This window comes from Periplaneta americana, chromosome 6 (genome assembly GCF_040183065.1).
Source record: "Periplaneta americana isolate PAMFEO1 chromosome 6, P.americana_PAMFEO1_priV1, whole genome shotgun sequence".
Classification (NCBI taxonomy): Eukaryota; Metazoa; Arthropoda; class Insecta; order Blattodea; family Blattidae; genus Periplaneta; species Periplaneta americana.
This window is the reverse complement of record NC_091122.1, coordinates 103853808-103925896: the sequence shown is the minus strand read 5'-3', so window position 1 is coordinate 103925896 and position 72089 is coordinate 103853808. Positions and strand designations below refer to the sequence as shown.

Here is a 72089-nt window from a genome sequence, read left to right as displayed (position 1 = left end):
TGGTTGGGTAGTATGTGTAGGATTTCCATGTTTGTATTTATGTTATTGTATGTGTGGTTAGCATTGTGTAAGAATTAATGAGGTGGCAGAATATATATGACGGCAGAATATTTACTCTTGAACAAATGACTTCAATAACTCGCAATACTCAAAAGAAATGCATCTACTGATTGCAGGAACCACAATTGTTATACTTCTATTTCTGGTTCATTCCACGTCAAATCAACAATTTCTGATTTTTTCACTCTGATATTCTAGATTTATTTAATTTTTTTGATATGTGGTTCTGTGGATGTACCCATCGTATTAACAAACACTGCAAATTCTAGGATTTTTTTAACACATAGATTTCTCATTTTGAATCGTCAAAGAATGAACAATTACCCGATTTTTCCTATATCTTATGAAATACTGTAACTCTAGAATATTATAGATGTAGGGCCACCGGTGTGGCTCAGTCGGTTAAGGCGCTTGCCTGCCAGTCTGAAGTTGCGCTCGGGAGCAAATTCGATTCCCTGCTTGGGCTGATTACCTGGTTGGGTTTTTTCCGAGGTTTCCCAACCGTAAGGTGAATGCCAGGTAACCTATGGCGAATCCTCGGCCTCATCTCGCCAAATACCATCTGGCTATCACCAATCTCATCAACGCTAAATAACCTAGTAGTTGATACAGCGTCGTTAAATAACCAACTAAAAAAAATTACAACTATAGAGCTGAGACTGGTGTCATTTCAAAACTCATGGTGTAGGCTTTCATTTGATATGAAGCACAATATTATGCTGTGATATTTATTCAATTTTTCCAAAATTCAACATTTTTCATTTTTAGAAACTCAAAACTCTCCCTTCAAAGTTCAATTCCCTTCAAGAAAACAGATGTTTTTCTTACACCTGTCTACTCACTGTTACCAAAACTTGAAGGCAAAGAAAAAATGTGTTCTTAAGGAAACAGAGTTTTTAATTGGTACTGCAACACATTGGTTTTACTTTCAGGAGAACTACACTACAAAGAGTGGCAATCTGAAACAAGTCAGGAATTTTCATGTAGCTCTTATCCATATTGTTTGACAACAAACTTTGCATTTGTGTGATTCACACATGCCATGGCAGCATATCAGAGAGTTTGAATTAATTATGCTGAATACAGTTACTGGCAACATTTAGATGAGAGTCACTACAGCTATTTCTGAACTCAACTGTTGTTATTAAGTGTGATCTGACTGCTCAAAAACTGTGAGTGATTTTGAAACACTATCAACTTATACATTTCAGTTCCTAATTAGACAGATCTATAGCACATATTATTGTGTTCTCTTTTCGTAAGAGTAATGGCAAAAAAAAAGGATAGTATTTTCTGATAAATGCTGCAATCCATTCAAAATGGCAGGACATCAGAAACCAGATACGAAGAATCTATGGAGTGTCACTGATTGTATGTAAGTACTCTTTAAGTTGTGGAACAGAGACAGGTAAAACCTCATTCAGGCCTGCCCATAACTGTTTACCTTTGTGAGTAGGCTTACGCATGGTATCGTTCGCCTGTTGTCAACCTTTCCTCACAAGCAGGCAGGCAGTGTGGTTGCACGTGACTCCCAAACAGTCCTAATAGTGACCCGAAAGGACTGTTGTGTTCCGTCGACCTGCGCCAGACTGTGCTGCTTTCACGTGCATAATAAATATCAACCAAGTCTCATCCAAACCCGACAGGAAGCATACAGATGTAGACAAACTACTGAAAACTTAATTTATCGTCTTCTGAAACTTAATAGATACTAAGAAAACTATTTCTCCATTAAATGCTAACAGTTATTATAAATTACTTACACTTTCCTTTTCATCATAGTAATATAAATGTAATGCAAACTCTTCAAACTTTAAACTTCATAAATAAAAATAAATCTATCCCTCAGAAGTTAAATAGCAAATCAATATTTTGAAGAACAAAAAACTTTTTTACATTTTACAGATCTTCATAAGGCTTTTAATTGTTGATAAGGAAAAAGTTAAAATGGAATTTTTTCCTATAATAGTTGTTGATATTCATAATAATTGTTACCAATTTATTTTCAACATCTTTACTTTCCTTTCCTTTCCCCTTTCCCTTCCCTTCCCTTTCCTTCCCATCTGTACTCTTTCCTTCCCTTTCGCTACTCTCTTCTTCTTTCCTATTTTTTAACTAGTCACAAGTTAAGAAATGTTACTATTTTGTTGAGTCAGATACACTTTGCAGGAAAATGAAATGTATAATATGTATCTTATAATTTTATGATAAAACCCAGGTTGGATGGGCCAGTCCTAACTTTTAACCTCCTCTGCAGCTGCGCCAGAACCCAAGTCTGATGGCAGGCAGTTAAGGGCGTGAGTACTGTCTGCTTTGCCGGTGTCTGTTGTGGAATAGAAAGGGGTTATGAAAATATGCGAGAGATGCAGACTAAATCTATCAAAAGAATTTAAGAAGCCTATTCCAGAAAATACAGACGAAACTGATGATATTGCAGGCAAGAACAAGGATGATGGTGATGATGATGACGGATTTATTGATGCTAATATATATATATATATATATATATATATATATATATATATATATATATATATATATATAATATGTTAGTTACTGAAATAAGTTTTTGGAACTTATTGGTGAGTCACCTGTCAAGAAAGTAAGACTTCACATGCAGTCTTATGCGTATAAAAAAGAGAGAAGAAAGACTGAAAAATCACAACAGGCTTGGAAACGAAATTAATATCCCCTAAATGTTTAGTCGGCCTATCATAGTACCGGTAAGGTATCTTAAATTTCAAGAGTTATTATGGATGAGGAAAAGGGTAAATGCGGAATCCTGAATAAGTTTAAAAGTAATCCATTTTGAATCTTGCGTACACTACTTTTAACACTTGAATATAAGTAATTGATTAACTAGCGGACTTACTTGTGTTAATTATGAAGTATGTGCGGCTTACAGCTGTTTCGGTGCTTCATCACCATCCTCAGAGCCTACTAGATCATCTAGAACTTCTCTGCCTGTTAAAATTCTCAACACACAGATCAATTTCAGCAGACACACACTATTTGACTCCACCTTTCAACACCTTTCAACAATCAAACGCACCCACATAACAGAGATCTAGTAGGCTCTGAGGATGGTGATGAAGCACCGAAACAGCTGTAAGCCGCACAAACTTACATAATTAACACGAGTAAGTCCGCTAGTTAATCAGTTATTTAAAAGTAAGTTTTGTCATTCCAGCACCATTGATCATTAACTTAATGTTTTGGTGCATAATACAAATAACTTGCAGACAATAACTTATGTGTGCTCGTTTTTCTTCCTAAAGTACAATTTTTAGGCCTCAGTTCACAAAACTTGGAAAAACCTGTATGATGTGTCAGATATTCACTTTTAGAAAGTTGTTGTTGTTACAATGCCTTGCATCTAGCAATGAAGCCATTAGCATTCGTGCTCTCCAATACTTCTGGACTATAGTGTCTTCTGCAGATAGTGCATTGCAGATCTTTGAGTGACCCTCGTTCATCTTCTCTTTACTGTTGCACAGGGGATACAATGCTGAATTCAGAATTTGTAGTTTATGTAAGTGGCTTGCCAAGCAATTGTGTCCTTTAAGCAGCCTGACGGCTGCAACTGCTGTTTTCTATGGTGCTTGTGGGATTACTTCTGGGCTCAAGATTAGGGTGTTACAATTTTTTTTGTTTTCGGCACGTTTTTTTCTTTCCTCAATATGAAGGTGTGAGTATTTAGAATTGATCAGGCACTTTACTGAAGTCATTGGCAAATTTGTCGTTTTCATTTGCTGTCCTGTTGTGCCTTTTGGAAAGTTCATAAATCTCTTTTATGTTAGCCAAAATGTACCGTTTTTGTACTAGAACTTTTGTTTTGTATCCTTGTCTTTTACTGAAATGCATCAGAATAATATACAACTTGGATCAAAGAGAATTTCGATATCTCTTCATGATACAAAATGTTTACCCATATAGGCCTACTACTTGCACCAGTATGCATATAGTCATATCCTAGTATTTGTCATTGACAAAAAAAAAATTAACAAATAAAAAAGTACTGGTATATATAACCATGACACAAGAAACAAAACTGATTATTTACCACGATCAGACTTCAGAGTTAAAAAAATATATATAGGTACAGAGCCCAGGGGGGATGTGTAAGTAGGTACACAGTAATACAATATAGCCTAGTTTTATTAAGAATGTATAATTACAAGTGAGGATTACATACCAATCATTGGGTTTCCTTAAATTCGATGTTACTTTGTTGTTTTCAAAGTCTGGTAAGTAGCAGTGGTAGTGAGAGATGGAATTCCCTGTGTCTACTTAATAAAGCTATATTGCATTATTGTTAGTTATACCTACTTATGCACCACCTTGTATATTATCCTACTGACAAAAGTGTACATTTGGTGAGAACTTTACTTCATAATAAGTTGTAAACACCACTAAAGCTATGGTAATGGTACCTACTTACTAATAAAAATTTAGAAGAGAAAGTCTACCTCAATAATAGCTTATATTTTTCTACACTCTCTAAGAGTTGACTAATTAGGCCCAATTGTACCTCTATTGTTCATGTTATCATAGTTAGGTGTACTTCGTATACGGGTAATTTCTGTCTGTGGATAATTCATTTAATCATTATAATTGCTGTCTCATTTTGTACCAGTATGTCAATCTATGTGCATTTCATTGTAAATATTATTCTCTGTTATATTGTATAATTTATGTCTATATGTAGTTTATTGTAATGTGTTACTATAAAAGTCAACGATGTATGGTATGCACTGGAGGAGGAAAGGAATTGGCTACTCTACTTATCTTCTGGCTTAATTGACTCACGAATGATGTCTTATTGATGTCACTTATAAAGTTCGAACGTTAACTAAACAACAATAATGTACGGTAGTTAATTGTAATCTTTGTTGTTATCAATTATTATGTATAAGTTCACTTTTTATTATTATTATTATTATTATTATTATTATTATTATTATTATTACGTTTTTAGAATACACTATGTTAATCTATTATGTATTTTGTACTTAATTGTTATGATCCACATCATATTATGTAATCAGTCTATATAAATAAAAAATGAAACAATAAGTAGGTTTATACTTTTCAATCAAAAACAACAGAGATATCATTAATTCATCATATTACAGTAATACATAACTGTAATATGAATTACATGAAGTACTGTTTTTGCAGTACCTCATAAAGTTTTGCAGCTTTCTGACAATCACTACTAAACTCAACCTCCGAGCTTAGGACTCATCTCATTCGGTATTTCCACTTTCAATAGCAACAATATTTTCCAGTAAGAGGACTGAAGCCCATTGTTATGAAACTTTTCAAAAATTTTTAGTGTTCAGTTTTCAAAATTATAGCTACAGTAAGTAGGCCTACTTACCAGTATTGAAAAATTCCGGATTGATATAAAAATAATGAAAACTGGAGGGAACAAAAGTCTCTAACATATAATAATTTCATTTATAAATATTCTTAGTCTAAGAAGTATCTTATTTCAGTAGGGAAGTGAAGTGGGATTATGACATGTAGGCTAAATTATGGAAATTTCAAATGACTAATCCAGTAGAGTTAAGGACTATTATTTTAATTTTTTTTTTATAGCTTTAGATATAATTTTGTAAACTGATTTTTTCCTGTGAGTTAATGATCTTCTTGAATGTAGAGTGAAGCTGGCAACACTGTTTTGCATGGGCTCTTCCAGCAGATGGAGTTATCTGCTGCAGCCTGTAGCTGTTATTATCAGGTGGTTACATAACCTTGCCAGCAGGGCCAGCAGTTAGGTACAAACAAGTTACAGCTATGGTAAGACATTATCTCATTCAATTGACATAATAATTAAACTGTTAGTAGAGTAAGAGGCCAATTGTGGTGCACCTACGGGGGGGGGGGAGAGGAAACGTAATCAATAAATAATTTTCATATTCATTGAAAAGAATAGTTAAAAAATAACATAGTAAGTTATTGTATGGTATAATATTCCGGCAAAAATTATTTTAATTAAATAAACTACCGGTAGGATACTTTCTCGGCTATGGTTTAATATCCGTCTTTCAGATAGCTTTTTCCATTACTATAGACACTTGAAAGTTTAAGGGAGGTAAATAAAAATCAACAGCATATATTGAATTTCACTATTCTTCCATATTAGTTGCTGCTGTATAGATGTTCTGGATAAATATCAGAACACGGTATCTTCTTTCCCCCCTACCCCCACCACACCTACCTTGTGTGCATCTACTTTCCCTCCTCTCGCGTCATCTCGCTTCACACGAGACACGCGCCAAAATTCAACATCGTATAAAAGTTATCAATTTTAATTTCATAATAACAATGTATAATTAATTTTTGTTCGGAGAGAAAACGTATTGATTAAGAAAAAATAACTCTGAGCTAAAAATTGAAATAAATCTATTGTAAAGTAAAGTAACAGATTCAAAATAAAAAATTCCACAAAGGATAGGCTACTTGAAGTACATAGGCCTGCTTACCCTACATACAAAGTGCTATTTTCAAATCCAGAAATACATTAGTTACGGATGACTCCAATGTGAATTACAATTTATATCCAGATTTATTTAATAATATTTAATTAATATATTTAATTTGCTGATGACATGGCTTTGGTAGCAGAAGAGAAGACGATATAAAAAAATAGGCCTATAAGCTTATTACTGGAGTTAAATGACAGCTGTGAGGAGTATGTGATAAAAATAAATGCAAACAAAAGGAAGAGCATGGTTATCGAAAAATATAAAGAAGGTAAACTTGCGAATTCGAAATGAGGCAGTGGAACAAGTGGACAGCTTCAAAAACTTGGGGTGTAGCCTACTTTAAGTAGTAACATGAGCTGCTGCCAGGGGTGCACTATAAGCAGTAACATGAGCTGCTACCAGGAAGTCAAAAGGAAAATAACAATGGTAAAGGAAGCTTTTAATAGAAAAAAAAAGCATCTTCTGCGGACCTCTGAAAGTGAACTAAGAAAGGAGCTAGAGAAGGCTTTGTGTGGAGTGTGGCATTGTATAGAGGTAGAAATATGGACATTACGACGAAGTGAAGAGAAACGACTAGAAGCATTTGAAATGTGGATATGGAAAAGAATGGAGAATGTGAAATGGACAGACAGAATAAAAATGAAGCTGTGCTAGAAAGAGTGGGTGAAGGAGGCATAATGCTGAAACTGATCAGGAGGAGAAAAAGAAATTGACTGGGCCACTGTGTAAGAAGAAACTGCTTACTGAAAGTTGCACTGGAAGAAATGGTGATCGGAAGAAAAGTTCGGAGCAGAAGAAAATATCAGATGATAGACAACATTAAGATTCACTGATCGTAGGAAGATGGAAAATAAGAAAGATTGGAGAATGTTGGGTTTGGAGTGCGCTTGAGCAGAGCACTATGAATAATGAATGAATGAATGAATGTATATATATATATATTTGTTTGTAATTTAATCCAGTTTTGATATTTGAGTGGCGTAGCTACGTATTTAAAAAAGATAAGTCTGATTTACATAGTTAAAATAAAACCTTGTGACTGGTACAGTACATATCGTCGTTGATTTTATGAAACTTCCTATGTGACGGTACAGAAAATAATTTTTCAGGAAGAAGAAAAAATAGACCTACATTGATCATCGATGATGTAATTTATGTTCATCATATTCACCAACGTTTTCTACCGAATTACTTCATATTCTTATGTAGACTTATTGATTTTAATGAATTTTTTCTTCTTCCAGAAAAATTATTTTGTGGGGACTGTCACCTAGTTTCATAAAATCAGCGACGAATTACACTGCAATGAAAATGTAAAAAGTGTTAAAATAATAGGAGTAAAGAACTGACTACCTTCGTTTATTAAAGAAATACATAATTTATTGTGAATTAATTAGTAGGCCGATCTATTGAACCCTCATTTAGGATGGCTTTTGTTGATACAAAATTATTATTAACAATTTTCTACATGAACGCTGTAATGGTTACATTTCCTTACAACAACAATAATACTACTACTACTACTACTACTACTACTAATAATAATAATAATAATAATAATAATAATAATAATAATAATAATAATAAATATTTATACATAGAGGGATAATGGATATTTACATACCCATCTTAAATGAACACTAAAAGGATAGAAAGATTTTTTCCATCCTTGCAGGATACTTGACATACCGGTACAGAATTTCATTACCTCGCTAGGTAGGGGAAGGGAGGATTTTGTTTTTCTGAAAAGCAATCAAATTCTCCCTCATATCACTCCTTTGCATTATAAAACTATTGTGTACTTGTCTTAAAAAAGTAGTTAACACTAGAGCGCCCGCAGTTTCTGTTCACTGGAATGCCCAAACGGGTAAATTTAACCCGAACTCAAACATTTAATAAATACTCTGTTACTTGATATTCTTATGTATTTTTATTTCAGTATTTATATTTAACTTTATATTGATAAATTTATAACATTTTAGTAGGATGGGTACAACAATAAAAAGTTGATTAAATTACAAACTTCTTTACCGTGTTAATATTTAGAATTTGTCTCGCTTGACTAGTTTCGAAGTCTTGTGCTTCATTGTCCAAAGCCTAACTAAGTTAACAATGGTATTTTACTGCAATGAAACAAAAATTTGGTTGTACAAGAAATGACTTTTTAGAGAAATGAAATTGCAGTATTATAAACATCAAACTGCAAGATATGATCTGTTGCAAATCCGGTGATCACACACACTTGACACATATGTATTTTTAATACATTTACCGCAGACCATTTTCTTGCTATGTAGGCATTTACTGATACTCTTGTTTTTTCCTTTATATCACATCTGCGACATTTTGGTTGATTTTCATATTCTGAATCAGGAGCGGTTAGTCCTTAGGTGCCACCAGGGCCGTGCCCCACCAATATTTCGTCCCTCATAATTTTTTTTTATCATTTAAAATACGTAAATTTTGTTCAAGATAGTGTACTGGATTCATAATTGTTTCAGCAAATTTCATCACGTTACGCAATGTGTGTCAATAAAACGTCAAAGATTGTATGACACTAAATATTGTGAGCTTGGGCCCACGTCAAAGGGCCCCACAACTTGAAACACTTTAGCGTTCAACTGCCATGGTGCGTGGCATGCAATGTCGCATTCGCTACAGACGGAAATTCACGAAGTGTTATGAAGTTACCGTTATGAGTACCAATATATGCTTCGTTGAGGCCTGTCCAAGCTCGCCTGCCTGATGGACGTAAGTGACTGTTGCAGATATTTGTTCTATGAACAACCGCACGGCTAACGGTCTGAGCGAGGTTCTAAAACAAAGACCTTCCAATTAAAAAAATTAATTCATAGCTCAAGCATATGATGGTGCTGCAGTAATGAGTGGAAACCAGGGTGGGGTCCAGACTTTGATGCAGAAAACATTTCCTTCTGTGAAATTTGTTCACTGCTACTCCCACCAACTTAATTTAGTTATGAAAAATAGATGTTCAAAACGCATTAAATCAGTGAAGTTGTTTTTTTTTTTTTGCAAATATTACTGGATTCACAGCATTCTTCTCCACTACACCTAACAGAGTGACCTACTGTGATCTGTGTGCAGTAAGTGCATACCAACCATTTCAGCACTGCGATGGAACTTTCAGTCCCGAGTTGTATCCTCTGTTAAGGGAAATAAAGCGGAACTATTGAAATGCTTCGAAAGGATTGAAGAAGGAGATGACTCAAATGAATGGAATGATATAACAGTGAGAGAAGCTTTTGGCCTAAAAAACTTGTTAAATAATAATGAATTTTTGTTTTTCTAAATTTCTTTTATGATTTAATGAAACATGTTGATATATTACAAGATAATACAGATGCAAACTGCAAATAGATTGAGAATATCTGACGCATTACAACATTTTGAGCCAGCTGTAATGGAAATAAGAAAGAACACTAACAGATATGAAATAAATGTCGATGATGAAGAATGTTCGTTTACTCTAAGAAAAAGGCTGAAACTCAGTAGGCAAGTAAACCTATCGGCAGAAGCCAAAGAAATATGCGATATTATTATCAACCAATTCAATTACGTTTCCTGCAGTCATATATTTGGCAGCTTTAATATGCTTGATCCAAAGAAATTTGATTCATATAGAGATAAGTTCCCCACCCGCTAATATTTTCGTAAAAAATTACTGTCCTTTAATTTCGAAAGAAAAATTTATTAATAAACTATCAGTGATCTATAGAAATGATACATTTAAAGACATTTCCTCTGTGTGTGATTTGTTCAGTTTTTTATGAATTACTCCTTTGAAGATTCATTCTCTGAAGTAGGAAAAGCCCTTCAAATCGCACTAACAACACCTGTTTCAACAGCTGTGTTAGGACGGAGTTTCAGCACATTAAACAGGATAAAAACATTTCTCAAAAACACCATGGTTCAAGATAGGCTGAATTCGTTGGCTTTCTGTTATATTCTTAAGGAGCATCTCCATCAAATTCCGAACTTAAAAACTGGGTCATCGAAAAGTTTGCCAGAAAGAAGGACAGACGAGCACGTCTTCTTTATAAATAATTCTCCAAATTGGTAAGTTAAAGGTTGAATTTGCGTTACTATGTAGGTGGTAATTTTAGTTATATTATTTTAAGTATAAACAATTAACTAGAATGAAATAAAAAATCTTGGTGCATTATTTAACACATATCGCAAAATTTGTGAAATATCTGGACCCACCAACAAAAATGATCACGAGCCGCTACTGTATCTGAATCATCTACTATACTCCGTTATGGGCGTCTTTTCAGATATTTTGCTCGTAGTTTCTCCGCAAGTTTCTGAATATATTGTTTTCGAGTGATAGTCTTCCCTGTGATAGATCTTAATATTATTACCAGTACTGCATTTATTACTGCCAAATCAAGAATGCTATAGAATGTATATACAGGTCATCTCCTACATGAAGCTTTTACAGTATATCGTCTAGCCATTTTGTCTACAATGTCTACACCATACTTAGTTGCATTGTAGTAGCTTATAGTTTCTGGAGTTATCTTTTCATTCTTACTTATATTTACACCAGGATGGGGAGAACTCATTACCAACACATTTTTAGCTTTCTTGTATTGATACACTGTTAGCCTGCACGCATGCACGCACACTCAGAGCTATTTTATGTCCACTGCTTTAGAGCAGTGGTCAGAGTGTCTGACTGTGAAGCTAGCTGGCCCAGGATCGATTCCTGGTTGGGTCAAGTTGCCTGTTTGAGGTTTTTTCTGAAGTTTTTCCTCAACTCCATTAAAAGCAAATGTTGGGTAATTTTCAGTGCTGGATGTTGGGCTCATTTCGCCGTCATTATAACCTTCATTTTCATCCATCCTGCCTACTTCCATACTAGATGTCATCCTACCATACGGAAATGACAGAATCCGACCAATGGATATCCCAACCTCAGAATAGGATTCTTCGTCATAATCGCCAAAAAGTAGCTACATGTCTACATACCGGTACATGGTGTTAGTAAAAAAATTAATTTGTGAAAATTAATTACATAGCCTATAGTATCTACTTATCATCATCATCCTCACAGGGGTCGACCTGGTTGGCGAGTTGGTATAGTGCTGGCCTTCTATGCCCAAGGTTGAGGGTTCGATCCCGGGCCAGGTCGATGGCATTTAAGTGTGCTTAAATGCGACAGGCTCATGTCAGTAGATTTACTGGCATGTAAAAGAACTCCTGTGGAACAAAATTCCGGCACATCCGGCGACGCTGATATAACCTCTGCAGTTGCGAGCATCGTTAAATAAAACATTTTAACATTTTCCTCACAGGTTGTAGTCTAGGGTTGCCTCCTTTTACTCATGTAAGTCCGGGACACACGAAAAATAACGTAATAATATAATACCGGTAATAATGATAATGGTAATAATATTAATAATAATAATAATAATAATAATACGGGTAAGGATAATAATGATAATGATAGCGACGTGTATTTATGCTATGAACTGTTGAATTAGTTACGAAGTTTTCACGATTACATAAGAGGAAGATTATTAATGAAAAGATATATTGACAAGCCATGGGCATTATTTGTAGTTTTTTTTAAATAGTCCTATAAGATTCCCTAGATTTGGCACCTACTATTATTCTAATTACTCTTTTTTGTAATAGGAATATACTGTTACTATCTGTGGAATTTCCCCAGAATATTATTCCAAAACTCATTACCGAGTGAAAGTATGCAAAGTATATTGTTTTTAAGGTATTGATATTTACTATCTTTTGCATAGATCTAATAGCAAAACATGCTGAATTTAGTTTGAGGGTAATTTCTTTAATATGATTTTTCCAATTCAACACATTATCGATTTTTAAGCCAAGAAATTTGATTGTTGTTGTTTCTAATAGGGATCTATTGTTAATTATTGCGTTAGAAATTTGCGAGGTTGAATTTGGACAGGATTTAAATTGAATTATGTTATCTTCATCTTACGATGATAGCTCAGTGGTAGAGCGCCTGACTGGAGAACAGGAAGTCGCAGGTTCGATTCCCGCTCAAGGTTGTGAAATTTTTCTTTCATACCGTGGCATGATTGTGACTATAATAGTATTGAAATTCATGAATTATGTTAGTTTTGTTACAATTTAATACTAATTTATTGACTGAGAACCAGTCACATATTTTGAAGAGAATTTCCTCTGTTGAAGATTGGAATGTATTGGAGTTATAGGCTGTAATTATTATACCGGTACTTGTGTCATCTGCAAATAATATGGGGTGACCTACAGCTTTTATTAGTGGAGCAAGATCATTTATGAACACTAGAAAAAATAGGGGACCTAATATTGATCCTTGAGGAATTTTATTATTAATAGTTCCCCATGCCAAGACAGATTTCATAGTTGTATTGATTTCGACTTTCTGTTTCCTATCTATGAGATATGAGTAAAACCATTGGTGTACAACACCTTTAATTCCATAATAATCTAATTTATCTAGCAGCATTTTATGATTTATACAGTCAAAGGCTTTGGACAAATCACAGAAAATCCCTGCAACTTGTAATTTTTTTATTAACTGCCTCCAGAATTTTAAAAGAATCAGACACATTCGGTTTCTCTCTTTGGTTCCAGAGACTACCCATACCAAATACTGAAAATTCTCTTGGAATATACATTACTTACAGGAATTGACTAAACAAAAGAAACCAACTTCGATAGTTGATAAGCACATTCATGTTTGTGGAAAAATTCTGTCCATATTTTATCACCAGGTGAATCTTTATTAAGAGCTCGAAACACCAATATCAGGTCACAGTAGTCATTGCACAGTTTGTCTAAATCTAGTGTGAGTTTAAGTACCGGTACATTAGGAAGTCTTATAATGTCATTACAGTATCACATTTACCGTTTAGTGATAAACAATTCACATAAGATATCTGAAGAAGCTGTCTTAACTAAAATCATAGTTCTTCTTCAATGCACACATCTGTTTCAAATCTCTCTTTGTCATAGTTTTCCAGATTATTCAAAACAGCATTAACTCTTGCACCACAGAACTTATTGCCATGCCAGTTTTCTAGATGGGTCCAGGTCAGAAGTTTTTGCATTATTGCGTTCAAGTTCATGGAACAACACAAAGTGCTCTCAACTAGTGCAATAGCATCAAAATAGGGAAGTACGCTATACAAAAAGAACTAATTACACCCTGGAACACTATGAAGCCTAGGAGGAATTCATATCAGAGCCTTGTGGAATGGCAAACTTCCATATTATCTTTAACAGTCATCATTTTCTCTGATCATGATGAATGACTTAACAGCAGGCCAGCAGTCCACAGAAGAGTTAATGGCAGCATAAAGTGATACCCACATGGTTGGTACATGCCGCAGAAGTTCTTTATATTCTATCTTGGAAAAATCAGCAAATTCTTTTAAGATGTTCGGTCCTGATAGCAGATGAACTAAATTCATTGAACATCTTTATGGTAACTGCTTTGATGTCATATGACAGAGTTTTGCTACCATATTTCACACAACTGTTGATAGCATAACATTTACAATTTGCTTTTAGAACATGCAGAATATCATGCTGTAGCTTTACTTATACAGAATTGTTTTTCCCATAATTCACAGACACATTACTACCATAGTAAGCCTAAGTACCAATTTGTTCAATTTTAAATTCATTCGCCATATTTCGATATTGTGATATTTTTTATAGCATTAAAGATATCATGTGAGCTTGAGGTTACCACCTTGAAGAAGTCAAAAGTCGGGACACTTAAAAATTGCGATATCCCATTTTAAAAATGAACTACATTAAATTATTCAAATCAAAATAAATTTAAAAAAATACATTCAAAATTTCTCAAGTATAAAATCAATTATGTTTGCCTTAGTATGAACATAATATTTTGTACAAATCAATGGGGCTGGGGCTGGAACTTATAAATGTACTTCCAGTCTGATGCAGCGGCCTTTAGAAATTGCATATTGATGGAACTCGGAACAAAAAGTTCACTTTCCACGGATTTCACCTGAAGTCTGTTTCTCTCATGAGTCCACAAGGGACTCATTAAGGGAAACATTCGTTATACATGTGCAATACTGACAGAAACGGACAACACAAATGTAACTATTTTCAGCACCTAAGTTAGGGGCTGCACATCTGTTAAAGAAATGAACCCATTTTTTGTTAGTTGGTAACTTAAATCCAAGTTTTTAAGAGTTTCAATGACATTTCTTAGAACTACAAATTCATTGTACAATTCATCACCATTTACTTCTATACTGTGATAATTGAAAATATCTATAAGGCTATCAAAGTTCACTATATCTTTCAAATTCAAGGTAGCGAATTTCTTAAAAAGGGAGTTCTCGAAACTAAACCAGTTATTTAAGTAGTCAAGATCCTCTGATAGACATTAGCAGCATTCCTTCTAAATATTTCCTGATTCAATTTGCTTAATTTCTTCAAATTTTGATTAACTTCAAACCCATAAAACTCGTCTTTTAATCCCGATTCAAGGTTTTTATTTAGATATTCTAAAATAGCATAAAGATCTGTAGGTTGAACTGTTTTATTTTCGAGCTGTAAAATTGTTGTAACAAAACTCATATAGTTATGCATGAAATACATATAAAAAAAGGGGAAGTGACCATTCATCTTCCTCGTTCATCTCTCTTACAAAAATCCATATTAAAGAATTTGTTCTTCTCCTTGAGCAGGGTGCGAATTAACGGGAGGATGGGGGGATTTCCCCCCTGTTGGAAAGTTATCCCCTCTCATAAATTCATATTAACATCCCTGCCAGGGATAACTTCTATCCCCCCCCCTCACAAAATATAATTGTTTTAATATAAGTATACTTTATAAAGTATAAAATAAGTAAAGAAGATAATATTAATGTATTATTATCATTGGCAAGCTGACCACAATCAATAACTTAGGAATTATATATCTTATTTTAAGCTGCTCATGATTATAATTATTATTATGGTCAAGATGCAAGACAAGCAACTCAGTGTGACAAGTGTTGAGCCGTATCGAATGACAATAATAATAATGTTACATATGGTATTCTCTATCTAGGATTCTATCCCCCCCCCCCCCATCAGAAATCTTAATTCGCACCCTGTCCTTGAGAGAGAAAATAGAATCTCATAGCTTTCCAATTTTTAAGCAAATGCTCTAGAGCTTGCAACAAGGGCAACCACTGAACTGGAATACCGGTAGTAGCCTATGGCTTAAAATTGTTGAATATTCTTGTTCAACAAACTGAAAAAAGTTTTTGAGTTCATTAATTTTCTTACTGAAAGATGAAAACTCATAAACTTCTAGCACTAGGCACCCGACATCAAATTTTATCAATTTGCACGCATTTTTTGCTATGTTTTAAATAACGAGACAGTTACAATTCGCTTGAATTATGTTACTCTTTAAAGATTTGAAATTCTGAAAAACTGAATGGTGTTTTCCGTAGTTGACTCTGCTGCATTATCTGCACCGAAACTTGATCTATTAGAAACTTTTAAATTGTGTTCATCTAAAATAGGTTGAAGTTTCTCAAAAGTATCGCCAGCTGTTTCATTACCACCATCATAAAAATTCAGTAGTTTTTCTTTAACCCCACTAACTTCAGAAAAATACTTAATATAGACTGGAAAACACTTAATATTGCCTTTATTGGAGGCATCTGTCGAAATAGAGAAAAAGTGTCATCTTTTGGTAAGACATTCTCTACTAGTTCTACCGAATGAAGAGCTAGCAAATTTTGAAGACGCATCTCACATTTTGTACGTTCCCAGTGAAGTTTTGGACTTAACTTTGAATCTTTGAAAATTCTACACGCTAACAATGCCACAATCAATAGAAAGATAATTATGGTTATGCATAATTGTATGTTATGCGAACGACACTATAGTACATTAATTGCAAAATTCAATCCAGGGAGGTTTGACTCTATTACGGTTGGTCAAGTTTTCCAAAATGTTCATTATATATGAGTATACAGTATTGATAACATCTTCAATAAAACATTATTTTTTTACTGCTCTATAAATAAAATATGGATATATTTATATGTATGTTACTGGCTCAAAATAGTAGTTGAAACTTAAACGAAAGATGTTCAAAATCCGGTTTATTCTTCTATTTTTCAGTCACTTTAGTCACTTTTGAATGTCAATGTACTGTATGATTGAAATTGTAGCAAATATAGCACTTAAAGAATTAACAATTTTTTATAGATTTCTGAGGGCTGCAGAAGCACCATATCCCCCAATTATACCTGTTACTCTTCAGATATCAATCTCACAGAAGATAAGTTTGACAATATAAAGAATGAAACAGGGAAGACAGAAACAGTAAAACGTTTCACTTTGTCTAACAAAAATGGAATAAGAGTAGAGATCATCAACTATGGAGCAACCATCACTAGAATTATCGTCCCAGACAAGACTGGGAATCTGGATGATGTTGTCCTCGGCTTTGATGACATTACAGGTAAGATGTCTTGCAGATGATCATGAGTGGCAATTATTATGTAAAAGTGGTTTAAATGCAGGTGTGTTACCAGAAAGCACTTTAAATTATTTTCCACTTACAGTACCAGGTAACTTTTAGAAGACTCAAAATGTTATTACACATAGTTATGTAGGACCTATATTCCTTACAACTAGATATCCTTCATGAAGATAAAAATAACAATATTTTATTATTCTTCTACTCTTCTTTCTTTCTCAACTTCCTCTGCATTAACATCATGACCACCACTGACACTATCACCACCACCACCGCTAATAGTACTACATTGTGGGCAGTTCAAAAGTCCTGAAGCATTGCTTGATCATCACTGCCAAAGCCCCAGGTAATCACTGGCATTCCCTTCCGTGAAAGTGCGGTGCTCTTCCCGAGTGCAGTCAGTCGTAAATGAGTTTTCATCGCAGTAGAACAGGTATTGTGTAGTTGTGAGTGAAATTTCATTAGAGAGTACAGTAGTGTTGTGCAATAATGAGACATTCACTGCATCGACATACCGCTGCCGCCACAACCACCACCACCACCACCACCACCACCACCACCACCACCACCACCACCACCACCACCACCACCACCACCACCACCACTACCACTACCACTACTAGATCACCACAAGGCCTGTTATTATTACAGTATTATGAATCTTCTTATCTTCATCTAAGCAATCCAAGTCTTCTCTCTTTTTTATTTTTTTTTATTTTTTTATTTATTTATTTATTTATTTATTTATTTTTGCATAAAATGTAGCATAATTTTAACAGTCTACCTTGTCTATTCCTTAAAAATATTCATACCACAGAAATCTCAGTTCAGCTTATTCAATTCTTGTTTTCCCAACCATATTTATGTTCCAGCTTTCTTTCACAAATGCAGCAGATAAGCATAAGGACTGCCATTCCTTGACAAGACTTTAATCGAATTCTTCTTCGAGTCTTGTTCTCAGAATCCACCTTACTCTTTCACATTAGTTTATATTGAATAACCCGTACTTATTATAATAATATTTGCTGAATATACATAGAAATTCGTGTTTTATGTTAATTATGAACAATTTCGATAAACAGAGAGGTGTCAAATCTATGAAATGAACTGTTGGATGTTGCACTAAAAAAAGTGTTTTAATTTACATGAAAAGATGTATATTTGTGGGAAAGAGAATTGAGAAGGATATATGTATTACACCAGACAACATAATAAAGAATATAATTTCTTAAATACAACCTTCTAAAAATTTACCTCAGTGAGCCTCAACAATCTGTGGTATTTCAGGTTACCAAGGACCAAACAACCCTTATTTTGGATGCATTGTTGGAAGAGTTGCGAATAGAATTCAAAATGGAAAATTCAGTCTTGGGAATCACGTTTATAACGTGACTGTGAACAGAGGAACATATCATCTTCATGGTGGAAAGAAAGGCTTTGACAAGGTTCGTCTTTATGTTTACATAAATTAATAGCAATAAAGTAAATATCGTAAATCAAATTATACCGCAATATTTATAAAGACTCTTAACTATCTGTTTTATTAGTTTATATGTCAGTACTTTTCATTGTTCATTTTATGTATACTGTATGTTTATTAATGTAATATCATAGTCATTGTTATCATTGAACTTTAGGATTTTATTCGTATGGTATTTCTAGTTACGGCGTACAAGGGCATATATGTTACGTCTCATTTCAATCTGTAATCACAAATATTCATAAATTAGTTGGTAGCTATGTAGTGCTTTGTAAAACACATTTCTTTTAACAGACGGAATTTATATATGTGCTCACTTACGTTTGTGTTTGTGTGTATGTGCGTGTATGTGTATTTTTAACATTGCTGACGCCTAAGAAGTGACTTTGGTAGTAATGTAGACAACTATCACTGTAGACCACTATTTATTCAAGAAAAAATTTTAACTGTCATAAATATATATATATATATATATATATATATATATATATATATATATATATATATATATATATATATATATATATTTCAATATCTAATGAAAATTAAGAAAAACCTTAATACTTATCACCCTAAAACAGAAGTTCATCAGTATAATACAAGGTACAATTATTGTCTTTCAGAACCTAGAGTTAGATTAAGTAAGTCCAAAAATGGTTCAATTCTATTGCTATAACAAAGTTTAATATGTTAGCACAAAAGGCACATGATGCAAATTATATACAATTTAAATCTGTTTTGTATAACTGGTTAATCAACCATCCATTCTATAGTATTAGTGAATTTTTTGACTCCACTGTAAATGTATTCTAAATTTATAAGCTGCGTTGCTTTGTATTATTACGATTATTTTTAGTACTGTATTGGTTATAGTTATTATTATTACCAGTATTGTATTTTATTTGTATTGTTGTATTCATCTGTTTTTTTTTATATTTTATGTAAAATATTATTTTATATCTCTTGTAATTTGGTACATTTTATGTCTATTGCAACAAACTGTTGCTCATGACATTAATAAACGATTCATCGATTGCATATTGGTCTCGCTCTCCATTTTTCTATGTAGCCTATAGTAATTTCTTCTAAACTACCAGTATTGGTAAGATTTTGTTCATATTCAGTGGTTTTTAATCCATGACGCAAACATCCCATGAAAGGCCCAGGCTGATCATGCAAATTCATAACAATGCTGGGTGGGAATTGGTCCCATACACTGGCCAAAATTTCATGATTAAATTCCTTCCTCATGAAACGTGAGTCCTAGGCACGAGTTGCAGCACAGGACAATATTCAATATCTATGGGTTAATTTATCTGAAAATGATGTATACATGAGTAACAATTTTTAGCGAGAAAGTCTACACATATGCAGGAATCTTGAATTGTATTCTGTGAATGGGGGGGGGGGGGGGACTGGGAAAACTCTCGTCAATTGAATTATGAAGATTTTGGAATGCAACCAATTGGATAAAACAGGGATATGATGAGGCAGCTATGTTAGTGGGAAGACCATGCTAAGTGTGATGAATTTTGATGATTGAAGGCAACATTGGTGGTGAGAATACAAAGTGACAGTTGCTTTATCGTTCTATTCGTCCTAATAAATGTAGAAATAGTGGCGATTTGAATTTGACAGTGATCGTGGCTGCTTCACTCGAGATTTAGGAGACGAATTGAAAATTAAGGTATGGTAATTCTGAATTTCGAACCTCTTCAATCAACAAGATAGTAATCTGTGCAATTTTTTACCACATAATCTGGGATTTCATCAATACCTGGCGAAAATTTCCCTTTGAAATTTCGTACTACTTTCAGTACTTCACCTTCAGTGACTGGAAAAATGAACATTGTATAATTATTGTTTATTTTAACCTGTGAGCTTTTATTAATAGGTACTGTACTTGAATTTACAGGGAAAGTCTGTCCTATAAGGTTCTCAGCTGTCTCAGAGAAATGGGAATTAAATAATTTTACAATGTTTTTAGGGCATATTACATTACCTTCTCCTTCTGCTGTAGGTATTTAGTTCAATTCGTCCTTCACTTTTTCTGAATTTTCATATTTCCTTATTTAATACTTGCTGAATAGCTTTCATTCTCTTTGTTACCTTTAATATATAATTGTCATTTTCTTTTCTTTTTTGCCTCCTTTATTACTCTCCTATTTATTATCTGACATTTCTTGATATAATCTTTTATTTCATTTGTAATGTTATCTGTTTTTTTAAACTACTAAGTGATGGTATTCTTTTACTAGATGTCCTTATCCCTTTGGTAAGTTATTATTATAATTTCCTCATTACTCGTCGTTAACTAACTTTAATGAAAATACTATATTAAAATAACATAAAAAGAGATTTATTATTAACCCCTCCTTCCATAAAGACCGTTTCCCACGATTCTTTTCCAAGTAAGTATTGAAATTCTTTCATGCTATTTTTATTAAAATTTCTTTTCCAAGGTGTCCTCCTTCAGAGTGTGTTTTACCATCACTTCTACACTCTGATAAATTGATGTGATAAACCTAAGTCTACAACTACTGTTGACGACTTTATATGTATGAGATTTTTAAAGTTATATATCAACAAATTTTGTAGCTTATTTAATTTTGAACTATCTTGTAAATAATTCATGTTCCAATCCCACATAACAACAAAGTTTTATTCTCCCTTGGGCTGATTATCTGTTGAGTTTTTTCCGAGGTTTTCCCCAACTGTAAGACAAATGGCGGATAATCTATGGCGAATCCTCGGTCTCAACTTGCCAATTACTATCTCGCTATCACCAATTCTACTGATGTTAAAGAAACTAGTACAGATCTTATATTTTATTTCTGCCTCTGTGCAACGTCACATTTGCAGTGAGGAGACAAGGAGATGGCAGGAAGGTTGTAATGCTTTTTAATATGCTGACACCCACGTTGTAAGAAATGCTACTTGAAATTTAAGGGTCACTGACTGATAGAGAAAAAATGTAAGATCTGTAGTTGAGAGAGTGTAGTTAAATAAGCGACTAAAAGATACGAGGCAAAATAATATGGATGGCTTCTGCTGTTCAAAGTTAATTTCATGTTTATTCATTAGTCTGGAAAATGGATTTGGCAAATTGTTGTCTAACATTTTATGTGAATTCAGTGAGAAAATTAAGTTTCACATTTTTTATCATTCAGATTATTAGATTAGACATTGAGAGTTTTGTGAAACATTGCAGGTATTATGGGAGTCGCATGTTGATGGAAATAAAGTCACATTCACTTATCTAAGTGCTTGTGGTGAGGAGGGATATCCTGGCGATGTGTTGGTTCAGGCCACCTATCAATTGTCTCCAGACAACGAGCTCATTCTGGACATGATGGCCACATCCACGAAGCTCACTCCTATCAACCTCACAAACCACTCTTACTTCAGTCTGGCAGGCCATGTGAGTAATGCTGACATACTTCTCATATGTGTGGAAAATTGATAATGCAGAAAGTGTAAATAAGCATTTGAAACAGTGTTTGTTTGGAGTGGTACAGGTACGTTTGCTATACAGGCACATTTTTTGGAGTCACCCTTCTTCATCTGCATATAGGACTGTTACAATAAATTTAGAGGATCGAAGTAGCATTCCATTAGATCATTTCTTTTGATTGAAACGGAGTGAATTCTGTGCTAGGTGGAGAAACTTCTTTTTTTCATAACTTCCAGAATGACCATGAGACTAACCTACTTGCTAAGAAATAATGTGAAGGTAATGGGAAAATAGATCAGAATATGATAAGAAGTGTCAGGTTATGAAAAAAATTGAAGTTGTATTTCTCAATCCAGAACATAATACCAAGGTAACTTTATGTTTTCAACTATCACTGTTACAGAATAAAGGCAGCACTGGAGTGTCAGAACAAACATTATGCATCAACGCTGACAAATATACAGTTGTGGACAAGGAAAGCATTCCCACAGGTGAATAGAAATGGATATATATCCTACATAGGTACTTGCAATTGAGTTTTGGATTTATATACCGGACTAAAATGAAGCAGTTCCCTTTCCAGACGCATGCAAGGAATTTTTTTTTTCGATATTATTTCCAGAATGGTTTTTGTGAAATTGTTATTGAGGATTTTTTTTCCTCAGCAATAAAATGGCCGAAATGAGTAGATAATTATGGTAGGCTACTTAACTTTCTCTTGTCCCGAATTAAAGAAAACAAAGCTCTACATTTCTGTCTCCAGGATTCTCCAGATATCCTGTACTGATCGTGAAGGCAGACTTCATAAAATCATAAAAACATTATGTTATAGAAATAAATTAAAGTTTAAACAAAAAATAAATGACTTAGAAATGAAGAAATAATAAATAAAAGAAGTAGTGTATTTTACAAGGTGTAGTAATTGCCACATTATTTCAGACGTCTTTCTTTTCAGGTGAATTGAGAAAACTTGCCGAAACAAATATGGATCTTAGAGTTCCTCGCCTGCTTGCTGAAGTTTTGAAAACTACTGGAGGGATTGATCATAACTACTGCATTAATCAATGCAGTCGTGGAGGTCTTACTTTTGTGGCAAGGTAGAAATTTTGTTTAATGCTTAAAGGAACCTCTCAGCATATTATGTAGGCCTACTACATAGAAGATGGAGGAATATCTTCTTGTAAATCTTCTATCATCTAACAACAAATACTACTGTGTAGATGGTGATAAATATGACGATGATGATTATGACGACGACGATGATGATTGAATATAATCAATTCTAAATCTAATCATTTGAAATGAAAGGACATGTGGTAAGTTAGTATGTTTTTGTATTCAGGGAAGAGAAAATATCAGAATAGCCCTTCCAAATATGCCAAAATCCATCTCCTTTAAGGAGACCTGAGTTTTGAAGTACCAGTACTCAGAGCTATTAATTTGATACATTTTGAATGTTCTGAGCTACGCCTCTCTATTTCCTATAAATAAACCCGACATCAGAATTGTCCACATCACCTTACTTTCTATTAAAAATTACAATAAGAAGAATAAAATCCTAGACCTGCTACAATAAATGAGTCATTCTCTGTGGTCTAGTGGTCACCAGTGGATCCGAGGTTTGCAGGTTCAAACTTGGCTGAAGACGATAAAATCCTTAGCATGGCTAGTATGGCTTCCTCCAGGAAGTAAGTAACGATCTGAATCCCATATTGTAGATTTACGATATGTAAAAGAATTCGGTTAAGAAGCTTTTGTCATCTAGTCTGCTGTCAAAAAATCTGAAAGTTAGAATTTATAAAACAGTTGTTCTGTATGATTGTGAAACTTGACCCTTACTTTGAGAGAGAAACAGAGATTAAGGGTGTCTGAGAATAAGGTTCTTAGGAAAATATTTGGAGCTAAGGGGATGAAGTTACAGGAGAATGGAGAAAGTTACACAACACAGAACTGCACTAATTGTATTCTTCACCTGACATAATTAGAAACATTAAATCCAGATGTTTGAGATGGGCAGAGCATGTAGCATATATGGGCGAATCTAGAAATGCATATAAAGTGTTAGTTGGAAGGCCGGAGGGAAAAAGATCTTTGAGTAGGCCGAGACGTAGGTGGGAGGATAATGTTAAAATGGATTTGAGGGAGGTGGGATATGATGGTAGAGACTGGATTAATCGTGCACATGATAGGGACCGATGACAGCTGTATGTGAGGGCGGCAATGAACCTCCGGGTTCCTTAAAAGCCATAAGTAAGTATGTAAGTAATGATAAGTAAAAGAATCCTGTTCCTGATAGAGGGCTCCAGGCAACATTTTCCGGCAATTTCTCGCCCATGTTGAATTTCGATGATGAATAATTGCTGTAGTTGAATTTGTCATTAAATAAAATATTGCTACTATTGTTACTACTGTACTACTGGTATTACTACTACTACTACTACTACTATTGTTATTACTATCTCCATCACTGCTGCCATGACCACCACCACCACCACCACCACAACCACCACCACTACTAGTATTGCAATATTCGTTTTGACACAACATTAGCAGAAGAAACTGTGCTGTCTTTGTAAGATGACATAGTCGATTTTTCTAAAAAATAAAATAAATAAATATGCAAATGGATAAATAAATAAATAAATAAATAAATAAATACATAAATAAATAAATAAATAAATAAATAAATAAATAAATAAATAAATAAAAATACATTAATTAAAAACTGCGAGAAATATTCATCATGATGATTAAGAGAACATTCAGTCTGAAAAAAAAATTCCTACTTCACTGTCTTGCTGCTGTACGTAATTTCGCAACATCTATCACAACGTGTGAAAAAATAATAATAACAATTTGCCGACTCCCCTAAAACCTGTCACCCTAGCTTGTGGTCCACGTTGGCCTGTCAACTTAGTATGTAGGGTTGCCAGATTTGATTTAGGAGAAAAAGGAAGATTTCAACAACAAATAAGGAATATGTATGGATTTTCCCAGAAATTTACAAGCATATAATCGATTGTTTATTTTTTTTAAGGTATAAGGTCATTACTAAATCAGTGCATAGTCCATCACTTGTGGGACGATAGATATAGGACTCTGATCCAGTAGTTGAGGTTAAAGCTCCTTTCTTAATCAAAGTTTTATCCTCTTTGTTACTTGTGACACCATTGTTTCTTGGTACCGGTACCCCAGGGGCGTATTTTGCGGGCTACCGGGGCTACTGGCGGTAGACCAAGGAAATTACAAAAGAAAAAGTTTATAATATAACATAATGCAATAATTTTGTATTATTAGTTTTACCATAGTAATTAAAATTAAAGTAATTGTTAGATATATTTTGTGTAATAATAGGGTCAGCGGTATACGCCACTGCGGTACCCACATAACATAAATTTCATTATTCCTTGCCATTTGACTTCATATAGCAGGGCTGGGAAACAGCCTCTCCCCTCCCCTTACCTTAGTTGCTGTTATGCAGACTACTCTATTTACAGTACGAGTTTCCCGCCCGTGATATAACCTAATCTTCAGACCTGTGATCCTAAATGTTCTTATTTCTATATAACTTCATTATTATAGTCATCATTACCATAATCATCATCATAAACACCACCACTACTGTCACTGCCACGATCATTATTATCACCACCGCTATTTTTTGTCATCATCTCCATCACCACCACCACAAAAGCATAATTGTTTTTGTTATTCCACATTATTGAAGTGTCATAACTCATAGCTGACGTAGTACGTATTTTATAAGCATAAGCAGTTCAGTGTACACGCCAAGGATAATACATTAGCCTGTTTAATTTTTTAACATAATTTCAGAGCAACGCATCCTCCATCAGGACGAACAATGGAAGTGTATTCTGATCAACCAGGTGTGCAGCTGTACACAGCCAACTACCTGCCAGATCCAAGCTCTGGGGACAAACTGACAGTAGGAAAAAACGGTGCGAATTACATGAAACATGGAGCATTCTGCCTTGAGACACAGAACTTCCCTGATGCAGTCAATCATGTAAGTCATACGGCCAGTAGCATATGTTACTACTGGAAATACTTTAAAACAATCAACAAAAATATATGAAGCTGTTTAGTAATATATGTGGGTCACTTGCAAAATTTGTATAACAAATGGACGATTGAGAACATCAAAATTAAAGTACTATTTAGTGCATATTCTGCATGTATTAATGTAGAGCAATGTCTCTGCCATAGTAATCAGCCACTGTACACTCACCTTGCTTTACAGCACTGTTTTGAATGATGTAACAGACATGACGGAGTAACAGATCTGACAGGTAACAGACATGACAAAGCAAACATAAGCATGTGCTAACCTAAAATTTTTTTGCTTAAAAATCTTCAAAATACTCGTAGCAACTTAACTACTGCACACGTGCACTATTATGTCCTCTTGATCTTGACTTTATATGTTGTTATTTGTGGAAAACACAACATAAACAGATTTGACATAGTAAAAATGCACGCTTAGACTAAAACATAAAGCAAGAGTATGACACACAATCTCGCCAAATCAAAATGGGTGAACATAGCTATCAGCGTATTCCGAATCTCACCGGTCCGGTGGCATCAATGACGTCACGTTGCAACGAAAATAAGGAACAAAACTGCTGGAAGAATCGATGCTGTCATGGCGACTGTGTAAGTGGTTATCTGTGCTACGCTAGCAAAATTTTGCGAAATTTCCGTACTGCCATCTCGTTCAAATAAAAGAGATCATAAACAACTTATTTCTTGAACCAGTAGTAATAACTGGTCAGTTGACATGTTCGCTCATAAGCCATTAACATATTGTTTTTACGTTGTGCTCATTACAAACAATACAGCAGAACTAAAGCAGAACACACCGCCATGACACAACAGTGCACGATGTCATTCGTCTGCTAATTCCCGCCCTATACAAGAACCAATCAGATTCACTGATGGCGGCTGATGGAGACTGCCACCACCTCTGCAAGTTGATGGCACCGGTGCGACACCGGTGGAGCATCAATGACGTCATCGGTGGAATTCGGAACACCGTGATGCCATCGGATTGCTCATCGGTGAGATTCGGAATACGCTCAGTACAATCAAAATGACTCTTTGTGCATCATCTTGGCTTGTGCTGACATCTGTGGGATTTCTTTTTCAACTGTGTATCCATAGGAACAGAATGGTGTAACAGACCTGACTGACTTACTGGACTAGAGTAATTATGCAATAATATTTAAGGAAATATAAACTCAGACATAAATGAATAAGTTTTGATAATATCAAATGTTTCTTTGATTTTTTTCTCAATTACGTTATTAAACAAACCTTTATCTGGACATAATCATGCTCCATTTTAAAAATTTAACTAGTATGGACACAGCATTTTAGCTGTTACTATGAGAATTTTATTTTATTCTCGTGAAATATTTCACATGAAGGAAATAATTCTTGTGACGTTTACTACATTAGTATTGAAACTACTCACTGTTAGGAATTTATAACTCTATCGTTATAAATGCAATAATGGAAAGGGTAAGAATTGATGGACGTCATTTGTTATACAAATTCTGCAAATGACCCATATATAACAGCTTCATAAATTATAATTTTATATTAATAAGTTCGTAGATCATGTAATATACTACTCTCCTATAATGATTTATTCTCGTGAAATTTTTCATTCCGCCACTGGTGTTACCATACATCCGCGATGGATACTACTTAATCTTGAAAACAGGTTGCTGATTGTAGGAGTGGTGACGAAACTCAATAGAAAGAGCCAGGCGTGGTGGAAGGTGGTGTGTTCATTCTCTACTGTTGCCAAGTGTCAGGCTGAACATGCATAATTCAAGCCAAGGAAAATGGACTTCTGTGACGAAGACACGAACAGAGTAAATTGAGAGCTTGGAGGATAACAGGATATTGCATTATGTGTTTCCCTTTGGAAATTTACCCCTCCATCATATGATAAGATAAGATATTTCAGTGAGTGGAAAACATTTCAGAGTGAGTTACTGTTTATTTACTTGTTTAATTAAATATCGTGTTAAAATCAGTATTTTTTTTTTTTTACTAAATATAATTTTTCTTACTTGGTTATTTAATAATGCTGTATCAACTACGAGGTTATTTAGCGTCAATGGAATTGGTAATAGTGAGATGGTATTTGGCGAGATGAGGCCAAGGGGCGCAACTCTGAGTTCGATTCCCACTTAGGTTGATTACCTGGTTGGGTTTTTCCGAGGGTTTCCAAACTGTAAGGCGAATGTCAAGTAATCTATGGCAAGTGCCTCAGGCGACTTCACTAATCGGTAGATCAGATTTTTAAAAGACCTTGTGGAAAAATGTAATAAAGTAACACGACGATTTAAAAAATCATGGTATGGAGAGTAAACATGGTTATGTGGTTGGCTGAAAACTAATGAATTGTATTGTTGGCCTTGCCTTTTAATTTCGCGCGAGAAAAACTCACGGACAAAAGAAGGAGTACACGACTTCACAGCTTTAGAACATCAGGTCGAAGGTGTGAAATTTCTCCCGCACACATAACTTCATTAGCTGTTCTAGTTAGATTTGGTAAAAATAGGACTGAGTTCAGTCTAAACGAAGGTCAATACCAAATTTTTATGATGCTGAAATAAACATTTTTGATGCTAACAATAAGTTGAACAGCCACATCAACCTTCGATACAATTTTACTTGAAGTAAGATAAGATGTGCAGGCATTATTTTTATTATTTTTAAAAACTGTAGCTAATACAGAATGTATCACTTCGTAACACTGAGAACAATATCAATTACCGTAGTAGTTGCGTGTTACCTATTAAAATCCCTTTGTTTTTTAATTAACCAGCTTGTTTAAATATCACAAATTTGGTTTAAATTTAAAATATATTACCAAAGATGTCGCTATAGCACCATAATTACAGCACCGAAAAAGTTTACATCACAACAGAAAGAATGTAAGAAAATTGCTTTTTAGAATATATGGTCGAGCAGGTAAAGGCAGGGAAGCTGCCTTGAGTGAGAGGCTAAATGATAGTAAGAAAAGTGCCATCACCACTAAATAGCATAAACCTACTGGTATATACATTCCTAACTTTCTTATTTTCGAGTCTTGAGGTTGGACAAATACATTTTTGTTGTTGTTTTATTGAGTGGGAAACTTTGGAAAATAGCACACACTGGCATACCTTATACAAATAGTTATTGTTTCGGAGAGTGGTTACTAAGCTTAACATTAAGTCTGTGGTTCGTGGGGTTACAACCAGTCGAAGACATTAGAGAACAATAAAAATTCTCGGTAAGGCTTTCATTGGAAGAAAATAAAAAGTCAGGGGTCTCATTACGCATAAAACACTCTCTCATGATACTTCAATTAAAATTTAATAATCGTATATTACTCATATTAAAATTAAACTCTGCTAGTCATTGTCATCAGCATCACTTACCATCAGTTATTGGGGATAAGGAATTTGAGTTGTAGGTTACTTGGAATTCAACCTACCAAACGAAAAGAATTTCAGAAAGGCCTTAGTTGATCACATCTAGAGAGATTTCAAAACAATAACTGCTTTGAAAATTGACGGTACATCACACATGTATTACAGTCATATTTTATAAAATAAAGCTTGAAAACAAGTGAGTCTTTAATACTAAATCAAGTATTAATAAATACCTGATGTAAAGTCCTCCATATTACTTGAAAATATCGTATGGCACCAACAAACAATATATTTGCATTAGCAACTTTTAAAACTATTCATTGTAAAATCCCAAGATCAGAACAACCATGATATAGGCTTAAAAATAATAGAATTAAATTATGTTATAGTTTTTCTTTTAATTTATCTTCTTTGTTATTTTTCTTGTATAGGAAAAAATCTCATTGTAAAATGCGAAGAACAGAACATCCACTATAATTTAAATTATGTTATAGTTTTTTAAAAATTGATCCTGTTTATTGTTTCTCTTTTACAGGAAAATTTCCCAAATAGCATCCTGAAACCAGGCTACACATACAAACACACTGTTGTGTACCGCTTTGGTGTGCTCAACAACTGAAGATGCCAATTGTAATTTAAAGAATCAAATACCTGGTTTTTGCATTATTCTGGAGATTGATATGTACCGGTAATTATTTTAATGTAGAGTTTTGTCATTATTTCTTTTACAGTTTTGAAGATTGCTTGTTATTGGTATTAATTTTGCAATATAAGGAATAAACATACAGAATATTGGAGTCTCACTGTAATCTTGTTCATACTAGACGTGCCATTATAACCATAGTAATAATAATCATCATTATCATCATCAAACAGTAGTTATGCCATACTGAAAGTAGGTAACGATATCTAATCATTGAGGAGATGACTCTTGTATAGTTGTGATACTGTTATTAAATAAAAACTGAACTCTTTATCTTTTATTTATACCTACATCATTATACAAAGTGTGAAAAAATTTGACTAAGACACTTCTAACGTGTGTTCTGAAGTGAGAAGAAAGAAAGAGAAATAAGTAACAAGCAGTGGCGATTCCTCAGAGAAGTAAAGGGAGGAACATCCTCCTCGCATTTTTCTTCTTTTGAAAGTAAATACCAAATAAAATATGTGCCTTGAAATTCGAGGAAGATTCGATAATTTTTTTAAGTTCACAGCTATAAGAAAACCTCTGTTCATCGAGTTTTAAACGACGCACGCTCATGTGCTGCGAGAAAACTGTGAGAAAGATGCGAGATTGTTTGTGTGGAGGAAAGTCAATCCTTTCTTCCTTGACTGCAGTTAAGACACATAGACAACAACACACTAGAGGTCAGAGAAAGAAGCAGAGTTTTAAAGCAAGTAAATGAACGGAGAGAGAGGAGATCCTCCTCTGAATCAGCGCATGGGCGGGGAATAGTGTAGCAGACAGAAACCGACTGGTCGTGCAGCAAGCTTGCTACTGCTGCCATCTAATGATGTTGCATTCAACCAGACTATAACACATCTAGGAGGAGGCACAATAAAACAGTTTTTACGCAAAGTTATGAAAGACACCGTATAAACTTTTTTAAAATTATAAATCAAAATATATTATTCATTGCACTTTATATAGGCTACTATTCATGGTTTGAAACTTTCGAGGATATCTGAAAGTTGAAGTTGGGTTTATATAAAACAAAGAGGAATTAGTTCTACGTTAGTATTGCAGATCTTTTTTGTCCCTAAAATTCACTTCCATTCATTGTCTACTAGACAGGACAGTTTTGTACAAATATATCTGAAATTGAAACTACTCCAAACTACATTATTTTCAACATAAAAAAATTAATCGGCCACTGGCATCTTTGAACAATAATGGTAGTATGATTTCACAAGAACTGACATTCTTCAAAAGCATGTGATACTGAACTTGTAAAATGTACATGTGGCAACACAGACCACGTGGGTGGGTGCAGTGTTCTCGCTTTCCTAACAAATTATTTCCCATTCCCATTTCTGTAAAATGGTTCCGGTTACGTGTTAGTAGCTAGTCTCTTCCAACATGTGTGATGCTGTAGTGTAAGCGAAAAATGCTGCGATGTTGTGAATTTCTTTGTAATTGTTAATTTGTGCAATTATTCAACAATGAATGGAAGTGAAAACATATTATATTTTGCACAATTTAGGAAACTCAGTTTACAAGAACAGATTATTGCTATACAAAAGAGAAGGCTAACCCCAACACTACCTGGCCTTACAAATACGGTATGCATGTAGGCTAATTTGTAGCATGTTCCATTCAAGAAGGTGTCATTTTATGCTGTTAACTTCTTTCCTCCTCTTAAGAAATATGCAGGACCGCCACTGGTAACAAGTCTGAGATAATATACGAAGTTGTCTTGAAAAAAAATCAATTTGTGTCGTTATTTCTATATTTGTTTTCAGCCTTTCAAACGACATCATCAGTCAAAGCTGTTTCCACACAATGGTGCGAGATCTCACATTTGTTAAATGCCTTAATGTTGTGAGTAGTATATTTTAAATCTGAAGCTTGAGTATTACGGAAGATTTGGATATAGCTTAAGAGAACTAGTGGCAAACATTTGATAATAGATGAACTGATCGCTGGTGCATGTAACTCACGTAATACAGCAAAGGGAATTTTGCTACATTATCTCCTGAATCATGTTGTCAATTTATTTCTAGCAGAAGACATTTCGTACGAGAAGCTTCAGTGGACTCTTCATCTTTCTGTCTATGTGTTAATGCTGCACTCGCTAACTGTCTAGTGGTGTAGCGTCAGGAGACATTCAGAACCCAGGTGTTCCCACCTTAGTCCCAGAAAAAATAGAAGTAAAATAAAAATAAAAATGATAGCTATAATGTAGAATTTCATCGAATTATTTTTTTCTTATGCTATTTGCAAGCATTGAAAATAAATTATTGTAGTAAGTTACTATTCATGACAGCAAGCTAGTCAGAACAGCAGTCCAGTAGCAATGATGCTACAATACTTTAGCATCAGTCTATAGCTGGTAATGGTGTAGGACAGTGTTTCTTAACCGCCAGGCCCTGGCATCAATTATACTGAGCCGCGAGATATTCTCCTGGAATTTATAATTTTACTTCTCTAAGCTTTGGAATGGTGAACGGGAGAAGAGTTCGGAGTAGAAGAAGATATCAGATGATAGACGACATTAAGATATTATGTGGATCATATGTGGATACTAAGAGGAAGGCAGAAAATAGGAAAGATTGGAGAATGCTGGGTTTGCAGTGAAAGAACTGCCCATGAGTAGAACACTTATGTATATATGTATGTAAGCATTTTTCATGAATAAAATATATATTATAGTGGAAATATTCCTAGGCGAATAATTCTCGTGGTTGTGTCGAAAAGCGCAGATCCAGATCGTCTATAAACTTTAAATTCTATAGAACTAAATAACATCTGTGTAGTAAATTTCATTGACCAAACCACTTATTTTTTAATGATGGGAATTTTCAGACTTAGAAATCTTTCAACGCCCGCTGTTTATGATCAATCATAAAAAATTGCCTGCAAGCCGATTACAACAATGGGCGGCGAATCCCCTGTTCTCAAACTGAACGAAATAACATCTGTATTGCAGATGTTAGTGACCAATTAGATGGGAAGTATAAACAAAATTTGTTCACTTAAATTGAAGATTAAGGCAGCTGTATCCGGTTTTCTATATTGAACAGTCATAGTGAATACTGTCTCTTCGCAAATTCGCATTACAGTGTGTAAGTGCTTGTTTCATAATCCGAGTGTCGTGATTTTTTTAAAGTAATAGACATACTTATTTAATTATTGATATAAATAAAATACAAGGGACTTTGCTTAATTTTGGTATTAAAAAATTTCTTACCGATACTGAAGATTTTTGTGGTATAATTAGTGATGCATCCACCTCAAGTCCCCAGAGAGATCTTCAGGATAAGCAAAAGGAGAGGGAAACTACCAACGCACAGAAGAAAAAGTATGCATTCACTCGTAAGTACATGGACAACTATTTAAAATCTGTAGTGCTCGGGAAAAGTGGCACAAGTCAAAAATGTTAATTTTACAAGAGAAACAAAAAAACTGTCTTCATACTGGTTTATGTCCATTTGATTTTTTTCTGTATGAATTATTGTAATGGCAGAAATACTTATGTCTCTTTTCCCAAGCGAGCAGATGTTCCTTAAGTTGTCAATAAATTAATGAAAAATGTTTGTGGAAACTGACTTATCTCACTTTTCCCAAGGATTGCAGAAATGTGATTTCATACAATGCCCTGACACTGACCAATTGCCATGACCTCAATGTGTCATTTGTGCTACTGTTTTGGGAAATGAAGCTATGAAGCCATCGCGGCTGTTTCAACATCTCAACACAAAGCATTCCGATTTAGTCAACAGAGCCATTGATTCTTCATGCGTAAAAGAGATACTCTTAAAATAGACAAGAAAAATATTTGAATGTTATTTTCTTCCAATATTTTCCAAAGTTTTTGTCTTTTACATTGTCGTATAGTTTCTCATAATCTGTAAATATCAAATATACTGTATCGGTAAATTAAATTTTCGCCTCTTTTCTATGATCTGCCTTAAGGTAAAAACTGGGTCTATACATTTTCTTCCTTTCCTGAAAGCATTTTGGCTTTCATGTAATTATTGCCCTGCATACTTATTTAACTTATTTTTTAATATGTTAGTTCTCTTTCGTCCATAGATTTTTTTAAAGGTGGACTTGAATGTTTTTTGTCCCGAAAATACAACAGATTTCTTTGTCACGTTTGAACTTCATTTATTTCTTGTTTGAAAACAAGTCTACGAAACTTACTTCAGCCTCAGATGAGTTCCCGTTGAGAGATTAATCAATGCATATCTTCTTCTTCTTCTTCTTCTTCTTCTTCTTCTTCTTCTTCTTCTTCTTCTTCTTCTTCTGCCAATACACAGTTTTGGGTTGTTTCTTGTCTGTGAACTACAAATGGAATTGGTCCATCCAACGTCGGTGAGGTCTGCCTAAATCTCTTCGTCCTCGTGGATAGTAATACAAAAGGCTCTTAGGTAAACGATTTTCAGGCATCCTAAGAAGGTGGTTTCTCCATTTACGTTGATAATGTTGGACGTCTACGGTCATCTCCTCAACTTCCCACTGATTCGCTCCTAATGCGGTCCCAAGGTAACTCCTGTCAGTGATCGTAGAAATTTCATTTGTGATGCGTTGATTCAATTTATTTCCTTTTGCCGCAGTGTCCAACATTCACTGCCTTATAACAGAGCTAGTTTTGATATTATGTTGTGAAATCGGATTTGGACCTCTTTTCGCATTTGTTTATATAATATAATTATATATATATATATATATATATATATATATATATATATATATATATATACACACATATTACGTATATTACATCTTTTCAAACAATTATTATTGTACTATATTTTGAAGCTTAAAGTGTTTAGTGCTGGTGAACGGGAGAAGAGTTCGGGGTAGAAGAAGATATCAGATCATAGACGACATTAAGATATATGGATCATATGAGGAAACGAAAAGGAATGCAGAAAATAGGAAAGATTGGAGGAAGCTGGGTTTGCAGTGAAATATCTGCCCTTGAGTAGAACACTAAATGAATGAATAAAATGAGTGTTTAATGCAGCCAATAAAAGTAAGCTTATAATGGCTTTTTTTTAACTTGGTTATTTAACGATGCTGTATCAACTACTTGGTTATTTAGCATCAATGAAATTGGTGATAGCGAGGTGGTGTTTGGCGAGATGAAGCCGAGGGTTTGCCACAGAGTATCTGACATTTGCCTACGGTTGGGGAAAACCTCGGAAAAACCCAACCAGGTAATCAGCCCAAGCGAGAATCGAACCCGCGCCCGAGTACAACTCCGGATCACCAGGCAATCACGCTACTAATATCTGACCTCGGGAGACCAAAGCTGTAGTTAAAATTGGTACTGTACTGAAATATAGGACTGTAGGGAAAGAATATTGACTTACCTTCTATCTAGCGGAAAGCTCTGTCTGTTCTTTTACGCAAATCAGTGAAACAAGCAAGTCCCTTTCAACTGTAGAGACGTTACTGAAAGTCAGACTTGACGGATTCTTGCACAAAAGTGTTAACACTCTTTATATATGCAGTCCATACTAAATGTCGATTTTGAAAAAAAAAAAATTGGACCAGACCAGTTTTTGCACCGAGATCTTCAATTGGTCGTGAAAATAGTGCGTCAGAGTGCAATAGTGAAAGTGATAAAGATTGTTATAATAGAGCTTCTGTTAAAGTTTCAGCTAATTCCACTAAAATCTGCACTAAATTAGAAACACGTGGTAGGCGAAAAATAAAAAAAACATTGGATAAATTCATACTCGTAGATACTGTACGACGAAATAGAGGATAAGATTTTTTGTTCGTTGTGTAAGTTAATATGTGATAACAAATTGTCTTCAAATATAATTTCAACAAATAAGGATTTCTGTAATGCATTCGTTAAAGATGGCTTCAAGAACTGGTCCGTCGCTCCATGACGAGTCAGATCTCACGAGAAAGGAAATTTGCTTAGGTGTTCCATTAGTGCAAAGAATTCTATAGAAAAGAGGGTAAATATTTTGTCATCAATTAGTCATTCCAAATCAAAAGAAATGCAGGCCACTAATATTTGTTGGAAAAAATTGTTACCTCAATATTCTTGGTTTGCCAAGGTTTAGCCCTTCGTGATCATGTTGATGAGTCTTCTAATTTTCGCAATCTTCTTAAATTACGTCCCGAAGATGTATCTGTACTGAAATTATGGCTTATCAGACGAGTTACAAGTGGATGCCACATTACATAATTAACGAAATCATAATATTGTTGAGCATGTCTATTCAAAGAATTTTAATTAAAAATAAGAGAAAATGATTTCTTTTCATCGATACTAGACGAAACATGTGATATATCAGCTAAGGAGATTTTTAGTTTAATTATTTTTGTTTTATCCCCTTCTCCTCATGCTCATTGCCCCTGTCTTCTACTCGTCGTGCTCATTGCCTCTGTCTTCTACTCCTCGTGCTTATTGCCCCTGTCTTCTACTCCTCCTGCTTATTGCCTCTTGTCTTCTACTCCTCGTGCTCATTGCCCCTGTCTCCTACTCCTCATGCTTATTGCCCCTGTCTTCTACTCCTCGTGCTTATTGCCCCTGTCTTTTACTCCTCGTGCTTATTGCCTCTGTCTCCTATTCCTCGTGCTCATTGCCCCTGTCTCCTACTCCTCGTGCTTATTGCCTCTGTCTCCTATTCCTCGTGCTCATTGCCCCTGTCTCCTACTCCTCGTGCTTATTGCCTCTGTCTTCTAGTCCTCGTGCTTATTGCCTCTGTTTCCTACTCCTCGTGCTCATTGCCCCTGTCTCCTACTCCTCGTGCTTATTGCCCCTGTCTTCTACTCCTCGTGCTTATTGCCTCTGTCTTCTACTCCTCGAGCTTATTGTCCTTGTCTTCTACTCCTCGTGCTTATGACCCCTATCGTCTCCTCGTGCTTATTGCCCCTGTCTCCTACTCCTTGTGCTTATGACCCCTGTCGTCTCCTCGTGCTTATTGTCCTTGTCTTCTACGCCTTGTGCTTATGACCCTTGTCGCCTCTTCGTGCTTATTGCCCCTGTCTTCTACTCCTCGTGCTTATTGCCCCTGTCTTCTACTCCTCGTGCTTATTATCCTTGTCTTCTACTCCTCATGCTTATGACCCCTGTCGTCTCTTCGTGCTTATTGCCTCTGTCTTCTACTCCTCGTGGTTATTGCCCCTGTCTTCTACTCTTCGTGCTTATTGTCCTTGTCTTCTACTCCTCGTGCTTATGACCCCTGTCGTCTCTTCATGCTTATTGCCTCTGACTTCTACTCCTTGTGCTTATGACCCCTGTCGCCTCCTCGTGTTTATTGCCCCTGTATTCTACTCCTCGTGCTTATGACGCCTATGGGTATTAATTGACCACAGGCGCAAGCGCGCTCAGTGTGCCTGTAGCTCTCGCCGGCATATTAGACAAGAACATACCAAACGAACGAGCTAGTCTACTAATCGGGAGGTTAGTGGAAGCCATAGGCAGGGTGTGCAACGCTTACACTGAGTAAATAATGTGATGGGGATGGACATACATGATCATAACTTATTGAATCATTGAGGAAGTATTCCTATACTCGCAGAATTCCAGAAACTGTTGTCAACTTCATCAACCTACTATAAACATCCCTGTCAAAACCTATGAACTTTGATGATAATTTATTATATAGTATTTTATACATTTAAAAATGATCAATTAAAAAGTTTGTATCCAGCCCAGACTTAGACTTATTTCTGAATATCTCTTGTTCTACCAATATTACAAAATATAAATAATTTACAAAATCGTTATATGTTTGATTATAATTTTATAAACAGCTTTCCCAATGACGGGACTGCCTCATTGGACAAAGCATAATAAACATATTGAGTGAAAACAAAAAAAAAGACCATAAAAGAGAAAGGAGGGGAACGAACAAAAGGGAAAAGTAAGTACAGGAAAGATAATAGCATGCATAACAGGCCTAAACATAGTAAACAAACAGATTAGATATTCGAGCAAAATTCTCCCTTTTTAAGAAACAAAGTACAGATGGTATTTTAAAATGGCAAGTGATCCTCTGATAGCGGCAAGGGAAACATCACGAATGAAGTCGTTGTTCAGCTGGAACTTCTCGCAGGAACTGGCAAAGAGGCGAGGTATTGTGCCCCTAGCGCCAACCATTAGCCCAACTACTTCAATGGAGGTGATATTTCTCCAAATAGAATGGAACTGTGGGCTCATAAATTCTGCATTTTTCTGCGTGGACGTCAGCGGGCTGTTGTTCCTGTGCCTCGAACCTGACTGTCGGGTCGATAATGTAGGTGGATGTAGAACCTGGTGGAATGGCAAGCATGTCAATTCGCCGACAGGATCCCTCTTGAGAGATGCCATGGACTTCTTCATGCACAGTGAAACCTTTCTTCCTCAAGGCTTCAGCAATCATGGACCTGATTCTGTGATGTCTAGAGTTCCGCAGTGTCTCACTGAAAGGACAGGCACCCAAAACGTGGCCAAGAGTTTCAATCTCACTGGCGCAACGACGACAGTGGTTTCCGTCTCGGGACCTTCCTGGTATAGCACGCAGCGGACAAACATTAGCTGTCATTTTAAGAGCTAGTCTCCATTCACTGCTAGTGAGGCGATCAGGTTGTCGGATCCATTTATTGACGGGAGTGAACTCCTTATAGAGGATGACGCCTTTCCCTTTCTGATTTAAAGAGCACCAAGATTGAAATGCTCGCTCCCTGAAATCTTATCTCAATTTTTTCACTTGAAGTGAATCAGAAGAGATGTTTTGAAGTCCAAGTTTATTTAAACAAACCTCAATTTCATTAGACAAGTTGCGACAGGCGTTTACATGGATATTTTGGGATCGTTGTAAGCTCTGACATGCATTGATATGCTGCAAAAAAGCTTCCCAGCTAGATTTAAATAGTCCCAAACCCTTGTATTTTCTGTCAGCATAAAGCATGTTGTCTGGTGTGTCGGTGGGAAGCTGGACTATTTCCTTCAATGTGGTTTTAATGAGAACATCGGCATCAGAAAGAAATTTGGCTGGTATTTTATTTAGTGGTGTTGTTTGAAACTGATAAATCAAAGTAGGGCAGATGTAGCTGCATAACATAGAATATTTCTGATGATGTTGTAATAGAGGAGTTGATGCAAGGATATCTAGTTTGTTCTTTAACTTTTCCATACACTTGACTGCATCAAATACAGTAGAAGTGTGGTAGCTTACACCGAGATATTTTATATTTTCTTCTGGGACAATTGACAATTATGTAGGGCCTATATCTATTTTTTGTACGTCTTTCTCTGTTGACCTACTGTACATTTAATCATGGATATTGTGAAAATTATAACTGTTCTAATGCTCTCAAAATACGCATTTCATCTTTTTTCATCTTGTTATGAAAATTATAACTGTTGTAATGTTCCCAAAATACGCATTTCACCTTTTTTAAAAAATTTCACATACAGACCTAACGTGGTCTGCAGGGGACACAAGATTTTACACATTCCAGATGTTGTGGATTTTTTTCACAATTTTTCACCCTGTCCTTGATGCATATTGACCTGAAATTTAAAAAAAAATAGTAGTAACATTTTTCATGAACAAAATTTCCTGGGTCTGAAGAGATTAAAGAGCAGATGTCTGTTGGTTTTCACATTGTTGACAAAAATTTTGATATCCATGAGTTGTTTTGCAATTTCTATGAAACATGAGCAGTTGGTTGAATGGATTATAGTCACACATGAAAGAAATTGAACTGAGGACTATTCATATTCACTGCTTGGGTCATTTCTTGAATATAGCTGTCCAAGATCCTTTTAATAATATTTCAGTAGTAAGAGATACTTTGTCACTTCTCAAAGATTTGATTTTCTTTATTCGTGGATCACCAAAGAGATCGGAAAAATTCAAAAGTCTGACAAATTTTCTCTCCGATTCTCATGACACTGGAGTAGGTCAAGGTTTAAGGTCATTCTGACCACGAGATGGTGCCTTCGTGTTGTCTCTCTGTTTGCTTGGAAAAAATTTATTAGGTTCTCCTCTAATTTTTTTAAGACGTACAGGATGAGAAATCTGATGCTGGTACAAAAGCTAAAAGATTTTTTAGAACATATGTAAAAATTTGAGACTATGTTTAATATTGAGATGCTAATTTTTATCTTTCAAAGAATAAAGAAACTTAATTCAGAGCTTCAAAAAGTGTCACTAAATTATCACCTAACTTTACTTCTGTAGATATTATTTTGTCTTCTATAAAAGAGAACAGGAATACTGATGCATTTTTGTCACTTTGGAAAGATACTAATGAAAAATCATATAGTGCAATTAAATCCCCATAAACTTACATGACCAAGAAAAATAACATTAAAATTAAGCAGTGGCGAGACATGTAACTTCTTAGATAATTTAGGAGAGATTCCGTGTTGTATATTATGAGTAAAGCCCGGATTTACAAAAAATGCATGTTTTATGTAAGCTGGTTACACTGCTTAAACTTTTCAAATATTCATTTCATGACATCGATTCCAAATAATCGTACTCTTTCCGTGCATGTTTGCATGTTTTGAACTTTTTCTGGAATTGAATGAATGCCTAATACATATTTTGAATATTTTAGATTTAATAGCATTTATTTAGATTCTTATATTGTATATTATGTCCTTTTATCTGGTTTTAGTGCATTGTATAGCCTATTATGTTAACTTGCAAAATAGGGTCTTTTATGAAAGTTGCTTCGTAGAATCTGGTAATTCCACGTTATTATTTGTCTATTGATAAAGAAAATAAACAAAATAAAGCTATTATGGTTTCGTGACTTCCTACCTGACGACTACAGTAGCGTCTTTGGACTTTCCTATTCCTTTGTTACACTGGAATTTCCAGCCTCCGACTCTCGCTCGTCAAAAGTCTGAGGCCAAAAATTGAAAGAAAGGAAAGCAGAAGCAGCATCCTTGCAAACTGCAATTTAGTATATATTTGTGTCGAATGGTTAAGTGTTGTTTTGGCTCCTATTAGAAATCCAAGCAGAGATTATCTTGTGTCTAAATGGACTGAGAGAAAGGAATTCCTAAAGTGGAGGATGATGTAGTTTATTGTGATCATTGTAATAAAAACGTAAGTAGGCCTACATGTGTATCTTGGTATGCTCGGTAGCATCGCGGTTAAGCCAAAGTTCTTCGCTTAACTATGCGCCAGTCACTTCTTGTGATGTACTAAGATCATTTTCTGTATTCAAGAACGTGCTGTCAAAAAAAAAAAAAAAAAAAAAACCGCATGAGTTTAAGTGGAGAAAATTTTGAGAAATTAGTTGTAGTACATTGTTTCAAAATTAAATAAAATATAACATAATGTAGAACTCACTTTTGGTACAGCATATTTTTACAGCTTTTTCGCTTCATTGTGCATGTTTTTTATCTTATGATAGACCATTAACCCATTTATGCCCACTGGGTCGTTAACGACCCAGTGATTATAATTTGTATAAAATATCCCGGTAGTGTTATATTGTGACTTCTATAAGTTAGGTTGGTAACTGAGAGTGTTGTCTTGAGTTATAAACATGTGTGTTTGATTAGTGCTGCAACATTCACATTTTATTTGAAGCTATCTCTCAGCTTGCGTAATTGACTAGAATTCTGCAGCACATAGCTAATAATTTCTATTTGTTGGCATGGAATGTGGCTCATTGTCGAGCTTCTGAATACGAATCTAAAACATCAAAATGTAAGTAATACAATATATCCTGATAGCATTGTAACAATTATAGTAATATAGCAACAATGACAATAGTTTTTTAGAGTGGGTCGTTAACGACCCAGTGGGAAAATGAGAGGTACCATTTTGTCGCTTAGTAACATTTCTGTTTTTATGATTCTTTTTCGTTAGTTATAATTTATTTTTGTTTTGATATACTAGGGAGGGACTGAAAACTCATGAAATAATATCTGAACTTGAAGTGACACGAGGAGCATATCTGGAGAAATTGATGTTTATATTGCACCACCTGTACATGGAGAAAGCGATGGGGATTCTGGAGATGAGGAGTGTAATAATCCAGACTGCTTGACGAGGACATTCTTGGAAGCAGAAGGTGAGGTAAGGTTTTCAAATGAAACAAGAGATGATGAAAATGTTTCTCCTGAGTCTACATTGGAGGCTACGGTATTGTTGGAAGTAGAAGCTGAGGTAGAGACTACAACTAAAACAAGAGGGGATAAAAGCTATAATCCAAGATCTGTACTGAATACAAAATATATTCCGCAGTGGAAGAAGAGTCAGCCCCTCCCTAATTTTCCACAAGTTTATAATCCTGTCCAGTCGAGTCATCCATTATCACTTTCTAAAGACAGTCCTCCAGCTGAATATTTTGACAGTTGTTTCAAATGAGTTTGGCGTGCACCCTATAGGAACAGCAGATCGGTACTCAGCCAAAGAAGAGAAGAGGATATCCATTACACAATCCACCTCATCAAGAAATACAATAGTTTTATGGGAGGTGTTGATCAGATGGATCAAAACATAGCAGCATACAGAATTGGAATAAGAGGGAAAAAGTGGTATGTTCCAATTCTTTTGTGGATGTTTGATGTCGCCATGAATAATACATGGTTAACAGCAAGATCAAAAGGAAGTTCCTTGGATAATTTGTCATTCAGACGGACAACTGTAATCACTATGATGCAGAAATATGAAACACCAGTATCTTCACCGGGGCCCAGAAAGCATTTGAATCTGGGAAATATGGTCGCAGGTCCAGCACATTGCAATGCTGGACACTTGCTGGCGGTTGGTCAGCCACGTCGCCGATGCGCTATCTGCAAAAACAAGATTACTAAAGGCTGTTCCAAACCTTCATGCCCGGCTCCGCTTCATGACAAGTGCGTCAGAGAGTTTCATACATAACGTGGTAATTATGTGTTTGGATAATATTGAGTCATTTATATTTTAGGTACGTATTTTTATGACTAAACGTTATGTGAATATTTACTTGTACACTGTAAAATTATAAATATTACATGTAAAACATCAATAATACGTTGATTCAATAACACAAAGAAATAATATTCACAATTACTGTCGTTACATGCAGTAATTTAGATATAAATAAAAAGAAAGAAAAAATGTATATCAGATTTTCCCACTGGGTCGTTAAAGACCCAACCTGAAAAAGGGCCTAAATGTAAAGATTCATCTGAGTTCGCTCATTTACAATTAAAAATGTATAAAATCAAAAACTATGTGTGATATTCACAACATTTGCACAAAAATAAAGTTACGGGCATAAATGGGTTAATGCATGCATGTTTTAAATTTGATAGTGGATGGAAATCCGGACTCCAGTTATGAGGTAGTGGATCAAACAGCGGCTACTATCCGAAACAGTATCACATCTTGTAAAAATAGAACGGTTTTTACTAAGCTTGGAAGATAATATTTATGTTATTTCTATATATGGTGACGATTTTGACGGCGTAAGACTCATTCTGCATAGAGACATCTTATTGGATGTAATAAAACAACACAATGTTACACTAAATAGTTCTGAAAGTGTGGTGCAGTATTTGAGCAGAACAGATGATACGTGCGTAGCTCTGAAGAACATGAAACCAGAATATGTGAAACTATTAAAGCTACTTTTAATATTATTTGTATCCATCCGTACTACGGAACGTTAATTTTCTGCGCTTAGAAGGCTGAAAACATACACAAAATCTGCTATGAATCAAGACCAATTGAATCATATTGCATTACTGAACGTACTTATATTCCGATCTCGCGAGGGAACTTAACATCGATGTAATAGTCAACGAGTTCATCAGTAAAACAGCTGTCAGGAGAAACACTTTACAGGTTCCATCATCGTAGGTGAGTGATTATATAATGTTTTTAAGTATTTATTTCATATTTTCACAACAAAATAATATTACGAGTTTATAAATGTAGGTATACCACAGTTTATAACATTTACATGAGCATGCCCAAGATTTTCAAAAGTCTGCGCCTATGATCATGATTATAGAAATGACTTTTCTTCGGTTGCTGATACACGACTTTAGATAAATGGATATACGTAATTATAATAATTACTGTGCAAAAATTAGATACAAAATTAGTGATATATAACGTCTATAAATGCAGACTCAACGGGCAAAATTTTTTCATATATGCAAAGACCACAACTACCTCGACTGCTCCAGAATTATTAACCAAGGCTTAATAATGTTTGGAGAGATCCACAAAACGCTGGCAGGAGATCCTAACAGACCGCAAAATCTATTGGCGTGCAAGGATAACAGTACGTCTAACGTCCTTTCAGCCGTAAGTACGAACATCACGTAAGGTGTGAGTGTTTGTGTATTGTCAATGTGTTTTCCTGTGTTATTTCATGTGAAGACCTGATGTCATGCTGATTCCACGTAACAGGAGTCTAATTTCAGGTTAAAAATTAAACAAAAAACCGGCAAAGAGTAAACCTTGATTTTATATCGTCCTTGTTACATGCGTCACTCCTAATTTGTATATTTTACTCATCGGCTCGAATTACTAATAGCATTAGCAGTAGAATCAGCAGTGAGATCATCTCATTTTATTTTCAATCCAATTTAAAGTCACTTTATAATATTATTTTAATAAATATATTTTACGATAACACGAGTCAGAAAGCTGTATTTTGTAATCCAGTAGTTCTGCCGGCATGTCCACGAGCAAGTGGCAAGATTAATTATGTTTCCAGTGAAAAAAAAAGATTTGAGGTCCACCAAACTATACATCGAGAACCACTAATGGTCCATTAACCATAATTTGAGGAAAGGGACGGAGAGTAATATAATAACGTATTATTTCACGAAATATACGTGCACAATATATATCTTAAAATGTGATACCGTTTAAACACCGCCAGTTGAGCCTTGGTAATGAGAGTTAACTGTGCGATTTCCATTTTGTTTAGGTTTATTGAACTCAGAGACGAGACTCGCAGAAGTTCGGTATTAGGTCACTTTTCCACAGTCGTTCAATGTACAGTAATCTTGACCGGTGAGGAATTCGAAGCCGTACGGGGGCTTGTTCGTCTTCCTGTTTTGTACGTGTAGTCAACAAATTCATGGACGTTATCTTATGATGATAAAGTAGTAGTGGATTGAGACTGAAAAGCAGGGCTGCGAAGTTGTCGGCCTTCCATAAAAGCTCATTATGTATTATTAAAGGTAATTTATATCTACTGGACTAAATTCTTGGTATAATATCCTCGTTCAATTAACACCCAGCCTCTGTCAAAGCGGACGCTTGCTTTGAAAAGATATATTTGCCTTCTCAGATACCACTCCAATCACAAGAAGCGGTAACATACGTGACATTATCCGAGTGTTAGAGGCAATACTACAATGCCTGCATCCATATATTTGTGTGTGTCTAATGCCTACCCACTTCACTTTCGTGATTCGGGATCTGCATACTGCGGATAGATGGCAGGATTGTGACACATTTTCAAGTTGCACACCACTTCGGCGGGCCACGTTATGTATGATCTGTATGTGTGAAGGGTTATGTCGTGTACTACGGTGAGTATATGTGTAAGTGTTCGTGTAAGTGTAGTTTAGGGAATGGGTGTGAGTAATGTTATATTTTATTTAACGACGCTCGCAACTGCCGAGGTTATATCAGCGTCGCCAGTGTGCGGAATTTTGTCCCGCAGGAATTCTTTTACATGCCAGTAAATCTACTGATATGAGCCTGTCGCATTTAAGCACACTTAAATCCCATCGACCTGGCCCGGGATCGAACCCGCAACCTCGGGCATAGAAGGCCAGCGCTATACCAATTGCGCCAACCAGGCCGACGAATGGGTGTGGATGATGATGAGGCGGAAGGGAGAAGGGGAAACCCGGTGCTGGTACGTAGCCTACTCCTGCCGGATAGAATCAAGGGGGCCGCCAGGCTTAACGTCGGACGAATTACTATCAACAGTGACATATGCCTTCTCTTCATATGCAGTGGGATTCGGGATTTAATCCAGGTATATTGGTGCACAATTTAGTGATTATAAGTTGTACACCGCCATCTCTCCACTGCCATCTCTCCTAGTCCCTAAGTAGAAATTTTACATGAAAATTTTTGATCTCATAGGGAATCGAACCCGGGCCGGTTAGTCTGGAGGCAGACGTGCTACTACAGACCTAACTAGGCGGACTTGCATCCATATTATATCACATGACATAATTACACAATGTTTTGTGTTAATAAAGTTGATGAAAGTATCAGATATCCGTAAGTTTAATAAGCATCCCAAAAGGCACATATGAAAGACCTGTTGCATAACTACCCGGCGTTATAATAGCTATGGTAACTGATACGAGTATTTCGCCAGCAGAAGCTCTACAGTTCTTTTCAATGTTGTGGACAATGTGGTAGTGAACGCCTTCGTATTTTTAAACTACGTTATAATGTGGCAGGATAAGTAGGCCTATATTTTTAAACCCAAATTGATAAAAGAGTAATTTCGCGTTTGAATAGCAAAAGGAAAAGTCTGTTGGCACTTACATCATAGAAACATATTATTTTCGTATTGTTAGATGATTTAAATTTATAGAGACGACCTAAAAGTAATTAATAAAAATATACAGTAGTTGGTTATTAAAAACGGAAATATATAAATTCACGTATAATGAAAGCATTTTGTATTTACGGTTAATGCAAAGAAGTCACCGTGAGAATAAGCTAGACAGAGCGACGAGGGAAGCAGCGATAACGAAATGAATGGTAACTTCGCTTTCAAGGCATCTCCACGACTCATTCATCCATGACTTCGCTGTTCTGCTGTCTGAGATCTCGCTTCTTAGCTTAGGTACCTCTTCTCTTGTCAATTGACTATGGACGCAGTCTTAGAGATCGATTTTTACGAAGGTAGTAAGTTGTTAAGTTGTTTCGCGAAGAAGGCCGTGCATGAGGACTTCCTCGTATATAAGAGATCGATGCTGCAGTCCACCGGTCAGTCGACATGTGGTGGTGTTGCTTTCTGTGGCTGGCGCTTACAGCATACACATATGCTGAAGTGAATGTACGGGAGGACGTCTACGGGCAGCTGGGAGAGCAGGTCGTCAAACGGTTTACCTTCAGCAACTCGCACAACCTGACGGTTGAGGTCATCACGTACGGAGGACGCATTGCTTCAGTGCATGCACCAGATAACCGGGGAGACGTCCAGGACATCGTCCTCGGTTTCGACAATCTCGAAGGTTTCATCTATACATAAGTCACACTAACCATCTTCTGTTTCTCAATAACTACTATCAAAAGTTGCCACAAATTTCGAGGGGGGTAATGAGTTGGGCATTCACCGATTGAACAAATAAGTAAATAAATACGTAAATAATGGAATAAAGAATTAAATAAATAAGGTTTATACTTTAGTGTTAAGTGCAAGGTAAGATAGGAACAAATCGGAAATAACTCTGTGGTGTTTGGGTAAAGGGAGATAAGTCATAAAAATGAGTTCGGAGATAAATGAAAATTAAACTTGGAACACTTATTACAAATAATTTTCTACACAAATAAAACACATCAACTGCTAGTATTCTTTGATTTTTGCACACCCCCTTGTATAATTTAACTTGTGTGTTCATCTGGGGAACAAAATTCCACCTGGACAAAAAAATGACTTATACCCCTTTACCCGAACACCACAGAACTATAGCTCTTAAGTGGGGCTAATAGTGTTGTGACAATTCAGATTACATCAGTGAACTTATCAGAAACTAATATTCGTCAACGCTTGTTTCTTTATCCGTATTTATGTTATAGCAAAGAAAGTGTGAAAATGACGCTTCTTTTGGAGTCAGTATTGACACAACCATTAAAGGTTAAACGACTTACTACTAGAACTCTGCAGCCCAATAAAATCAACAGCTCGAGAGTCATGATTTTCGTGCGGTCGGTCTCTCAGTCATGCAGCAGGCTGGCTGACGCGCGTACTGACTCTGCAGAAAGCAAAACACCCCACGCTCACGGTCGACCGATCGGTCTCGATCGTTTGAACCGTACCATAGGTTGAAAACTGTCTTCGATCGATGTGTTTACAGTGTGCGTTATGGAAATATTAAACTGCCTGATGCCCTGTCACCTGATTAATGAACCTAGTAGGTGTAGGGCTTACAGGCTATCAGATTCAATAAAATATTAGAATAAAACATTTAAATAATAATAAATTAATAAATCAATAAAATGAAATACAATTTTAACAAACTAATATTGCCTATATGAATATAAATAGTAAGTATAAGCAGCACTAAAAAAATGAAAAAAATTGTTAGTCTTTATCCTCTAGTTGAACGGAACAGTTATAATTAGAGCCCGGATGTTAGGCAAAATGCCTTTTTTTAAAGTGAGTGTATGTATGAAAGACCTATTAGAGATAAACACGTTTCCACATATTTGGGGATGATAGGCCCAATTTTTATTTTGCCTTTTTCCCTATTTTAGCTCCCGTTGCCTATTTTAAGGTTAAGCCTTTTAACGTCGTTATTGTAGATTTTCTATATTTTTAATGCATTTAAAATAAACCGCACATAAATTATATAAAAAAAAAAACAAACAAGAACGGTTGTACAAATTCAAAATATATATTCACCTCACACAAATATTTGCTGAGAATCTTATTCTCCAGCAATACATATGTTTCCAAGAAGTCGTAAACTTTTCTCCCCTACCGATTCCATCTTTTATGTCACTTGACAAATATATTTGAACAGTATAACCCTCAGTGCTCAGGTCTCTTCGGGGTTTAGCAGCGAAAGAAAGGACATGAACGAAGTATTAAAAGCAAGTCTCCAGGTCCCGTTACTGTTGTCGCTTGCACGTACAAGTCACGAGTACTTTGAAGTCTCTCACGCCCCTCTTTTTGAGACAATACACAGTCGGTTTCTCCCGATCTCTGAAAGAAAGTAGAGACAGTCCTTCTGAAATAAGTTGTTTTAAGTTTGTTCCAATCACTTCAGTAGAAATAGAAAGATCTTTTCCTACCATGAAAAACGTTCTCTCTCACAGGCGGCTCACTATGACAGTTGACAACTTAGAAAAACATCTTGTTGTGACATGTAACCAAGGAAAGTGAGTACCGTATAGGATAGTTTATTAAGTATTTGTCTATTTTTTGTCTGTTTCCATGAATAATAAATGCCTATTTCACTGCCTATTTTTACTATTTTAGTGCCTATATGCCTGCCTATTTTAACCAAAATAAATGCCTAAACATCCGGGCTCTAGTTATAATATTTTGTAACAGAGTTGTATTCGTAATATCACACAACAAAAGTAAATACATTAAAGAAACCAAGGTGGAAATTTTAGATGAGATTAAACAAAAATCATTAATTTAAAAAGAAAATGGCGATTTTTCCATTGATTCTTTTAATTTTGTAATGACATCAGCGCCAATTTCATTTGCTCCATCCTTAACATTTCTTGATATAGTCGTTGAATGTGGAGTAATAAAGTCTGCATCCACCTTACCATAATACTTCCAATGTCAATAATTGTCTGGGATTAAGTATCTCTTAATATTCACTATTGTAAAAATTTTAAGCAAAGTGAGCAAGGTATATTTGGTTTATTTTTATTAAATACTATGATTGAAATAAATGATATCTGCTTTGAAGAAATTTGGGACGCATCACAAAATCTCTGTTCTTTTTATGGATTTACATAGTTACTAAGCTACATTAAACATTTTCATTACTGATATGAGTTTGACAAGAAGAATGCTGAATAATATTATTGATAACATAAAAGGAATTGTGTTATTTAAAGATTATGTTTCCTTATTTAAATGCTCAAATACTTCCTACTTTTCGTGCCCTCTGAAATAAAAATAAAATGGTAACCCCTTAAGTAGGCTGTTTTGAGTAAAAAATCCTTGGCGATACAGCCCATGAAGGCCCAGGACCGACCAGCCGGCTGCTGACCTCACGTCCACATGCCGAAGCAGAGGTGAACGATCATTCAACCAGAATGGAGGTATCGTGTGGTTAGCACGATGATCCCCCCAGCCGTTATAGCTGGTTTGCGAAACCGGATTTCGCTACCTATCGTAGCTCCCCAAGTGCATCACGAGGCTGGGTGGGCACCGGTCCCATACACTGGCCGATATTTCATGAGAAAATTTCTTCTTCCATGAGGATTCGAACCTGCACGCATTCCGTAACGCGAGTTCTAAACAGGATGCCTTAGACCACGACGCCACGGCGCGAGACAGGCTGTTTTGAGTATCAGGCAATAAAAGTGATGTAATTGTAGCGCAACAACCTCAAGCGCTCGCGACCGCCAGAGTAAACACATCAACCGGTCGGTTATAAATTCTTGATTGCATGCGCCCGAGCGAATCATTTCCCGACTGCCTTCTCCACAATCGAAGACTAGTCGGTGATCTTCGGTTGGTCGTTTTCTTGAGAATGCAAAGGTCTACTTACCACTTCAATTTGATAAGTTGGTGTCTAATGAGAATACTGTGAGCAATACATGTGCAGCTCGTGAGGCTGTAAGCAAGGGCGCGAAGAAAGCAATAATTTGGTGAGGAGAAAAAATTTACGGAAAAATATAGAGGAAAATTTTCTTTCTCTTACTACTAGTCATAGCAGGGTATGTGGATGCATCACGACATGGCTGTTGCTGTCGTTAAAGACCAGTGAAAGTAGCGAAAGGCAGCGAGCGTATTAACTGGAGTGGAGAGATCAAGTAGGCCTACGTTTAATTTCTTGCTATGATTCACATCTTCAACAGTAGCTCAATTAATTGGCGGTTTTTGCCCTCGAATTTCCCCGAGTACTGAGAATTTTTTTTTATCAATCTTGTTCCATCATTTCTCATATATACAGAATGAACCATAAGTAATGTCATTAATTTTAAGGAATTATTCTTTGAAATATTTCAAATAAAAAAGTTTAATATAATTTTGCTCGTTTGTGCTTTCTTTTCGAGAGAAAAAATTATTTTATATGAAACATTTCATAGGTATTTTGGGAAAGTATTGAATAAATTCCCAATATACTCAGTCAATTTAAGAGAGGAATGTATTATGATAATAGATGACTGAAAGAATTTTAGTTTTGTCCTTTAAATGTGCAGAAATTTGATCCAAACCGATGTAAGTTTTCGTTCCGCCAAGGAATTTTAAAACCTGATGCGGTGTGACAACACTGCAAAGCTGCTGGAGAGATGCAGCTCGCGTATACAAGAAATGGATGGTTGAAACAACGAGAAATGGAAACGTAACACAGTTGCTTTTAAATATGGGAAATTTGATTTCTTATATCTAAGTTTACCGATTACTACTTTAAAACTTAAAGTGAGAGGAAACTATTTCTGTCTGAAGAAAATGATCGTAGTGGGACAAAAGGAGATTTCTTAAATCAATAACTACATCTGTATTGGCTAATGTAAAATAAACTTTTTTATTGGCTATTTCACCGAATATTTAATTGACGTTAAATCGAAGAGTTTAAAAATAACATTTGTTATACATCAGCATGATAATAGTTATTTATGAAACTAGTGAGATATGAGCATTATTACCACTCGAATGTGTTCTGCAAGAACGAGGCGTGAGTCGAGTTCTATAATTACATGAGAGCAGTAATCACGCTCATCTCACTAGTTGCAAACAATATTTTATCCGCGTTTATTTAATAATGCGTTTCATGCGTTCAAAATACAATCGTTGACTGAGTGCGATATGTAAATGATTACATATCGCATTTAAGTTACATATCGCACTCAGTGATGTAATCATTTACATATTGCGGTAATGAATGCCATTACCATGGTGATATGACGATGGATAAGTATCCATTATCAAACCAACTCGGATAAACAGTTTTATCTTTAGTGAAAATCGTGCATAATATGCCACATTATCGTACTTGTGCCGTAAAATAATACCATGACAACCAAAACTTCAGGGCTTCTATTAAGAAGGCATAACTCGCATAATAAAGTTAATATTATGAAACGATTCGCCAGTGCTATAATATTTCATATATCAAATTTGCCATAGTAAGCTCTTTCTTCATAGAACATGATATCAAACTAATGTTATTTCTTTATTAATAATGTTTTATAATGCTATCGTACAAAAAATAGGGTATGAAATTCATTTATAATGTTATACAATTATTACATTCGTAAAAGTATGAAACTCACTACGTTCGTTTCATAACATTTGCTCACGTAATAAACTATAACATTATAAACTTGATTAATAATATTACTATTTTAATTTTGTTACTTTAACGCAAAATAAGGATATCGTATTTTTATTTATTTCCTTTAGAGTTTTAAATGTTTTAAAATATTGTTTTATGACGTGAAATATGCATCATTATTGTATACGATCTCTAGAATATTGAATTGAAATGGAAGTATAGAAACATTTCTCAATATTTTCAGTTTATTAAAATATTCAGTTTAGTTTGAAATAAGCGTGACTTACTGTCTGTGTTCTTTGAGCATTTAATTAAATTCGGGTTTTAGGGTTTATTTTAAATTTTCCGAGATTTTGTATAACGTGAAGTGAACATTGTTCATTCTCCGTTCTCTAACACAGTTTAAACACAAAAATATATCGTCTGTATTTTTCCTTACCAATGACCTTCAATGGCAATTACCTTCAACAAGCCAGGTGAAGGGGTTGTTCAGAGGAAAACCACTCAATGTGTACTCCCAGCTGGATGCAACGCTCAACGTTGCAAGATGCTATTATTCATGTATTTTAAAATACAGATTTTTCTGGAAAACTTTCAAAATATATAAAAATGGTATTTGACTTTTTTGTTGCTCTTTACTCAAGGAATCACCCACCAGAATTAGTGACATTATTTACAGTTCACTCTGTGTGTGTGTCTATATATATATATATATATATATATATATATATATATATATATATATATATATATATATATATATATATATATAGTAGATTATTTTACAACGTTTTATCAACATCTTAGGTTATTTAGCATCTGAATATATATATTGGGAGTAGGCACCAGTGGCGACCGGGCGCGTCGCGAAGGGGGTCCGTTTCATGAAGGTCGCGAAAGAAACCTGTATTTTACGGGTATTGAAACAATGTTGGCAAAATGCCCGAGAATCGTGTACTATAGACAGGAGAGGGTTGTGAAGGCGATGTGCAATGCAAATGCATAGGTCATTCAACGCCCGAGTGCAATATAAATAGGGGATCGACTGCACAAACGACTGCAGTCTGCAATCATGACTAGACCACTGAAAGAAGGAGTTCTCCCATCGCCTGGTTACTGGACCACCGACAACTTTGACCCCATAAATTTTATTTTACAATTCTCCGAAACCGAAAAATCTATAAAATTAGTAATACATACGACAGCGATCTTCCTAAAGGACGGCGAGGAGATTGAAATCCATATACCGGTAACGGTGGACACCATATTAGACATCGACGACCTACAAGTCTCCGATTTTTTCGAGGACGTATTTCCAACCTTGACGAATTTCCAACGGCCGCGGGGTCCGATCTGTTGTTCGTACACATCCTTCGACGGTGGTTCACGATGGCGTCATGTCAATCGAACAGCGACGTCTCCACCACCGCTCGGAACACGCTGTCAACGGACCTGGTGTCAGTAGACGTGGATGAAGTCGACAGTGGTCCCCAGGACATCACTACCAGCAGGGCGTCGCAGACGTTGGTGAGCTGCGTAGGACTGTACCACATCTACCGCCCCGGGCAGACTCTGACAGCCCTTGTCGAGCTTGTCGTGGTTCCCTGCGATCATAATCGGTGTGCAACACAAGTCCTATTTGGACATTACTTCTTTCCAACCCGTACATTGGTACCATCAAATATTATGTTACGTTTTTCATGTCGTCACATATGGCCTCGGTCAAGAAAGGCTCCCACATTAGTACATAAATAAGTGTTCTGCCCATGGGCAGATCTTCCACTGCAAACCCAGCATTCTCCAATCTTTCCTATTTTCTGCCTTCCTCTTAGTCTCCGCATATGATCCACATATCTTAATGTCGTCTATCATCTGATATCTTCTTCTGCCCCAACTCTTCTCCCGTTCACCGTTCCTTCCAGTGCATCCTTTAGTAGGAAGTTTCTTCTCAGCCAGTGACGCAACCAATTCCTTTTTCTCTTTCTGATTAGTTTCAGCATCATTCTTTCTTTATCCACTCTTTCCAACACATTTCTTATTCTGTTTGTCCACTTCACACGCTCCATTCTTCTCCATATCCACATTTCAAATGCTTCTATTCGTTTCTCTTCTTTTCGTCATAATGCCCATGTTTCTGCTCCATACATTGCCACACTCTACACAACCACTTCACTAGTCTCTTCCTTAGTTCATTTTCCAGAGGTCCGCAGAAGATGCTTATTTTTCTATTAAAAGCTTCCTTTGCCATTGCTATCCTTCTTTTGGCTTCCTGGCTGCAGCCCATGTTACTGCTTATAGTACATCCCAAGTATTTTAAGCTGTTCTACTGCCTCATTTAGAATTCACAAGTTTACCTTCTTTATGCGGTAAATGCGGTAGCTTCCCTTGCTTTCCTTTCCGCATACCATTCTCTTTTTTGCATCTTAAAGATCCGAGGGGGCCCCAGCGTGGAGGTGAAGAGAGTGGATTTGACTAATTGGGCCCTTCATATTTCACATAAATTCACCGTAAGGGTTAAATATCAGTTCTAACAGAGTTTTTGATCCGATCTGAGACCGGGAAATTCCAATTAGCCTTTGTCCCCCCCCCCCCCTATTAGCATAAGGGATTATTACGAAAGTTCTCATAGGAAAATTCAGACAGGCCATTGGTACAGGAGGCATATCCCATTATAAAGTGGGAGGCTATGCCCTGGCCTATAAAACTCTTCCCAGAGTTTGTGTGTCCTAGGAGGAATAGGCACTTGATCTTCCGTTTCCTGGCGATTAAGTATTTTCTCAAGTTCGCGGACAAAATCACGAGGAAAAATATTATTTCGAATAAACAATAACATTTATTAATTGCATTTCTGCTGTGGCAGTCCCTATCTTTAGCACAATCTAATAAATGTCCAAACCTATCCTCTCTTGTTATAATATAATCTCTTTTTACATAACTGATACACAAATATTAATATTATTAGTCAACAGATACTGTTGTTGGTATTTATTTTGTAGCAACTCCCATTCCTCGGGAGTACATCTGTCTAACAATGCGGTATAAAATGTTGCCTTATATTTAATAATGAAATTAATTAAACTCTCGGAACCTTTTATTGGGCAGTGTCCCCAATTTGAATCTGGTTTTCCCTGCAAGCGCCGTTTCCGAGTAGTCGGTGCTGCTCCCGCCGGTGCTTGCGCCAGGATGAGGAGGTCGCCGCGATATCAGCTCTAGGAACCGCTTCGCCTGCGCTTCCATGTGATGGAGGCTGAGTGGCACGAGAAAAACGAGGTCCCGGTAACCACTAAATTTCTCCACCAAGTTCTCTTGCTTGATGGAATAGCTGAGCTTTAATACGTAGGCGTCACCGTTTCGTCTCTCGAAAGTTCTGTTGCCCCAGTTGAATAGGCCCGTCAACAGGATGTACAGATTGTCGACTAGTAGTTCCTTTGCATTAAGTGACTGTATTAACCAACTCGATGGTATCGACAAGGCAGGCATGCCGCTACGAACTGATGCTGAGTAACGGCTTTTATAGCATTCCATCCAGACATGTTCAACTCGCAAAGAAGTCCATTCCTATAGTACACCTGATTCTCGGGCACTTCGCCAAGACCGTTTCACGACTCTCAGAAAACACGTCCTTTTCAAGACCATCAGACCGGCCCCCCTTCACGACGCTCCCCGTCGCCAATGGTGCCTACTTCCAATATGTTGTTTCTGAGTAATATCTATAATTTTAAAGTTGTTTATTAAAGAACCCCTTAACAGATAATTGCTTCTCTCAATTATGAAATATGTTGCCCTTATATCGAATTGGCAGTGATGTTAGAAATTATGGATTGTGCTTTGCAAAAATAAATTACAAATTACATTTTTCTTAGAGAAAATAACATCATAAGACAGATTTAAATAAAATATGTCTTCTTCTTTCGCTAAATAATTATCTGAATGTCCATTCTACAAGAATGACGTAGGTCTAATAACTTACAGCAAAACTCCATAACTTTCAAGGATCTAGTGTACCTAGCTTTATTTATTAAAAATGACATAATTAAAATTTAAGTGCTTCATGGAGGCCTGTGCGAACATTATTTTGCAGAAAATAAATAATCTACATGTATCTCATATCGGCCTCTGTGATCTAGTGGTCCTGCCATTTCATTAGAGGTTCACGGATACAAAGCTGGTCCAGAGCTGTGAATATTCGGGTTTCTTCAGAACAACGTAAATATAGGAGGTCTGTGTCATAGATCTATAAAGGAACCATTACCCCTGAAGAAGATTACTCCACGCAGAATTTCTCGACAGTTTTTGCCCACGTCAAACTTTCGAAGATAGCATAATGGGCCCTATAAGTTCTAGCTTAAGTGTGTGTAGATTTGTCTCATCCTCTAGCTGCAGTCAAAGTCTTTACGAAAATAGAGTAATGAATATTCAGTTCCAGTCGGCTGTACTGTCCATTCACTGATGTTTTAGCTAGGGGCTGGGGAGCGCTCCTTCCAGCAGGTAGAGTTTTAGCTAGTGAAAGGAGCTAATGTTTACTTAGTATGAAGCAAGTCAAGGCTCTGAACATGTCATCACTACTGTTGGCTGGGGGACACGCGGCAACTAGTTAATGTTTGTAAACAATAGTCTACGCACGGACCAAGGATGCGTATCCTGATACAGCTACTTTATCCGAACGTTAGTAATGAAGCTACTTTATTTTCTGCAAAAAAAAAAAAAAAAAAAAAAAAAAAAACTAATAATAGGCCCATCTATAGAATTATATCTTCAATTGAAAACTTCTTCAGATAAACATTTCAGGATTTAAAAATATACACAAGAGTTATACTTTCAGACATGTCTTAACGTCCTCAAATTTAAGTAGCTGAACACATGCTGAACATCGGATTTTACAGAATTATAGCATCTTGTTTCTATTAATGAATCGATCGAAACGATCGTGTTATTTAGAACTTTTATATTCCGAGCATACATAAATTCATTATTTGTATTAATTTTAAACAGTTATTTTCGTAAATATCAGAGTAACATTAAGAGAGATTACAATACGCGATATCTCTGATTGAGGTTCTCGCTTATATGTACAGGGACATCATTTTATTTTTACTTCAATTTTTATGGTACCTGAGTTTTTTAATGTACTTCACTCCCACCCCTTCTACTAAGGAAGTTCCAACTCCACACAGAACCAAGACCGCAGATAGTAAGCAGTACTGAGTTACTGAGTATAGTACGTTCCAGAAATATGTTCGCGTTTTCCAGTGACGAAAGAGCTTTCAATATTGAATCATATTTTCGCACAGGTACTGTCCGTTTGCCTACGTCGCATCCCGATTTCCCCCACCTGCTTCTGCTCGCCCCTCTGTAAAAGCTGGGCTGTCTTAGCTCTTTTCTGAAAACATTAATTTCTCTTAGGAATTGGACGTTTACGTAATATTATACAGCTGTTTAATTTAACTTAAATAAAAGGGCCTCGTTAAGTAATTAACTGTCACGTGATTTCCTCCCTTTCTACAATCCTGCGGCATAACCACTTGGACGGACAGTAGATAGCATGTCTGAGTAATTTTATATTTTCGATTCGGGCAGAAGTGAAGATTGAATTCACAGTACGTAGAGTAGGTACAGAATTATTTCAACATGAGTTACTAGTACGAAGGACGAAACTGGCAATTGGAATTAGATGCAATAGTCTATAGTGCGATAATATGCACAAAAGAACTGAAGCCTGTATCGAAATGAACGGCCACCATTTTCAAAATTGTGTTTAAATATTCATATTATGATTATTTTTCAATTTAACTTCTTTCTCTATATTGTACGCTAATGTGCTGTAGACAGTATAATATACACTGCATAATGAATACGTTCGCATGGATAACTCACTTCATGAGTAAAAACACTTATTCTTAATACAGTACTGTACTTTGATTAAAGAAAAACTTAATGAAAATTATCAAACTCAAAATCGTGATATTTCCTAGTTTACGTAAATGGATGAACTACTTTTTTTCCTTCCTATACCTAGTAGAGTGATTTGTGTTTTACGCCAGTATCATCGAACTCCAGTCTTGGAGGGGGGAGCAAGCGGTGTTTCCGGTTCTCTAAAGGTATAGACAGGTTAATATTAAAAATGTTAGTAAAAATAAAATGATGTCCCTGTACATCTATTATCAAGCAGTACACCTTACTTAACGATATATGTATGTCAGAGGAGGAAGAATTGTTTATAGCCTATACATCTGAAGTCTGTTTAGTGTAATAATTATGTACTGTCCGACAGAGTGGTTATGTCGCATCTCAATTTCTCCCATCCGTTTCTGCTAACTTCTCTGTAAAGGCTAGTGGGTGGGGTGTTAAGCTCTTGCCTGAAAATATTTGCTGTTCGGAATTGGAAGTCTACGTAATATTATACAACTGTTTAAAATAATTCAAAGAAAGAACTCTGTAAAGTAAGTAACTGTCACGTGACTTCCCCCGTTTCGCCGACCCTGCGACATAACCACTCGGTCGGACAGTGGCTAATCGGCGATGTATGCAATGAAGGGGGAAAGGAACTGGCCACCTAACCCATTATCTCCTGGCCCAGTTGCCTTATAAGTGGTGCCTTGTTGGTTTCACTTGTGAGATTCAGATCTGTCTTCGGACAGTTAACTAAACAACAATAATATGCGAAGAGCTATTTATTTTCTCTTGGATAATGTTAAAATGGATTTGAGGGAAGTGAGATATGATTGTAAAGACTGGATTAATCTTGCTCAGGATATGGACCATGGCGGGCTTATGTGAGGGCGGCAATGAACCTCCAGGTTCCTTAAAAGCCATAAGTAAGTAATTTTCTCTTTATAGGGTTTACATCAAAGGATGATCCGTATTTTGGAGCTGTTCTTGGACGAACTGGAAATAGAATCGGCGGCGCAAAATTCACTCTTAATGGAGTTCAGTACAATGTGACAGCAAATGGAGGAACCTACCAGCTTCATGGTGGTCTGAAAGGCTTTGATAAGGTGAGTTGGTACAACCATAAAAACGTAACACGAGTTTAAGATCCAGCAATTAATCACTCAGTGAATTAACTCACCAGAGAGATCGGGGTGTTCCCCAGATACTGAGGATGGGGCAACGTTTCCCAGAATACTTAAGTTTCATAATCTCATAATATTCTTCACATACCGGTACCATTTTTCCTTGTTATCACTTCGTAAACTCTAGATAGATTTGCAGAAATATTTTCAGTCTCGGGGTAGTGTGATTCTTGTAGTAGCCTAATTTCATATATGCATGCAATGTATTAACAACTTTCGTATTATGCAAATCTGACTTTCAGGTAGTAGCTCTCTCTAAAGCAGGTTTGAATAATTTCAAGGAAAAATTGTTTCGGGGCCGGGTACAACCATAAAAACCCTTCGCTTACGCTCTACCGACTGAGCTACCCCGGGAACTATACACGACACCGTCACAATTTTTCCTTTGTATGCACACGACTCAAATGAGCTGAAAACACGCCAGAACTCAACTATGAGTGCACACAAATACTGTGTGTCTTAAATTGTGGCTTTAAGTCAATGTTCTCTCAGTATGAGCCATTTTACACAAAATTAGTATGTATTATACACAGCATGCGCTTTTGATTAAACTAATACTCAACAATGCAACGCATTCGCAGAAAACCAAAATAGCGTGACGTATTATATCGCGGTTGAGGTTAGCCCCGCATCCTGCTACTGAGTCGTAGTGAATCGATACCTCCTCCTCCCCGGCCAACCCTAAAGCTTGCGAGACCACAAGTCTCTCACAGTGGAATGACTGTCAACAGTAAATTTAATATATGGAAGGATCGGAGTGAAACAAAGTGTTACGATACATCGTTATTACGAACTTACACTGTTACTAGATATAATAACTCAAATTTTTTGGGTAGGCTAAGTCTCAAAAGCCTTTTAAGAGATTCGTACTGTCGACTTCATGTGCGTACGCGACGGTCCACACGTACGCTGAAAAACTTCTCCCGTTACTTATCATTAGTTATCATAAGTTTACCCGTCTTTGCCATAACCGAACAACCACACTCCGATATTGTCCACACCGAACAGCTACATTGACTACGATAATCTACAATCGTCCACTTCTAAAATATTGCACTACCGGTAGTCTAAATCCAGTCTGTAAACATACTCTGTAAACTGTGTATCCGTCTTTAGTCTGTAAGCATAATCTGTACTCTGTAAACAATTCATACGAAACAAATTGAAAGCCTTTCTTTCGCAATTTCGATGAGGACCGCCGTAGTTCTACATCTATAAACTCCCGGCTCGCTTCACCAGAAAGCCATTGCTGTACTTTCTTGTCGGGAGTAGACAGACGTCTTCGGTATCTCTGACATCAAATAAGCGGTTTCCGGCATGCTGTCTCTCTGTCTGTTCGTCGCCGTCTGTGGAAAATGAATTCTCAAAATTATTGAGCGAACTTCGTTTCTATTTGTATCTACGAGCCAATAATACATCTGGGAATGATGAATATGACCTAAGAATGTTTATTAAAATAATAGACTGATATTATTTTTATTGAAACAGTAGTAAAGCTCTCTTTAATATCTTTGACTTAGACTACATAAAATAAAGTGATAAATGACATGATACTCACATATAAACAACAATTTATATCGGATAAATTAATTATTATCTAGAGGTACTTAAATAGTCTCCAGTTGAAAACTTATCTGAATAAGAATTTTAGGCTTTAGGCTAAAGTTATCTGTTTGAGTGATTTTTTTTACTACAGTAGGGCCTATGCCTAATCGTTAAAGAAATATTGCAGAATAAATACTTTCCTGTAAAAATAATCATTATCTACACAGAATTATGTTTTCAACTGAACAATCTTCGGACAAACGTTTTATGGCTTCAAGATAACTACGCCAATTAACTCAACTATAGATGTAGAGCAAATAGAGCAAAATAAAATGACCTTATTTTTACTAAAACTTTACTTTTTGTAGACTAAGTCAAAAAAGTACTCTCAGAAATAGTTTCTTACCACAGATAATTTGACAGGTCGCTCTTACTTAAAGGAATATCCGTCCCTAATAAAAGACACAATGTTGCAAGTGGATGAATATTAATATCCGTAATGTAGCTATGCTATTTTTTACTACTATCGCAGAACCTTACGTAAAACGTAGTAATATATTAAAGGTCTTATTATAGATCATTAATGCCTACATTTTTCTATCATTTTTAAGTTATAATTTATATTCTATTCCATTATCTCCTGGCCTAGTTGTCTCATAAATGGTGTCTTGTTGGTATCACTTGTGAGGTTGAGAACTGTCTTCGGACAGTTGACTAAACAACAACAGTGTTCATATATAATATATATGTATATAATATTAGAAGTGGTCATAACAAATGAATAAATATTTTATGTGACTTTGGACAAAATTTATTACATAGCTACGTCTACCGGCGCTTCTGCATTATTTTTAGAAAGTTGTTTCTCTTTATGTGTATTTAATTTTTCAATTCTAAGTTTCTACACCAGTAGGCCTACATTATGCAGACTACAGTGATAGAAAAAAGTTTTGTCGCACAGATACTTTGTAAGTCCCAGAAAGGAGGCAGTGCACATAAACAGATATACAACGAAACAAAACTAATTTTATTACCTCAACTAGTCGTCCTCTTGTGAATCAGGCCGCTCGTCCTTTGATCATGCGCACTACCTCCTTTCTGGGACTTATAAAGTATCTGTGCGACAAACCTTTTTTCTAAGACTGTACATTAATTGCGCCTTTTTCTCAGTAGTAATATTTGTCATTTAATGTGTTTTGCTTGTAAACCGACGAAATGATATGATGAGCTGTTTCAGTCTCCTCTTTGCAGAATCTAGCTTACAATTTAGAAAATTGTTTTTTGTGAAGGTGCTAGAAGTTATAAGTATTATTTTGTGGACAACTGAAGTACCTTAATCTAAGTATAACTGTATATTTTTTCAAAACTGAACTGTTATTGGCGATGCGCCGATGAGCCATGGTTCTACCACTTCGCTTTTGTCACTAAGAATAAGGGCGTTAACTATGAAATGTATGAAGTTCTTTGAATGCGTTTTGTGGGCTTCCTCAGTACGGGAGAATATTAACGCCGTGACATGCTAAGCGTTACTCCACGGCGGTGAACTATCTATCGGCGCATCATGGTGTTGATCTGGAATAATCATCTAATGCGCGATGTAGAACTCAAATCACGTGACACTGAGCACTCTAATTCTGCATCGTATACGTTAGTAGTAAAGGACATTCAAGAAAGTTGGCATTTTAGTTGCATGGGAAGTACAAAATGTTTCTCTAAACAGCGCATTATGATTCATTGTAACATAAAAATGATATTCTAGATTATGTACGATAAGCGCCCACTTACTCTAGGGACATAATTGGTATGATTGTAATTGTAATTAATGTTTGAGTCATGTATGTACTGGAGTTAATGACTAAAGAATTATCTTGTCAAAGTCCAAAGGCAAGTCATCGCACTGGCTACGGCTCGGGTACGCCAGCGAGTAGACGCGGATCACGCGGACTTCGAAGGTCACCGTAGCGTCACTGGCGCGAGCCGAAAAACGGCGCGGCGATCGTTGGAGAAAGATCATCATCATTATTATTATTATTATTATAGTTCTGCAGTCAGCAGAAGTGCTGGGGAGGGCGACGAGTGGCCCACGTGGCAACTATTAATCATCATCATCATCATCATCATCATCATCATCATCATCATCATCATCATCATCATCATACCTTCATTTCATCACTTGTATTACGTCTTGTATTTCAAGATTGATTAATAAACTTAAGTATTGGCAGCCTTTGGTTGTTTAAAGGACTTCGGTCTTTTACTAACCCACCTACAACGCACTCCAATAGAAGTTATTCCAACAAACTTCATCACATATGTAACTGAAAAATTAGGCTGAATGGCTAAAATAATTCGCTTCATTCACATAATTATGTCTGCAGATGGTGTGGGAACCATATTTACACGACAAGAAGCTAACTCTGAGTTACGTCAGTGCAGATGGAGAAGAGGGTTTCCCGGGCACTGTGCTCACGCAGGTCACTTACGAGCTGACGTCCAACAATGAGCTCATATTTGGCGTGAAGGCTACTTCTACAAAGCCCACACCAATTAATATTGCAAATCATGCATACTTCAATTTGGCTGGCCAGGTAAGATTTTACAAATTAATGCAAATGAAAATATTTATTTCGTGTCTGTTGAAGAAAAAAAGAATTAGGCCTACATAAAATAATTAAGTTGCCGTATATTTGACATAAAATTGTTATTTAACATGTTATAACACTATAAATGTGGATTCCATGCTAAATTAAACTAATTTCGCCACTAGGCTAAAGACTACAGCGTCGAATTTTTATTCTGGAAATCCGAATTCAACTCTCCTCAAGACTAACAAAGGAACTGTTAATAAACTCATTCTGAAAACGCTCCTTCATCTGCGCACAGAGTTAGATCTCTTCAGCAGATAGAAAAAGAAAAGCTGCCCGTGCTAACTGTAAGGTTTCAAAATTACAGATTGAATAAAATATTATAGAATAATTAATAATTAGTTAGTCCCCGGCCTTGAGTATGAGTGTATAGTGCTCACACAGCTGGCGAAAGCACTTTGATTGCAGAAGGTCATCTCGCATGTCGCATGACAATGTAACTACTTTCACTTAACGCTCTGTTGTTTCTTAATGCGACATTTCAAGTACGTTTTCAGACCCTTTGAGTTAATATAGGCAGCTCAGTGGACTTGCGGTTACCATCTGGCCGGTGGATCCGAGATCCTCGAGTTCACACCCACGACATAAAGGAATCCTGTCCCTGTTAGAGAGTTCAAGCAAATTCGTCGGCTATTTCTCGTCCAGCTTTAATTTCGATGCTGAATAACCTCTGCGGTAGAAACCGTCTTTAATACATTACTACTAGTCTATCTGCTGTAGAGATCTGTGTGCGCAGTTTGAGGGAAGGTTTAGACAAAAAATTATGGTTTATTTAACGACGCTCGCAACTGCAGAGGTTATATCAGCGTCGCCGGTGTGCCGGAATTTTTGTCCCGCAGGAGTTCTTTTACATGCCAGTAAATCTACTGACATGAGCCTGTCGCATTTAAACACACTTAAGTGCCATCGACCTCGGCCGGGATCGAACCCGCAACCTCGAACATAGAAGGCCAGCGCTGTACCAACTGCGCTACCGAGGGTGACAGGTTTAGATATGAGTTCATTAATAGTTTTCTTGTAAGTGGAATTTATGGTGGACAAAGATGGTGTTATATACTGTACTAGACCTCTACAGATCCCCCTACGAGCTGCCCCCAAACTCGCCTACAGCCTGCAGAATTCCTTTACTTTTTCACGTAGGCATCACCGCGTCCCTCAACCACGGTCCAACTAGATACCACGATAATAAATTTATTCAAATGCTCAAACATATGATTTATCAATTTGCAAATTTATTATTTGATGAACAGTAACTATAGAAGATCCTACAAATGTATTGTATAGCCTATAACACACACCATTTAACTACATCAGTAATAGTTTGCATAACACCATGTGATCTGTGTTATATTTTGTATCTCATCAATTTTAACAATTTTATTTATACAATAAATGACATCTAACAAAAATGTAACATGAGTTATATGTATTAATATTCACATTTTATAAATTTTCATTTCATTTTTCGGCAAAACAAATTAGACAAATTATTTAAATTGAATCCTTTTCCATTATAAGTTTTTCATTACATAAAACTCATGATTGATCATTCAACCATATGCATATTGCTGTGTACAACTTAATGGACTTATGTTTAGATTTCGTCAAACTTTTGAACATCTGATGATGTCGTACAGACGAAAACGTTCATGAATATCTTAAAAAAAAAAAGAGAGATGTATTAGCAAATAATAAATTTGCAAATTGATAAATCATATGATTGAGCATTTTAATAAATTTATTATCTTGAATAGATTTATCTGAAAATCAAAAATGAATTGTAAAATAGATACCACGAAATGATGCTCATGATGTAATCCAAAAGGAAGAGTAAAACATGCAGATCAAGAAAATTATCGTGTCATTGCTCCAAACTTACCTACTCATTATCCTTACAATAAAGAACAAAATTCAAACGTTCTTAACATATTTATATTGAAAACATCGGCAATTCCAGACAACATTCAAACAATAAATGCGCTTGATTCTGATCATTTTCCGATTCTTATCCATTTCGCCTCTGCGAATGCTATACTAACACTTAAAACTCACAAAAAACCTTGTACAGACTGATCACAAAATGACCTAAGTGAGGTTGTACCAGGCACTCTAATACGAGGGAGAGTGAATAAGTAACCTTAATAACTTTTATTAATTGAATATGTAGAATAAGACTACAAATACTTCATCACTTTTCAACATAGTCCCAACTACGGTCAATGCAAATGTTCTTATTATACTATGTTAAAAATGATGAAGTGTTTGTAGCACAGATAACACACAGAGGTTTGTAGTCTTTTTGTACATATTCAGTTAATAAAACAATTATTAAGGTTACTTTTTGTCTCTCCGTCGTATTAAACACTGTATAATATATAATCTTCTCTGATACCTTGTTAGGTTCTTATAACAAAGCTTCCTACTTTTCCGACAAACATATCACTGAAACAATTGATAATAAAGAACACAGATTCCTCATACAAGCAAAGCATAGAGGACGAAAAAGCATTTGCTTCTGTCTCTCCGTGAGAGACAAACTTTCACATCCATACAGTAATATACTATCAGTGTAGAACTTTCACAACTTTTTACAAGTTAGGATTGTAATAATAAAAGATTAGACTACAACAGTGATAACATTTTCAGACTTGATTCACTCTGACTTCTTGCACCGTGTTGCCAAAAATAATTAATGACTCTCATATAAATCAAAATATGTTATAATATTGTTCGAAATTGAATTTAAGAGAGATTAGGCTGACAATCTTTACATACCTTACCTAAACTAATGCTCCATCTTATTGCAGGCTTCTGGACCTGAGGGACTGTTCCAGCATGTGATAACAATCAACGCAGACAGGTATACTGTAACAGACGAGGAGAGCATACCCACAGGTACAGGAACAAGATCTCCATCACGCATTATCAATATGTCATTTCAGTATCATGTTAAGAACGAAAGTAAATGTTGGTTTAACTGATATCGAAACTGTCAAAATTTGGATACAGTAATTTCATATTTAATCCGGCTACTTTTCACCGGTGTCCCAAAGAGTCTTGCACAACCATATTACATTACAACAGTTCTAACCAGACGGTTAAACTATAAAACGTCTTTGAACCAGACGCGGCGCAAGGTACCGAAACGCATTAAGTTACGAACAGACAGACCACTGTGTTGTATAGATCGAGGGAAATGGGAGACTGAAAGTACTCCCTGCCTCAACATGTAAACATTTAGTCACAGCAGGACACTAAAGGAATGTTCACGTTTACAAATATGATATATAAAGTGCATTTCTAGTACAGTGCCTAACATTACATGTTCCAATTTACATTATACTGTACAAGTTTTAACAATATAAATAATTATTTGTGTGTGAGCAGGAAAGAAAAATATACAGTACTTATATAAAATAAATTTCTTCACAATTCAATGCACCGAATTATAAACGTACATTCGCAACGTATCAAAAGAAAAGTATCTCCTACTTCCATTCAAAATAACATTTTTCAAGAAACGCTTTGAAATATTGTTCAAAGCGATGTTGGTATGTACCCAACATTATACACAAATTTCAATTAAATTCTTTTTCATGTTTTATGACTTATTTTGACGTTGAAGGCTAGTTTTGATTGTATAATTAAATATTTTCCATGTACCTTTTGCTATTACACTGGTTTTGAAAGAATCGAGTTTTGTCTGTCCTTATACTTTTTTAACAATTTGCAAAATTCCGTGTTTTTTTTTCTTTAATAAGAAAATATTCCTTTCTGAACTTCTCTGTAAGTTCGTTATGAAAGGAACGCTTGGTGTTCTTAATTTTCGACATGTTCCTCAGTAGTGTGAATTATAAAACAGCGAAATTAACAATAATACAAATATGCATAATCAAATAAATAAATGAAAAGAAATAAAATATACTTGTTTACTCAAAGGATCTCAAGTACGTGTGGTGATTGCAAGGACCCACGCCAAACAGAATTAGAAAGGCGGTAATGTAATTTCTTACGAAACTAACTATACTTTCACAGTGCCATCCCACCTCGTGGGTCATGACCTCATGTATACTTCGTGCGTTCCAAACTTCAGTCTCGCAAATAGGTGACCCTAAGTCGCAGTCTGGTTCTAACACATTTGAGATTAAATTATAACGATCTAATACACTGGTCGTCAGCACTCGCTGAAATGTGCAAAGGGTACGAGGTGCTGTCCCGTGTGCACCGTCGTGCAACAGGGAGAGATAGAGAGCATACCCGCTAGCAGCTACGGAGTGCACCCTAGTGCACTGCGTTTTCCGCGGGTAAGAGAGACTAGCCCCAGCGTGCTCTGTGCTGACGACCCCTGGTCTAATATATCGTTCTTATTAAATTTCCAGAACGCTCTTAATCAAGTATTCCGGTGTTAAGTGCACAAGGGGTATTTTCTTAAACCTTTTTTTATTCTGCAATAATAGCCACCACCACCACCATTCCAATCTCCATCTCAGCTGAGCAACCTTGGTAGCTGAGATGGCTTACAATGACTGTGGATCCGAGTTCAAATCCCGACATGGTGGAGTTGTATTTATGGTGTACAAAACCAACTTGTGAGGATGTTTTCGGGCTTCTCTCGTTTTTCCCTCGCCATTCCACTAACACTCTCCACAATTCCCATTTCATTATTATCTCCGTCTCGAAAAATAGGGCACCACTTATGTTTGCATGACGGCGGGTTTTCCTTGCGGTTCGTCCAAAGATTGTTACGTAGATGATAGCGGTGGTGAATACTAGATGACTCGAAGATATGCATAAGAGTCACCTGAGCCTTTCAGGTTCCTGCTTATCTGACAAGGACATGATTCATGTAGGTCTGTGAGATACGGCAGAGGTAGGGCCTATGGTGTATGGATTTGATGGCTGGACAGGAATATATAGTGTAGAGAATGATGGGTTCGGCTTAGTAGGGCAAGACAATCGGCACGCAACTTTGCACAAAAGACTATTTGGGCTAAAGTGCTTAGGGATGCACCTCTATACTTCTATCTCCACCATCATCACATAAATGCCAATACCACCACCACCACTATCACCACCAGCGTCAATATCACGATACGTTTTTATTTTATTTATTTTATTGGTTATTTTACGACGCTGTATCAACATCTAGGTTATTTAGCGTCTCAATGATATGAAGGTGATAATGCCGGTGAAATGAGTCCGGGGCCCAGCACCGAAAGTTACCCAGCATTTGCTCGTATTGGGTTGAGGGAAAACCCCGGAAAAAACCTCAACCAGGTAACTTGTCGAACCCGGGCCACCTGATTTCACAGCCAGACGCGCTGACCGTTACTCCACAGGTGTGGACACGATACGTTTTTCTACAGTTCTGTATATATTATGTATATTATATCAAATAGATGGTCAAATATAATATTAACGTTACGTGACGGAGAATGTATGACTGAAAAGGTCAGGTATTGTTCCAAATACATAAATGTAAGTGATCTATTACAGTTCATCCTCAACTCTTAAAGATGAAGGGATGAAATCAAATAGATTTAACTGAAATACGAATTTTTACTTTCCTTGCTACTGAAAAGTGTTTTTGTATATCTATTGGCCTTTCTGACTATTTGTCTGTCTGTCTGTCTGTCTGTGAACAACGATCCTCCTAAAATATTAGATTTTCTTTCTCTTTAGTACGCCCACTTAATAGTCAATTAATCCAGAAATTTGTACTAAGATATAATTATTACAATAAATCAATATGTATCACACTTATTTGAAAAATAACACAAAGTCACAGTCCGCGATAGTTCATTTTTTGTTTTCGTGATTTAAATCTTTACGTAAAGCTATGAGGGATATATTAAGACAATAGTAGGCTATGTCTCAAAAATGTTTGTGCCAGAAAAAATAATATAATTTATGTTATTTTACGTTCAATCGTTCGTTTCTTTAGTCAATATTTCTGGGGATTGAAAAGATCTATCTTAGAAATAACGTTTTTACGCAATTATAACGTCGGCCTGGTTGGCGCAGCGCTGGCCTTCTATGCCCGAGGTTGTGGGTTCGATCCCGGGCCAGGTCGATGGCATTTAAGTGTGCTTAAATGCGAGAGGCTCATATCAGTAGATTTACTGGCATGTAAAAGAATTCCTGCGGGACAAAATTCCGGGCACACCGAAGACGCTGATATAACCTCGGCAGTTGCGAGCGTCGTTAAATAAAACAACATTGTTAACGTAATCCTAGCCGTTATGGAAATAAAGAAAAATGAAAACACTATTGTAAAGTAATATATAATTTTTATAATACAATATAAAGAAGATGTACTTGAACATTAAGTAATATGATTCTGTAATATGGCTAAAGTTTACATCGCAGTGCCACTGGGAATGAAAAGAAAAAACTTATCCTGTTATATGTATTATTCCAAAACAGATTAATATGAACTATGTGTATACAGAGTAAACCAACATTCTGTATTATGTGGCGAATAAAAAAATTAATTAAACTTCTATCATATAACAATTGTAACTATTATTTTTATTTCAGGTGAACTTGCATCTCTAGATGGGACTGACCTGGATTTCAGAACTGCTCTCCTTTTGGGACCACTAATACAAAAAAGAGGTGGTTACGACAATAACTACTGCGTTAATATAGCGAATCAGAGTGATCCTGTATTCGTGTCAAGGTAAAAGTAATGAACCGTAATGTTAGGTATAATATATCTTCGATTTATCCCCATACGTGCACGATAACAATATGACAACTGTGGATATAAAGTAATATTACTATTACTTACAATGAAAAAACAAAAAAAATATTCAATTTTCGATTATATTATATTATATTATATTATATTATATATACCCGTATTCTAATTTCTGTTACTTTTTGTAGATTTATTTACATATTAGAGCTATTGTGGAATTTTTTATATTACATCCTTGTCATGTTATTATAAATTTTCCAATTGTCTATATCATTTTCGCCATGTAGCAGATTGTTTTGATTTCTTAAAATTAGAAAGATAGAAATTAGTCTCTGGATAAAAAAATGCGCTTATAGAACATATTACAAGATGACAAAAGCAGTGAATGCACTAAATGTTAAATTATTTGCAGGGTTATGCACCCTGAATCTGGCCGCTATCTGGAGGTCTACTCGAATCAGCCCGGAGTGCAACTTTATACGGGAAATAATCTCCATAAACCAGGTTCACAAGATCCAATAATAGGCAAGGGCGGAGCGCTGTACAGAAAATATGGGTCCTTCTGTCTTGAAACACAAGGATATCCTGATGCTATGAACCATGTATGTAAAAACTGAATATATAGTTTTTTATTTATAATGTACCTAATTAAAATTACCTAGTTGTAATGATGAATGATTAGTGACAGACTAAAAGGTTTTTTCGGCCACATGACGGAAGCAGGTAATGCACTTGCGAGCTGTTAAAAAAGCTACCTAGCAGTAAATTTCTTAATCGGGCGCACTGTAAGGCCTACTTGATTTAAGAATTGATATGACACACAAGTTGTATTCATATTACTGGCTGAGAATATGATACGATAAGACAATTGAGGAGCGTTTTTGCAAAAGTCGATAGATGCAGAAATCAAGATTTTACAGAAATTACATTAAGTGACAGGATCTATCGAGTTTTGAAAAAAACCTGGAAGGTTTGGTAGTCTCTACATACGGTATGAATCAAGTTTTGGTAAATCTGATTTCATAGATCGATTCCGGAGGTAGAAAACATGCGATATCCATATGTAACTCACTATCGAAAATTTCTGCATCTATCGACTTTTGCAAAAACGCTCCTCTAGTATTTAGAACGTTTGAGAGAATAGGTGTCACCTTTTGGTTTTATTAATGAAACAAAATTCATTAGGTAAATCGCTTGATTAAATTGCAATGCTTAATAATGACCACAGAGCTTCCGACACTTTCTCGACATTGTTACAAACATTGCCATTGATGTGTTTCTTCTGCAGCCAAACTTCCCCAGCGTCATACTGGACCCAGGATCAACCTATTCGCGCACTACTATCTACAAGTTTGGCACAACTGCTGAAGGAGCAACAGAATGTAGTCACAACAAGCAACATCACTAGGAAGAGATTATTTCCATAATTATATGATATGTAATGGGAAATGTTTTGCATGTATATTACAGACGATAATTTTATATAGGTATCTATATTTTGTAGTGCTCTGTTCCAAATCCCTTTTTCCACCCAAGTTTTTCTATAGAAACTGAAGCAGTTAAATTGTTGTAAGGTTTTAAGATTCCGTATTTTCATAACAAGGTATAAATATAAGATATTTACTATGTTTTCAATATTTCAAGGATTTTGTACTCAGAGAAAGGTAACACCGAGCGGGCTAGCGGCGTGGTAGAGGGCTGGCCTTGCATTCGGGAGGTCCGGAGTTCGATCCCAGGGGCCGGCAATCCTGACTGAGGTTTTTCATGGTTTCCTCAGTTATTTCCAGGCAAATGCAGGGATTGTACCTCTTGAAAGTCCGGCCATGGACGGCGATCCTTCCCTTAA

At 35.9% G+C, this 72089-nt stretch overlaps 2 protein-coding genes across 2 annotated transcripts; both read left to right on the top strand.

Annotated features, from left to right (window-relative positions):
• The first annotated feature begins 5726 nt into the window (after positions 1-5726).
• Positions 5727-30431, top strand: LOC138701595 (galactose mutarotase-like). Its single transcript, XM_069828638.1, has 8 exons — positions 5727-5865; positions 16796-17051; positions 18357-18514; positions 21761-21970; positions 22407-22494; positions 22959-23100; positions 25838-26030; positions 29993-30431. The coding sequence occupies exons 1-8, from the start codon at positions 5863-5865 to the stop codon at positions 30074-30076; spliced, it is 1134 nt and encodes a 377-aa protein (XP_069684739.1). The 5' UTR covers positions 5727-5862; the 3' UTR covers positions 30077-30431.
• A 16643-nt stretch (positions 30432-47074) lies between these two features.
• Positions 47075-71880, top strand: LOC138701594 (galactose mutarotase-like). Its single transcript, XM_069828637.1, has 7 exons — positions 47075-47318; positions 59115-59272; positions 63274-63483; positions 66348-66435; positions 70081-70222; positions 70656-70845; positions 71532-71880. The coding sequence occupies exons 1-7, from the start codon at positions 47081-47083 to the stop codon at positions 71649-71651; spliced, it is 1146 nt and encodes a 381-aa protein (XP_069684738.1). The 5' UTR covers positions 47075-47080; the 3' UTR covers positions 71652-71880.
• The last annotated feature ends 209 nt before the right edge of the window (positions 71881-72089 follow it).

Coding starts and splice junctions, on each gene's coding strand:
- LOC138701595 (XM_069828638.1), top strand. Junction 17,052..18,356: donor CGGCTTTGATGACATTACAG/GTAAGATGTCTT, acceptor GTGGTATTTCAG/GTTACCAAGGACCAAACAAC. Junction 18,515..21,760: donor GAAAGAAAGGCTTTGACAAG/GTTCGTCTTTAT, acceptor GAAACATTGCAG/GTATTATGGGAGTCGCATGT.
- LOC138701594 (XM_069828637.1), top strand. CDS start 47,081: ATGTGGTGGTGTTGCTTTCTGTGGCTGGCGCTTACAGCATACACATAT. Junction 59,273..63,273: donor GTCTGAAAGGCTTTGATAAG/GTGAGTTGGTAC, acceptor TTATGTCTGCAG/ATGGTGTGGGAACCATATTT. Junction 70,846..71,531: donor ATCCTGATGCTATGAACCAT/GTATGTAAAAAC, acceptor TTTCTTCTGCAG/CCAAACTTCCCCAGCGTCAT.